We start from the raw sequence: 72,089 nt of genomic DNA, 5'->3' as shown, positions 1-72,089 counted from the left end.
AATGACTAAATTTAGTTTTTAAATTGAGTATCCAAAGTCAATTGAGCTACACTTCTTTACACCAGCTGAGGCTATGGTCCTATACAATCTGTTCATATTCTATAGACTCATATTTTATAGATTTAATTGCCACCCCCAGAAATGATTATGACATGGAATCATATGAAAAAGATGGAATTAAAGAGTTATTTTTACATTAACATAATTATAGAACTGAAAACGTTAGAGATAGAAAAGATCTATTAAACCATCCAGTCCATTTCCCTTCCAGTGCTGAATTGTTCCTTTATTGTATATTTTCTAGTGTTTTGTCAAGTCCTGCTTTTAAAAGTCCCATGTGATGGGGCTTCCACAACTTCTATTAGGAGACTATTCCACAGCCTGATTTATCTCGCTGTCAGGAAGTTATCCCTTATCTTCAGTCTAAATTTTCCCCTTCTTAATTTCCTCCCATTGTCCCTATTTGTATATATGGGTGCTGCCCTAGGTAATTCCTCTCTACCCTTGGTGTTTACATCTTCAAATGCTTGTGGATAATTATCACATCCCACTTGGCCAATCTACATCCTTTTGCATCTTTTGGGGACTGATCCATGTGCATAGAAAATGGTGGAAACTTTTCATGACTTCAATTGGCTTTGGATCAGGTTCTTTATCTTTCCTCATAAATCAGTTCATCCAATCCCCTATTTTTGTTGTTCTTCTTTAGCCTCTCTCCATTTTGTCATTGCAGTTTGATAGGTTTCAACCATGCAACCTTCAAAACTGTGACTAAAGGAAAATATATGGTGAATGAAAGAAGAGATATATGCTTTTCTCCTGATTATCACATTGAAAGCTATACTCAATCCACATCTCACTCTCTCTCTTTGGCGCATCTCTTGCTTTTTTTTGTCCCTTTCAGCTCCTAAAATACTACGTTTTATTTGCCAGACTACAGATGCCATTGCAGGTTGATGACAATACTGGAAAGATCTGCTTTTAGCTAGGCACTGAACACACATGCACACGATTCTGCTCTCAGGTATATCCATCCAACTCCCATGAAGACAAAGAAGACAGAATTTTGCCTAATTCATCAAAAAAATTATTGACATGATATTAAACAGCCTGCTGCCTGGGAGAAATTTTATCTACAGCAGTGATAATATAGGGAGTCCGAATCCTAAATTTGAACTTCCAGCTTAGTATTTACACTAATGCCACATGACTCTCCTATTTTTCCTTATGAATAAAAGGAGGATATTGATACACACACAAAGGACTGATAATGTTCTTTTTATTTCTTTTTTCCCTAATGAATGTACTTCCAAGAGTCCAGACCAGGAAATACCAACTTTCATAGGCATTGGCTATGTGGGTGGTTGGGGGCCAGTGCACCCATGCCTCTGGGGAAACAGATGTTGCCACTGATTCACTTTGTAAGCATGTGAGTCAAAGTCTACATCTGTGACAACTTACAGTAAGAAATTGTGAGCAGCTGTTAAGTGAAAGGCACCAAATGTAAAGTCAATCAAGATGTAAAATAAGATACTGGACAAACCCTGGAAACTGACAGATGGAATCCATTGATTTAGGCTCTAGCTGTGATAAATCTACCTGAATATAAGAAAAGATAAGACAGACAACACATACTGATCTCTTCGTATATGATCTACTGGGATTATTCCCTTGTGTGTACATCATGCTTCCCTTGGAACTCATAAACTAAGCAGGGCTGTGTCAGGTCTCTACTTGGACGCAAGACTTTCAGGAACACCCGGGTCCTGCATAATATGGATTTAGGAGATGGCACTCTTCTCTCTGAATCAGTAATGAACCAACCCTCAAGCCTGGTGGGAGCGCTGTTCTTCTGGAGTTGCCAGTTTAGGGTATGAGATGTAATACCAAATTCCTAGCAAGTTGGGGTCACTACGGGTTTGTCTACACCGAATTTTGGTTCGAGTGGGAGTGAGCATCTCAGCTAGGGTCAACTGACTTAGGCTAACAGGGCTAACACTAGTGCTCTAAAAATAGCTGTACAGACAGCACTTTGAAGTTGCAGCTCAGGCTCTGAAGCCTAGGGAGGGGGAAAGGTGTCAGTGCCTGAGCTCCAGCCCAAGCAGCATCTTCAAATTACTGTCTGTGCAGCTATTTTTAGAGTGCTAGCTGCAAACCCCACTAGCCCAAATCTTTTGACCCAGGCTGGGAGGCTCACTACTCCAAAATGATGTGTAGGCCTATCCTGTAGATCCCATGCTGCTCTTCATTAATGTGGAATGGTCCATTTCTGGTACTTTGTTTCTGCTTATCTATGTTAACCCTCCATTTTTCAGCCTGACATGGTATTCATTTGCTGTCAAAACTGTAGCTCTACATTGTTCCATGGTTGCAATTTCACTCCACATGTGTCTGCATTTCAGTAACTTCTGTGTAAGGTTTGTGTATCAGTTTGCTACATCTGTAGAAGGGGTTTTGGAATTTTGGGGGTGAAAAATTATAGCTAGAGATAGATAGATCTGTCTCTATACCTAAGAGCTGAGTGAGTACTGCAAAAACTGATTTGCAAATATTAACGTTTAAACAAATGTTCTTCAGCCATGTTTGTGCCCTTTTGTATTTGCTTTTTGTGAATATTTATGCTATAAAGTTTTACTAGCTCAAGTGTTTGTAGAAAGCAAATTATAACACAAGTTTACATAAACATGGCAACTGACTTTTAAATTTATGTTACTCAGCTTTTGCACAAGAAATCTGACTTAAGTGAGCAAAGCCAGTGATGTGAGAACTTCTCCATGTTGATGAATAGTGCAAGGATGACTTCACTTGTAACTTTCATATGATTTTATAAATGATCAATATTTGTGTAAGTACAGCAAAAGATACAAATGACTTTATAATGTTTGATGTATAGCCAAAGCTACTCACAATTAACATAATTTAGCAGTTGAAGTTATTGGCCAATCAGAATGGCTGCAAACATCCTAATTTTGTGTAGAAAAGGGATCCACATCCTGCAGAATTCACTGCTTATGAGTGTTCTATTTGTAAAACCATGTTGATGGAAGCAGTGATCTGACTGGCTGGAGAAATTTCCACGCCTTGCCTGGATAAACCATAGCCCAGTTCATAAACTACCTGTAGTAGAACTGGATACAGGAATACTGCAACAAAGTGAAATGAAGAAGCAGTTACAACTCACCACCAGCCTAGACGTTATCAGATGTCAGTTTTCTATGTCCATTACAACAGGTGAGTGTCATGAAGGGATTTACAGAAGGAAAGGTTGGAGTTTGGTTGGAAGCTTTGATTCTCACTGTACTCATGCAGAAAAAACATATCTCAGGGTTAACGGCATACTTTGGCATCACTGCACCAGTACAGAACACATTATTACATATGAGACCATACCATTGCCATAATCACATTTAAATTGTTTCCATGTTATTCTTCATTCTGTTCTTTATGTATCCTAACATCTTATTTGCTTTTTTGACCACAGCTGCACATTGAGCAGAGGTTTTCATTGAGCTCTGAGCTGTCCACAATGATACTCCTCGTCCCTTTCCTGAATTGACACAGTTAATTTAGGACTATCTAACATATATGAATAGTATAAATGTTTCCCCCTCAATTTCCATACTTTCCATCTAACAACATTGCACTTCATTTGCTATCTTGTTGCTCATTGATCTAGTTTGGTTAAGTCCCTCTGAAGTTCCTCACAGTCTTGTCTTATTTAACTAACCTAAATTACTTTGTCATCTGCAAATTTGCTACCTCACTGCTCACTCGTTTCCAGACCATTCATATATATGTGAAACAACACTGGACCTAATACGGAACCTAGATAACACACTACTGTTCATCTTTTGCCATAATGAAAATTGACCATTTATTCCCTTTAGGGATGTCTACACTGCACACTTCTTATGGCAGCATGTAGCGTGCATTCACGAGTAGCTCCCCTAGCATGGGTATAAACTGCTGTTTAGATAGTGAAGCATGGCTTAGGCAAGTAAAGACATGCCTAAAGCCCATGGACCTGTACCCTATAGGCCTTGCTACTTACCCAAGCAGTGCCTCTTCTGTCTACATTGTTATTTTTCACAGTGTTGTATCCCACTGCCTCCCTACTGCTGGACTTTCCCCACCATGAGGCAAGACTTTGGCATTGGGGAAAGGATCTGGCAGAGGAGCTGCTGGAGCCTTTCCCCACTGCCTCTCCGCCAGAGACTTTCACTGACACATACTGCAATGTAAACTCAGCTTACTTTTCAATGCAACTTTAGCTACATACCCTATGTGCTGCTGCTACTGGTAGACATAGTCTTTGTTTCCTGTCTCTTAGCCAGCTTTTGATCCATGACAAAGCCTCTCACCTAATGATTACTTAGTTTCTTTCATAACCTTCTGTGAAGAACTTTGTCAAAGGCCTGCTGAAAGTCTAAATAAATTACGGCAACTGGTTCTCTTTTACCCATTCCATTTGAAAAAATCCTAAGAGTTTAGCAAGACACATTTTTCCTTTGCAAAAACCATGCTGGTTAGACCATAGCATATCATGATCTTCCAAGTGTTTTATTAATTTATTTTAATTATTGTTTCAGCCAATTAACCAGGTACAGAAATAAGGCTTATTGGTCTGTAACTCCCTGAATCACCTCTAGAGCATTTTTTTAAAAATAGGTAAAACATGTATTACCATCCAGTCTTCCAATATAGTAGCGGTTTTTAGTGAGAGATTACATATTTTTCCTAGCATCTCTGCCACTTTATACTTAATAACCTTCAGAACTCCTGGATGTTTAGCATCTGGGCCTGGAGATTTATTGCTCTTTAAATTATCAGTTAGTTTCAGCAATTCTTCTGACACATGAATCTTTGATAGTACTTCATCATTATTATCAGAAAGGATCAAGTCTAAGATCAGGCCCTCTCTGGGGAAGTAGGTAAATAATATTACCTAAATATATTTAAGGTGAATTTCTACCAATTGTTATGGCAGTCAACTCCCATTGACGCCAATGAGAATTAGATGTGCATGTCTACTAGCAGAATTTGGTCCTTATCCTGTATCTGATAGGAGATTAATCACAAAACAGACAGATAAAATAATCTACAAAAGGTCCAGTTCTCCATTTCTTGCATGCTTGAAATCGGTGGGAGTTTTTAGTCCAGACAGAATGCAGGATCAGGACATGGGAGTGGACAGAAAAAGGCTGGCCTCCAGCTTTAAGTTTAAAGTTAAACTGAAATGCAGTTGTTAAAAAAATAGCCAGAAAGACAATCTGTTTTGTTGGCAGTGGTATTGTGATAACTCAGGGGTGAGGAAACTTTTTGGCCCGAGGGCCACATCAGGGTTGCACAACTGTATGGAGGGCCGGGTAGGGAAGGCTGTGCCTCCCAAAACAAATCATACCTAGAAACTACTCATCTGAAACCCCAGATATGTAAGTAGATCAGGAAATGTCTAGGAAGACACAATTAGGTTTATTTCTTTTATTTCTTTCTGGCTTGTGGATTCCTCTGTGCTAACCCCAGGTGCTTTTGTTTTGCTTGTAAACTTTAAGCAGGACCTCAAGAGAGCTATTCTTAATGCTTAATCCTTGTATTTGCTCTTTTAAAATCTAGCAGTAGCCTGAGTTTCCAGAGGTATTTTCTTTCTCTTTTTTTTAAATAAAATTTACCTTTTTAAAAAAACAGATTGGAGTTCTGTGTCTTAAGAGGTTTGTGCACATGTTTGTTTTTATTAGCTGGTAGCAACAGCTGATTTTTTTCTTTCTCAGCTTTTCCCTGGTGCGGGGGGGAGGAGTGAAAGGGCTTGAGGGTACTCCCCAGGAAGGAATTCCCAAGTGAGCCTTCCTGGGCTCTCAAAGGGTTCTGCACTTGAGTGGTGGCAGCATCTACCAATCCAAGGTCAGAGAAAATCTGTAACCTTGGGAGTTTAATACAAGCCTGGAGGGGCAAGTATTAATTTTTAGAATCCTTGCGGGCCCCACCTTCTGCACTCAAAGAGTGGGGAATCAGCCTTGACAGGTGTAGTGATAATTTTAAGTGCCTATCTACTCTAAATTTCAAGAACTACACTGGAGCTATTCATGTCTAGATTAGAGTTTAATCATTCCCAAAAAGAATCATCCTCTATGGGACAATACATTAGACTTTCTGGGGAAAGGAGGCAAATATATTAGACTGAGGTGGATTATATTTGCAAACTCACATGAATGTACTTCAAACTTCACTGAACATTTTGCACTGAACATTTTGTCTGGTTTATTTACATGTAAACTTTTCCCCTGCTTGTTAAAAAGAGAAGTTGAATATTTAAAAAAACAAAAAACAGATCATACCTTGAGAATATAAAACACTAATGTAGCAGCAAAATAAAAATCCAACCATAATCCTGGATTTCTAAAGCTGTGCTACAATCAGATCAAAAAAATCTTCTGAAAATTGTTTAATATGTTCTCAGCCTAAAAGAATCATATATGTTCTGCAGTTGTCCCAAAGTCCAAATTTTCAGCTTTAAGATAGGTTTCCAAATAGGACTTCCTTGCTATGGAGAATTCTATCACAGGACCAGGTTTCTTGGGAGAGAAAGAAAGAGAAATGTCACCTAGCTGTTGGTACTAAGAAGTAGAACTGCTGGGTTTAATTCCAGGCATATCACTGTGTAACATAGGCTATAGGGCTGGTTGAAATATTTTCAGCAACAAGTTTTTATAGAAAAATTGAGTTTCATTATTTTACCGAAAATAAGTGTTCACTTAAATGTTTAAATTGGGGGGGGGGAATTAAAGTTTATTTCTTTTCAATTTTTCAAAAGTTTTGAAATTTGTTGTTTTGAAACAGTACTTTTTATTTTCTCCTCCTTTTTTCCACTGGGAAACACTGGGGAAAAGTTTTTTAAAGTGAGCAAACATGGGGGGAAAAACATTCTCTCACATTTTAAACTTTAAAATCTCTTTCTCTACTTTTCCACTGGGGAAAAGTGGAAGAAAGGGAAAAGCGGGGAGAAAGTGGAAAAAACTCAAAAGCTAATCAAAATTATTCAATATGAAACAAAACTTTTCATCAGAAAATGGAGAGGGAATTAAAATTTTCAAAGAAAATGAAAACTGTTAATTTTAATTTTTAAACAATCAGCCAGCTCTGTTAGGCAAGTCATTTAATTTCACTGTGCTTCAATTGACCCTTCATGTGTATTATAATAATTACCTATTTCTCAGGGCTGTTGTGAGAATGTTTTAGACTAGAGCCAAATCCTTCAGTGAGCATGAATCATATGGATGCATTAGATAGTTCTTTATATCAGGACAGTTCATTTTGACTCCAGTAGTTCTCCAAACACTTATGTATGACGTCAGTGGAACTACCTGTATGCATAAAGTTATTCAAGTGCAGAAGTTTGTGCAGCACTGGGGCCTTAAACTTTGTCCATGCTATATAGTCAGTCTATCTTGATATATTTCCAGAACAACAACGCTTTATTCCTTGTATTATTGTTCTGTCCTCCTTTTTAATTGTGTAGTCTTGTTTATTACTTACCATTGTTATGATTTCATAGCATATCTATTCAATTGTATATCTGAAACATTACATGTTGTTTTGCTGAAAACAATTACACTTTGTAGTGACTCATTTTTTTTCTTTGTTTTTATACTTTCCCAATGTCTTTAAAAATGTCAAATAAAAACATAAGGGGAAAAAGAGACAGTTAAACAACATCCACATGGACAGTGACAAGTAGTCTTTAAAATCTAAACCAATTGTTTGACCGCAATGCAAAACATATGAAAAATAGTCGTAATATATAAAATGGTGATCATGCATACATTTTGATGATTTAGTCTATACTGGGTGGGATGGGGCACCAAGAATTGGAAGCTTAGACAAATGCATGTATTTGTATATTCATTTTTATTCATAATGACATTATTTTTAAAATCATCCACTAATTTTTGGTGCTTCTATTTTTGGGTGGCCAATCTGAAAGACATAGAGCCTGATTCTCCTGTGTGGTATAGAGTGTCTCTCTGGGAAAACTGAATACCCTGAACTCCTACTGATTCACTAAGAATTGGGGGTGCCTTCCAGTATGCCTATCAACATTCCAAGGCCCAAATCTGGAGTGCGGTGTGTGAAAAAGAGCAAAAATTGAAGGGCACAAAAAGTATTCATGCAGAAAACTGAAAATGCTATAGGAGTCATTCTTGTGTTGTAAATAATCAGTTCTATAAGCTCAGCTCCATTTCTGATGTAAAGAATTTTCACAAAAATTGTGAGGGGATCTCAGATTCGTGAAGCTCATAGATAACTTTAGGACTAAAATGAGGGACATCTCTTGAAATGATGGACTTTTACAGAGGTATGCCTTCCTGGGGGCACTGACCTCAAGAAAACAGCAAATAGAATGGACAGATGATTAAAGTACAGGATGGGGATCAGGAGACCAGGGTTCATTCCTAGCTCTGCTACAGACAGGTCCTTTGTTATGCCATTGACACAGGCCAATGTTATGTTATGCCTTTGTTATGCCAATTTCCTCTGAAATAAGTCCATGCACTGCTTTGCAGTGAGGACTACTCCCATGCCAAATTTCAGATTTCAAACCTCAGTTGTTTCAGCTGTTCAAAGAGAAGTCTGCAAAAAAATTTATATGCCACTTAATGTGCTGTGGTTGGAGACTGGTGTGGAGCAATCCAGCACTCACAGGGGTAGGCTTAACCCACTACTCATTAGTGCTGACCAGGCAAGTTATTAAAGCTTGTTTCTAATACTTTGCTTTTACTGGGTGCTTTTCATTTGTAGATCATGAAGCGCTTGACAAAGGTGGACATAAATGAGTAGCTTCTACTTAACAGAAAGCATTGACTGAGCAGAGTCTTGAATCCATTTTTCTGAGAGGCAATGAAGTCTCGTTGATGTTGACATCGGAAATCTAGGTTCCATTTCCCAGATCTGTCTCCAGCTGATTATGTGACTTTGGACAAATCATTTATTCTATGGTTTTAAAAAGTGTTCCCTGATTTTGGATGCCCGGATTGAGTCATCTCTTCCACAGGTTCAATATGTGATTTTTAAAGGTCCGTAACTGTTAAATCAAACCCATTAGGAAAGATGCTGCTCCTCAATAAGGGCTATTTCCATGACATGTTTCAGCTTTCAACCCCAAGTTGCTACAGCTGTAGGGCCATATGACGAAAGGGTCACAAGAATTTCATGTCTTTAAAGAAAAGTAAACCTTTTTCTACTCTCCTCATATTAAAAAATGGCACAATATTTTTAATCAAACTTTGAAAAAACAAAATTCACATTCAGGCAGGGACAAAGCCTGGAAAATTTCAGCCCAAAACATTTGAGAAAGTCATAAGCAACTGAAAACGGGGTTCTTATGGAAATCATTATGCAGTCTTAACTACAGAAGATCATGACAAAACACTCATTAATTCAATATTTCTTTCAGCCTCTGGTTTATTAATGTTTGTGAGGCCATCATTTGTGCTGAAATAATTAAAACACTGGTGCATCTAAAGTTCATTAAATGCAGATACAGTCTGTAACAATTTCTTACTGTGCATGGTATTTCCAAACAGATGTTTTATTTTACTTTTACAAAATCATGCTGTGTAATCTTGTGACACGATCAACAGTTTGAAATAAAAGGATTTGGCTCTGATACATATATAGATATAGGTATATTTAATGTTTCTCTTCTTCATGTGCATAGCATGTCAGTATAAAAACACACGAAAATATAATCTAACCAGCATTATAATCTCAAGCAAAACAAAACTAGGTATTCTTCAGCTGTAACCATTTATCAAGTGTCCTCCGTCAGCAGATAAATATGTCTCTATAAATATCCTTATCAAACTTTACTTGCCAGCACATCTCTAAAAGCTTTAATTGTTATCATATCTCTAAGAGCATTACATCACTGGGTCAATTTGATGAAACAGTTTTTTACTACTTTTTTAATTACATGTTTATTTCTTTTTAATTTTTTCTGTTCTGTCCAGCTACTTTAGACTAATCCATGGCTTTGGCAAGTTCAGCCACAAGTCACTGGACAAAATGCAGGAATTACTGGGATAAAATTATATGGCCTGGTTATGCAAGAGGTCAGGCTAGATCATGGGGTTTCAATCTGGAATCATGACCACACTTCATTCTTTATGAATGAACAGTAGAAGGGGTCCCCCACATCCAAAAAATGTGTTTTTGTAACATGGGGTGATATATGAAAAAGATTGAGAACCACTAGACTAGATGATCACAAGGGCCTTCTGGTCTTAAAATCTATTAATCTATGTATTTTAAAATTCAGCTTCGAACCCTGAGAATGATGGAGCTTCTCTGCAGTGCTCCAAGGATCGCATCCAAAGCCCACTGAAGTCAATGGCAAGATGCCTACTGTCTTCAATGGGCTTTGGATCAGGCCCCAATGAGCTGTTCCTTCCCCCGGAGGATACATCACCTCAGTGCAGGGGAATGCTCAGATAGAATACCATAGTGGCTCTGATGCTGCCCATCTCATGGCTACCCAATATAGGGTGCATGGATGCGGGATGGAGGTATAGCCAAGCTATTCCTGTGCCTTGTGATCAGGGCTGGCTCCAGGCCCCAGCACGCCAAGCGCGTGCTTGGGGCGGCATGCCGCGTGGGGCGCTTTGCTGGTCACCGGGAGGGCGGCAGGCGGTTCCGGTGGACCTCCCGCAGGCGTGCTCCGGTGGACCTCCCGCAGGCATGCCTGCGGATGCTCCACCAGAGCCGCGGGACCAGCGGACCCTCCACAGGCACGTCTGCGGGAGGTCCACCGGAGCCGCGGGACCGGCGACCAGCAGAGCGCCCCCCGCGGCGTGCCGCCATGCTTGGGGCGGCGAAATTGCTAGAGCCGCCCCTGCTTGTGATCCCTGACTTCTGCCATAGACACCTGAAGGCTGCTCTAATTTTTTCCAGGGGTCCAACCTAACATAAGACCAGGCCCAGAATCAAGGGAGGTGAGTTAAAGCTAGAACTCATCAAAACATTTCAATCAAAAATATTTTGGACAAAAATTGACCTTTTTTCTAAACTAAACTTTGTGCAGAACATTTTTGTTACTTTCTACATTTTTCCGGCTTTTAAAAAGCAAAACATTTTGATTCCCCTTTCCTGTGTCTCCCTTTTCCAGGGGCAAAATGAACAAGGGTGGGGGAGAAGGGAGAGAAATAGGGGGAAATGAAAAATGTTCGGTTTTCAAAACCCCAAAATATTTGGTTTTCAAAATAAATTACAGAAAATTTGGGGGGAAAAAATTGAAAACTTCTTGTGAAAAATACTTACTATTTTTTGACCACGTCCGGATAAAGCCACCTTTGAAACACTCCCAAATGCTTCTCAAGTGAAACTCGGGGTCTGGCACAGGGGTCCACAGGAACAAATAACCAAATGCAGCCTAGTTCACTTTCCAAATGGTTGTTATTTCTCCTCCAACTGAAGTCAGCCCCGAGTACCAAAAACAAAAAGCAGGTTGATTTTGAAAAAAAAAAATACAAAAGAACAATAGAGAAAGTTGAACAAATATGAGTAGAGGAATATGAGTCATAGATTTGAAATCCAGAAGGGCTCACCAGATCATCTACTCTGACCTCCTGTATATCACAGGCCACCAACATCACCCAGCACCTGCACACTAAAACCAACAATCAAAATTAGACCTGAGTATTACAGCCCACAGAAGACTCGACTGTTGTGTGCCACAGGCAGAGAATAGGAGGAATCAAGGAGCACCAGTGCCCAAGACCCCAAACTGGCAAGGAAATGATTAAGTGAGATATACCCAGACAATCCTGGCAAGTGACCCACACCCACATGCTGCAGAGGAAGGTGAAAAATCTCAAGGTCACTGCCAATCTGACATGAGGGAAAACACCTTCCCAACTCCATATATGGCAATCAGTTAAACCCTGAGTATGTGAGCAAGAACCAGCCAGCCAACACCTGAGAGAGAGAATGCTTGGTGTAGGGTTGCCAACTTTCTAACTGCACAAAACCGAACATCCAAGCCCCGCCCCTTCCCCAAGGCCTTGCCCTACGCTCACCACATTCTCCCCTCCCTCGGTGGCTCGCTCTCCCCCGCCCTCACTTACTTTCACTGGGCTGGGGCAGGGGGGTGGGTTCAGGAGAGGGCTTTGGCTGGGGGGTGCGAGCTCTGTGATGGAGCCAGAAATGAGGGGTTCAGGATGCGGGAGGGGGCTCCAGGCTGTGGTAATGGGCTGCAGTGCAGGTGGAGGGCTCCATCCAGGGGTGCAGGCTCTAGGGTGGGGACAGGGATGAGGGTTTGGTGTGCAGGAGAGGGCTGCAGGGTGGGGGGTGGGGCAGATGGGTTCAGGGTGTGGCAGGCAGCTCTGCACGCAGTGCTACTCTCGCCCGCAGGCCCTGCCCCCACAGTTCCCATTGGCCACGGTTCCCAGCCAATGGGAGTGCGGAGCCAGTGCTTGGGGTGGGGGCAGTGCGCGGAGCCGTGTGGCCCCCCTGTCTAGGAGCTGTATCTGCTGGCCACTTCCGGGGTGCAGTGTGGAGCCAGGACAGATAGGGACTAGCCTGCCTTAGCGCCGCAGCACTACCAACCAGATCTTTAACAGCCCAGTCAGCGGTGCTGACCAGAACTGCCAGGGTCCCTTTTTTACCGGGTGTTCCGGTTACTCACACCATCCACTTTACTGCCATGCTCATCCCTGATGATTCAGAGGAAGAAGATTTAAAAAAACCCACAGAATACACTAGGGAGAAGAATCCCTTCTGTACCTCTGCAGGTGGCTGGCTGAAACCCTGAAGAATGAGCCCATAGGCACACAAGATGTAAACTGGAAGTGAGACCTAGGCCAGCTAAGTCCTAACCTCCTCTAACACAAGCAACCCCATCATACAATTGCACCCATAAATTTGTCCAGCTCTCTCATGAAACTAAGTTGTTTGCCCCCACAACTCCTTTTGGGAAGTTGTTCAAGAACCTCATCTATTTGATGGTTAGAACCCTTCTAATTTCCAGTCTGAATTTGTTCATGACCAGATTATATCCATTTTTTCTTGTGCTAACATTGTCCTATAGCTTAACCAGCTCTTCACCCTTCCTGGTGTTTATCCCCTAATGTATTTATAGACAGCAATCATATCATATCCCCTCCTAGCCTTCTTTTTGCTAGCCTAAACAAACTAAGTTCTTATAGTCTCCCCTCATAAGACAGACTCTTCATTCCCCTGGTCATCCTAGTAGCTCTTCTCTGCAGCTGCTCCAGATTAAATTCATCTTTCTGGAACCTCTTCTTGTTGCAGATAAAATCAAGAATATTTCTTTGCTGTTCCAATAAATTATACCACCTCAAAAGTTTCTACAACAGCTTCAGACAGAAAATAAATCTCCCTTTTTTGTGTTTGTTATCCCATTATTTTACTTCCAAAATGTTACTTCATTTGGTGCAATTTTAACTCTTACATAAGTAATACCTTTCAGCTGAGGTTCTGAAAGTGTTTTATAAAAGTTACGCCCCCTCTGTGAGGTTTTATGCCTCCATTATACTGATTAAACTGAGGCCTAGCAGGATTAAGGGAGTCACCCAAAGTTATACCAGTTGATGATTAAGCTGATAGTGGAAACTGGGAGTTCCAAGTCTCAGCTGTTTGATGTGACCATTAGATTGTATTGATGTGAGAAAGACAGACAACTTGGACTCTCACAAGAAAATGCTCCAGATCAAAGTAATCACTGGTATAAGGGGGTGTAACTGCACTGAAGTGAAGCCAGGGGTGAATTGGGCAACTCATCTTCAAAGAAATAGAGTTTAATATATTCTTTGCATTTTGCCTTCAAGAATATTAACCATATGCTGGTGAGAATGAGTCCAGGCATATGTATGCGATGCAAGTTTCAACATGCAAATTTACCTATTTCTCACCATTTAAGTTGTTTGCATTTATATTCATAAAGTGCCACCAGATGGTTTGTTACCAGCTATGGACACAATCCTGCTTCTATTGAAGCCAACGGAATGGTAAAACTCCTATTGACTACAATAAAACAGGATTGGGCCATAAACCTGGAAGAAACCTTAATCAATTTAATTAATGAAAGGGGTGTGCATGGAACCTGAAGGAGTGAATAAAGGAAGTAAGAAGTGAGTTTATCATCCAGACCTGACCTGACCAGAGAATTATGACCATTTGTTTAAGAATTGCGCACCTCCATTCCTGAGACATAAGCTACCACGGATGGCACATCCTAAATTATATGCAGTACTTACACAGAATATACTTCATAAATGAATAAGAATTGCATGGCTATAAAGAGTCCAATCCCATATTCCTTGGGCACCCAGAACCTGCACTGAAGACAGGATTTGGGGAGCACAAGGACAGTAACAAACTCAGTTCCTGTAAACAGAAAAAGAATAATAATAATAATAATAATATATAAAAGCATGTAAACTACTAGCATGCATTTTTAGAGTTCTTGATTTCAAGAGAGAAAGAATAAATTCCATGTTTTGTCAAAATATGCAAGTGTTTTATATCCTCCAGTCATATTGCAAAATACTAGGAATACAGCATAGTTAGAGTAAGAGGGTCAGTGTTCATGTTACTACAGAACTACAAAAACTATCTGTCACTGTTAACTCTGACACCACTCCTTCCAAATCTGTGAGAGTAAATAAAATAAAATGGCCCATTTCATAATGTGAAAACAATCAGCAGTCTGCATCTTCTTTTAGTTGACAATAGTGGAAACCAATATAGAACTCTATTTTGGTAGATAAAAATATTGCACAAAGTCAGCCACATGCTCTTGTGGTTCTAAGACTTTCTGTGTAGACTCCTTAGTTGAGGCAAATTACTACCAAATGTACTTGTTCTTTATCGAACATATTGAGAAAAGGTTTCCTAACAACACAATAGGCTGCAGTGGATATTTTTAGTAACATGATAGTTTTCAGATCACCCATGTATCTGCCAGTGATAAGCTACACACAAGAATGGCTATAATTGTAGCTGCTGAGAGTATCCAAACAAATATTTATCTAGGCTCTGTGTGTGTGCATGTTTGATAGAGAAAAGAGGGGTACAAAGGTCAATGTTCCTTTGAGGTCCCATGTGTGATACATGTCCTTGATCAATTTTTTCTCTATTTTTTTCTATTAGTCTTTCTAGAGTAAAGTATCACACACACACTTCAGGGAATCCACACAATACTATGGAAGTGCTAATAGATCATTTGTGCCCAGATGCTTTGGTAACCATAAAGGGCCATATGTTCCCCATCACTGCAGATCATAAAGGGCAGCAAAGAGAAGTAGAAATTGAGCCGGGGAGCGGAATGGAGAGGTTAGGCCATTAAAATCCCCCATGGAGCAACAGCGTCACCACAGAATCAATGCATGATTCAGAATACACATGTTTTGGATGGAAGGCAGCTAGCCAGAAGAGGGTAAACTGTGGCGCACCCACTCTGAGCTGCATGCTCCTATGCAAACTTTCTCTCATCTACACAACAAAATGCTGTGTAAATGTTTGCTTCCAGTGGGTGGTTTCCACTCCCAGTGTCAGAGGGAAATGTAATTCACTCCCATGACAGGGGAACCCGTAGCAGTAGAGCCATCCAGCTGTCCATGCTGCTGCATGTGGTGAGGCCAGGAGGGCACATAGAGGAACTACCTTTTCATGGGGATGACCCAAAACCTGGGATTCCTCATAGATCCTCAAAATTCATGCAGCTGGCAGGTCACATCCCTTATACTTTCTACCTCACCATTAATCCTTCCCACAACAGAGGAAAAAGTAGAACAGCTTTCTTGCTACATTGGACTCTATGTATTTTAATGTAAGTGTGAATGTAAGGTTGGCCTTTCTACCCAAAAATTTGCATCAGGGAAGATGTGAGGCCTAATTCTCCATGCACCTTCCACACAACATAAAAGGCCATATAGCAGGCTGAACTGGGTCCCAGGGAATATCTGGTGGTCTAGGGAGTTTCCCTGCTTGGCACGGTGGCCATGAAACAACTCTACGCCACCACTGAGAAGCCCCCATTGTAGGGACATATTGCAGGTAAAGAGTGGAGGGAGAGGTCATGGCCAGAGTGTGTTGTGATTAGGGTGACCAGACAGCAAGTGTGAAAAATCAGGATGGGAGTGGGGGGGTAATAGGAGCCTATATAAGAAAAAAGACCCCAAAATCAGGACTGTCCCTATAAAATCAGGACATCTGGTCACCCTAGTTGTGATCCAGCTATTCTCAACTGTCAGAGTACCTTTTGTGGGGAGTGTGAGTTAAACTGAGCCTGAGGCTTTATGAGAGACAGGACTGGTGAGGTAATATCTTTTATTGGACTGAGGCCATGGCTACACTTGCAAATTTGCAGCGCTGCAGCAGGGTGTGAAAACACACCCTCTCCAGCGCTGCAAATTGCGGCGCTGCAAAGCGCCAGTGTGGTCAAAGCCCCAGCGCTGGGAGCGCGGATCCCAGCGCTGTACGTTATTCCCCACAGAAAGGTGGAGTACGGACAGCGCTGGGAGAGCTCTCTCCCAGCGTTGGCGCTTTGACTACACTTAGCGCTTCAAAGCGCTGCCGCGGCAGCGCTTTGAAGTGCAAGTGTAGCCTCAGCCTGACTTCTGTTGGTGAGGAGACAAGGATGGGGGCTTACCCAGAGCTCTTCCTCAAGTCTGGGAAATGTACTCAGTGTGTCACGGCTAAATATAAGGTGGAACAGATTCCAAAGAAGTGAGCTGTAGCCCACGAAAGCTTATGCTGAAATAAATTTGTTAGTCTCTAAGGTGCCACAAGTACTCCTGTTCTTTTTTGCGGATACAGACTAACAGGGCTGCTACTCCAGGGCCACCCAGAGGGGGGGGCAAAGGGGGCAATTTGCCCCGGGCCTCGGGCTCTGCAGGGGCCCCCAAGAGAAGAGCGGAGGCTCCTGCCTCCGCCCCTCTCCTGGAGCCTCAGCGCATCAAGCGCCGAGTCTCCGGCCGAGCCCCTGAGCCCCGCCCCGCTCAGAGCGGCGTGGGGAGGGGGCGGGGCAGCTGCCTCCGCTCGGCGTGGAGCTCCCAGCCCCGCCCCCTCACCACGCGGCTCTGAGCGGGACGGAGCTCAGGCCCTGCCGGAGACGCGCTCGGGTAAGAGGCTGAGGCTGAGGCTGGGGCTGGGGCGGGGGAAGCGGGACCCGCCGCTGCCGCCGCCGCCGCACAGCCCGGTCTTCGGCGGCGGGGGGCCCCTTCTGTTCCGGGACCCGCCGCCGAAGTGCCCCGAAGGCCCGCGGCAGGGACCCCCCCCGCCACCGAATTACCGCCGAAGACCGGGCTGCGCTTCGGCGGCGGGTCCCGCTTCAGCGGTAATTCGGCGGCGGGGGGCTCCCGCCACAGGTCTTCGGGGCACTTTGGCGGTGGGTCCCGGAACGGAAGGGCCCCCCGCCGCCGAAGACCCCGGGCCCCCGGAATCCTCTGGGCGGCCCTGTGCTACTCTGAAATTTAGCATAAGTTGTTAACGCATATTTCAAGGGAACATTCAAAGTGAAGCGGCCCATTAACACCTTTCTAGTCAAAGGGCAGAAAGGAGAAAACAAAAGCTGGGGTGGGGGAGAGTGGGTTATAGATTGTTGCAATAATTCATACACCCAATGTGTCTATTCAGTTCATGATGTTTAGTGACTAACATAGTTATGAATTTAAGCCCCTAGGCTTGCCTTTTGAAGGTGTTGTGCAGGTTTACTTTGAAGATGTGAACTGACAGGTCGGCTATAGAATGATTGCTTTGTGAGAGGTGAGATAGAAAAATGATAAAAGACAAAAGTACCCTGTGTGAGTTCATATGAGAGCATAGTGATTCTGTCATTTCAGCCAAATAGATGTTACTGGTGCATTGAGTGCACTGGATGAGGTTCACCACATTTTGTGATAGGCATATGTAGGACCCATGAATCTTGTAAAATGTGTTGTGGGGGATGTTGATCATTGTAGCAGTGGAAATATGTCTGCAGGTTTTGCATCTGTTGGGTCTGGTGCGGCTTTGAGATGTTATGTCTGTGGGGAGCTTGCTTCTGATGATGAGGTTGGAGGGTTGTTTGATGGCCAGAAGAGGGGGTTCGGGAAAGATTTCTTTCAGGATGTAGTCTCCATCAAGACTTGGTTGTAATTATTTAATGATACTCCATATGAGTTCCAGTATGGGCTAGTAGGTGACAATTAGGGATGTGCAGTCAGAAACAGTTTTATTTCCATATTGAAGCAGGTTCTCTTGGGGTATTCAGGTGGCCCATTCCATGATGCAATCTACTTCTCTGGTGGAGTATCCTTTTTTGGAGAAGGCAGTTTTAAGTATGTTAAGGTATGTATCCTGGACTTTCTCTTCCAAGCATATTCTGTGGTATCTGGGTGCCTGGCTGTAGACGTAGGTACCAACTCCGTGGGTGCTCCGGGGCTGGAGCACCCACAGTAGCCAAGCTCCCCTCCCCACCCCCCCCACCCCACCTCACCTCCGCCTCCTCCCCTGAGCATGCCATGTCCCCGCTTGCATAACAAGCTCCGGGAGGGAGGTGGGAGAAGCGGGAATGTGGCGCACTCAGGGGAGGAGGCGGGGAAGAGGCAGAGATTTGGGGAGGGGGTTGGAATAGGGGCAGGGAGGGGGTGGGGTTTGGGCGGGACTTTGGGGCAGGGGTTGGAATGGGGGCAGGGCTGGGGACAGAGGGGGGTCGAGCACCCACCGGCACCAGCAGAAGTCGGCGCCTATGGCTGTAGGTAACATATTCTTGGTGTGTTTGGGGTGGTTACTGAATCTGTGAAGGTAGGTGTGATGATCCAGGGGTTTCTTGTAGATAGTTGTCTGTAGAGTTCCATTGTTAAAGCCAATTGTGATGTCCAGGAAGTAGATGTTAACGTATAATGTAAATATTCCAGAGATAGTTTAATGGATGGGTGGGTGGTTGCTGAAGTTGTGGTGGAAATCTACGAGGGAGTTTTGGACACCTGTCCAGAGGATGAAAATATAATCCATGTCTCTATATCATTGGTTTTGTGGTGATTTGTCCAGAAATTCTTCCTCAAGGTGGCCCAGGAAGAAATTGGCATATTGGGGAGCCATTCTAGTACCCATGGTTGTTACCATGGTTTGGATAGAGTGTTTGTTGTTGAATGTAAAATTGTTATGGGTAAGGATGAAATGGATGAGTTTGAGTTGGCTCTCTGGGGATTGTCCATTGTCTTGTAGATATCTGAGGCAGGAAGCAATGCCATCATTGTGAGGGATGTTGGGTGTAGGGAAGTGACATTATGGGGGGAAGGATGGTGTTCTGAGGGAGGTTGTTCTGGGACTAACCGGCTACAACAACACTGCAGACAATACCTAAGGTTTTATGTCAGGGGCCAGACAGGTCCCCAGACCACCCTGAATTCAGGAAGCACAGAAGTATCTTGAAACCACCTTTGCTGCTCCTGCAACCACCTATTCTTGTACCAAGCATAGGGAGAGAGAGAGAGAGAGAAGCAAGCCCTGGCCCCTAGGATTCAGCTGGCCATTTTTCTTTTCTGTGTCTACATTTATGTTCTTGGGGCTGAGCGGGGGCAGCACACAGAGATGCCTGGCCATGCCTCTGCCTAGGAGAAGCAGGGACATGTCGCTGCTTCCAGGGAACTGCAAGAGGTGAGTGCCGCACCCCGAGACCCCTCCCACACCCCAACCCCCTTCCTCGAGCCCCCTCCCACACGCAAGCTTCCTCCCAGACCCCATGCCATGCACCCACTTCTGCATTTCAATCCCCAGCCCTGAGGCCCCTCCCACACTCAAACTCCCTCCCGTTTAGTTAACCGGAATTTTTTACTTACCGGCACCCCCTATGCCGGATAAGAAAGCTTTTACTGTAATGCCTTTTTACGTGTGGGTGCACTCCCTCTTGCAGGTCAGGGCAACTGCATCTGTATTTCCCCTCAGAGGTTCAGCAAAGGTACCCACTCCTAGGCTTCCAGCTCCTCAACTGTTGCCTCTCCAGGTGAAGACCTGAGTCTCACTCCTTGACCAATGTATGTCCAGGCTGTCAAGGGTGTTTTCTTTTTCTGAAATAGATGATGTGGTGTTTAGCCATGATTTCCTTATGGAAAACTATTTGAGAAAACTGACTTGTGCATGAACATGCAATGGCAGAAAACACCTACAGTTTCTTGTCTACAAAAGGGGTCCACAAGAGGCCAACACAGCCCTACAGCTGGGCTGGATGTGCTGATTCAGCACTTTCTTACTGCAGACTCCACTGAAAGGTCTGCTTCAGAGATCCCCTGGTGGAATGTAGCCCTCTTCTGGCTAACCCCTGGGGAAGGTGGAAATAACGCTGCTTGCATCTCTAAGGAGTCACTCTTTTCTATAGCAGAAGGGGTCTTGCTGACATAAGGAGGTTCAAATTGCCATGCACTGTGCAGAATAATGTGCTGCAGAATTTGACCAACCAGAAGAAAGATAATGAGCAGAGCTGCACGGAGGATGGAAATTTGGCTTCGTGAAGCATTTTGAGATTTTGACATTTGTTTTCATTCTGTTTCAGAATGACATCCAAAAATTTAAAAGTTCTCCACTAAAGAATTTTTTTAATCGTTTTGGGTCAATTGAAATGTTTTGTTGCAACAAAATCAAAATGTTTCATTTCAATTTTGACTTTTTTATATAAAAATGTATTATAATATATAATAGAGAAAAAGTACAGATTTTGAAACAAAAAGTAATTTCTAGACAAAAAACCTAAATGTTTCATTAAAAAAAAAATGTTGAAATGTTTTGACAGAGAACTTTTTTCCGCTCATTTTTTTCCTAAACATTTTGGTGAAATTGACACAATTTCAAAAAGTGTTTCAATATTTACATAACTGCATTTTCTGCTGGAAAATGGTTTCATCAATTTTTTTCCAACCAGGTATAAAAAATAAGTAAAATCGACCACAGACACACAGCTAGGGACAGGTGAACAAGTGTTCTTGGAAGTTTGGTAACTGACAGATGGTAGGAATGATGGTCCAGTGGTTAGGGGCACTAGTCTAGGACTTCGGAGACTTTTGTTCTATTCTCCGTTGTGCTGAAGACTTCCTTTGTCAAGTCGCTTAGGGTTTGTAAGCTCATGTAGACATACCAAAGCTAGTTTCACACTAGCTAGCAGTGAAGTTGCAATAGCGTGGACTGTTCAAACCCACCCAGAACCCTGGGTAATTACTTGGTCAGCTTGCCTGCTGTGTGGCAACTGAGCTAGATAGATTAAAGCTAGCTTGCGTGTGTCTACATCAACAGCAGTCACACCCTGTGATTACAGTGTAGACATACACTTAGGGCTCGTCTTCATGTGCAACACTGCAGCTGCAGCAGTGCCACTGTAGCACTTTAGTGAAGATGCTACTCTACACTGATGGGAGAAGCTCTCCTGTCAGCAGAGTTAATCCATCTCCCTGAGAAGCGGGAGCTATGTTGACCGGAGAAGCTCTCCCATCGACATAGCGCTGTCTACACTGGGTGGTAGGTGGATTTTTCACACCCCTGAGCAATGTAATTATACCAATGTAAGTGTGTAGTGTAGACCTGGCCTTAGTCTCTCTGTACCTCAGGTCTGTACTTCCCCATCTCACAGAGATGGTGTAAGGATAAATGTGTTAAAGACTCTGAGGTGCTCAGAAATAGTAGTGACTTGGTGGGTGAACCACAGTCCTTGAAATAGGATATTGGGTTCATGGACTTACATATGTGTGTAGACAAAACAAGTTACACTAAAAAAAAAATACCCAGACACTGTCACTGATTTTTCCTTCAACACGAAAACAACCTACAAGGCCTGCACTGCTCACCAGATGGATGACAATACTATGTCCAGTTGAAATTTCAGAGGGATTTATGCTGATGGAATGTCCTGGAATGGAACTTGGCTAGGACAACAGCTTGAGTGTGAACAGCACTGCATATGTGTTTAAATTGTTCCAGAAGCTTTCTTTGTCTTCAGTAATGGAAACAGCCATTTCTCCAGTTGCATAATTCTGCAGAAATATAAGTTATATGCACAGCAGTTTTGCCCAGACTGAGACCCATTTTCAATTGTTGCTTTGTATTTTTGGTCACAACTTCAGAAAATCAATGTAAACCCAGTAGAAAATGATGGAATCAATACCTTTATAGGCATTTTTACCACACTTATCTTCATAATATTTGACTTCCATAAATGAATGAATGAATTAATGAATATATGAAGTCAGCAGTAACATTGGAGATGGTTAAAATGACTGCTGCACATACTGTATTAGAAGATACCTTTGGTTTGAGTTTTTCTTGCTTCCAGCTTATTGTTGTTAGCACACAACACACACTATCTGGTCCACCTGGCATTCCTAACAACCTCAACTAGGGCCTGATCCAGCGCTCATTGCAGTCAATGGAAAGACCTCCATTGAGTTCACTGGGAGTTGAATCAGCGCCTTAGAGCTTTATTTGCAGTGGCAGTACCCTGCAAATTGTCAGGGCCCAAGGTTAAATGATTTCAAACAAAGCGGTTTCACTTCAACTCTGAACAACCATACGAACATTTTAAATATTAGAAACAAATGAAGATGTGGGGGACAGGGAGCTTTTGGCTTTGGTTTGGTTTTTTGGCCAGGATTTTTTTTTTAAATTCTGCAGGAGTCTTCTCTTTTCCTCATATTGATTTATAGTCTTTCTTCCTTCTCATTTTCATACTCCCAAATCCCCTGCAAGGTCTGAAAAACTATTTTTCAACACTGCTTCTCACTTTCTCCTCCAGCAGGAGAAGCTGGGATGTGAGTGTCGTACTGGTAAAAATTAGGACTTGCATCCTAACCCTGGTTGAATCTATATTTTCCATACCTGGTGATTTGTGTACCAAAATTGTTGCTAAGTAGCAATGTTTCAGAGCGTGTGTGTACTGTGGCTTACAAAACTTAAAGCTCAGTGTTAAATCATGCTTTTTCAGAATAGTGGTTAACAAGCAAAGGGGAGCAAGAATAGCTCATGTGGTCACCTGTACCACCTCACAGACCCAGGACACAGTCAGTAAGACCCGTAAGCAGGAAAAGATAGTATTAACTTGTGTGATATATTTGGTGACTTAAAACCCAGCTAAGGCCAGATTTTGCTCCTATTAACATAAATCATAAAACTCCATTGAATTCACTGGGTGCAAAATCAAGACCCCAGTGGGTTTGCAAATAGCTGAAAGAGAAATATTTTGTGTAGGTTTGTGCACCTGACAGCTACAGAATGTTACCCAAGGGTTTGTCAGTCACTTTTGTTGCCAAGGAAATTTTTTTAAAAATCACCAATGTATGTGTCTTATTCTAAAAATATAAGATTTATTTCTTTTCTGAAGACAGCTGAAATCAAAATGATGGATTCAGCAAAAACAGTACTGTGAGCTTGGCTGAGAAACCCTGCTATATTAGATACACTGTAGCTTTTCAGCCACATTTGTATGGAGAAATAAAGCAATTGTGACTTGTTCTATACTGTAAAACAGTGTAATCTCCCCCTCAAATAGTCAAAGCAAGATGTAATACATAGAAAAATGCATTGTATCAGACAGAACCTAGACTTGTTTTGAGCATTCTAACTGGAACTGAACAAATAGTAGGAAAACTTTTCCATAAATATTCATTCAAATTCAAAACAATTTCAATTTGACTGTTCACAACTCTTTTGTGTTCACTTTCTGCAAACATTTGAGTGCTCAAGCTTGATTCACAAAAATCCTAGTGCAAAGTGAATTTAAGGGTGAATGTTCAGCTAAAGCCTGATCCAAAACCCACTGAAGTCAAAGGAAAGACTCATGCTGATTTTAATGGGCTTTGGATCAGAGCCACAGTCATTAAAGGCCAACTTGGAATTATATATTTAATTGTAAGATTTGTAATTCAACTGTGTTGTTTAGTCACATAAATAATCCAATCAGGAAACACTATGTAAATTTTAGATACTCATCATGAGTTCTTTATGAATAATCTGCAGATTAAGAATTATTAACTGAAAAAATTCAAAACTAATTTCGAGTAATGAATACATTCAAGAATTTGACAATCTTTTCATGGGCAATTCACAAACAGATATATGATAGATAAATTATTTTCAGAAACTATTGGCTCAGGACTCCTTCTAATAAATCTTTACATCCTGCTCTTTTCAAACTACATTTGTTATTCAAAACAATATTTTAAAAAAATGTAATTAGCCATTAGCAGATCATAGTACAGTATGTGGCATTGGCAGAGCATTACTGAGCTCAAGACTAATGTCCTATCCTACCCAAAAAGACTACAGTGTCCATATTCTCCCAACCTTCCTTTCTCGTCCAATATGTTTTTTTAAAAAATACCCCTCATGGTGAGATTGGCATTGGCTGCCAGCCAGCTAGCCTGAACTTGAGGTTGACAAGTGAGATGCTGATATGCTTAGTTCTTTGAAGAGTCACACTACAAGTCCAATCAGTTAGCTTTTTTCTCACCTTAATTCTTTTGCACACAGAGCTCTGGCCTTAAAATACATCCCCTGCAAAATTATTATTCAAAATGGCTGCTGGTATACTCAAACTTCAGCTGACCTCCTTACTTCCTTCTTTAAATGTTTCTGCTCCCATGCTATTTATAAGAAACACAACCAAGAGCTGGATTTCAAGAAGATTACACTACATATGTGTTTAGGCATACATCCTGCATCAGGGAACTGGAAACCGGCCAATGGGAGCTTCAGGGGTGGTGCTTGCAGGTGTGGGCAGTTCATGGAGATTCACTGCTCCCCTCCCCCCAAGGGGCACACATAGACATGCCAGCAGCAGCCGGCCGCAGCCGCTTCCAGGAGTAGTGTGGGGCCACAGCATGCAGGTAGCCTGCCTGAGCCCTGCTGCACCACTGGCCGGGAACCGCCTGTGGTAAGCACCTCCCAGAGCTTGCACCTCACACCCCCTCCCGCACCTCATCCGCCTGTTCCAGGCCAGAACCCCTTCCTGCACCAAACTCCTCCCAGACCCTGCATCCCCTCCTGCACCCCAACCCCCCTGCCCCAGCTCAGAGCCCCCTCCTGCACCAAACTCCCTCCCAGAACCTGCATCCCCTCCTGTACCCTAATCCCCTGCCCCAGCCCAGAGCCCCCTCCTGCACCAAACTCCCTCCCAGACCCTGCATCCCCTCCTGCATCCCAACCCCCCTGCCCCAGCCCAGAGCCCCCTCCTGCACCAAACTCCCTCCCAGACTCTGCATCCCCTCCTGCACCCCAACCCCCCTGCCCCAGCTCAGAGCCCCCTCCTGCACCAAACTCCCTCCCAGAACCTGCATCCCCTCCTGTACCCCAATCCCCTGCCCCAGCCCGGACCCCCCTCCTGCACCAAACTCCCTCCCAGACCCTGCATCCCCTTCTGTAGCCTAATCCCCCTGCCCCAGCCCAGAGCCCCCTCCTGCACCAAACTCCCTCCCAGACCCTGCATCCCCTTCTGTACCCTAATCCCCTGCCCCAGCCCAGAGCCCCCTCCTGCACCAAACTCCCTCCCAGAACCTGCATCCCCTCCTGTACCCCTATCCCCTGCCCCAGCCCAGAGCCCCCTCCTGCACCAAACTCCCTCCCAGACCCTGCATCCCCTCCTGCACCCCAACCCCCCTGCCCCAGCCCAGAGCCCCCTCCTGCACCAAACTCCCTCCCAGAACCTGCATCCCCTCCTGCACCCCAACCCCCCTGCCCCAGCCCAGAGCTTCCTCCTGCACCAAACTCCCTCCCAGAACCTGCATCCCCTCCTGCACCCCAATCCCCTGCCCCAGCCTAGAGCCCCCTCCTGCACCAAACTCCCTCCCAGACCCCAAACCCTGCACTCCATTAATATAGTAGAAATGTGAAGACTGTGACAACTTACCAAAATTCATGGAGTGGGCCCCCCCCCCGCAAAAATTATTGCCCGCCCCCAGTCTACAGAATCACATACCCTTAAAATCACACAAATTTTGAAAAGACACACAAAAGACAAAATACAATCTGTGTTGTTTTTGGAAAGTTCTGTAGTGTCTAAGTCTATTAGGTACGGATTTCAGTTTATTTCATTACCACATCTGACACTGCATTGATAGTAAATCACAAATGGAGCCTAATTTACAAAGTTGTCCAACGCAGTAATTTCTTTTAATTTTTTTACATAAGTACACATGACCTCCGTGGCAGTATCATTAATAACTAATTCCCAGAAGACACTGTTAACTTGTTGGATGAACTGGTCACCTACTGATGATTTTATCTATTCACTAGTTTGCATGTGATTTTTAAGTGGGTAGAGTTCGATTGAATCTTCTCATTGGGGGCATTTTATCTGTTACGCTCCATGATTGCTAGTCCTTCACTTCTGTTGTAATGACTGAGTCAAGTCTATCTTTCACATTCCAGCCCCAGGCTGTTTTGTCTTGTGACTTGTTGCTTCTTTAAGATGTGGTAATATGCTGGATGAGACAAGGCAGCAACAGTAAGGAGCCTCATTGGGCTCTGAGTGACATGCATTCATTAAGTGGCAGAAGTAGGTAATTTATACTAGCAGAGCCTTCTCCCACACACTGCATTCTATCACAATCTGTATCTGTGCCAAAGGTGACTCTTACAATATGGCTTACTCCTAACCTGTCCTTAATAATTTTGTCCCCGGGTTCGACAGTTGCACATTGTGTTTTATGCACACCATCCTTCTTTTGTCCTTATACTATCTTTGTCCGCAGTGCAGTACCTCGTTGCTCAGAAGGACAGTGATGTCTCATATCATAGCTCATTGTTGGGGTTACATATGCTCTGTTGGGTCCTCAGAAATCATAAATGCAGATGCTTTTACCATATTTAAATAAACATTGCCTTTTCATTGTTTATTTGATCCTTCCTCACTCACTGAAGTTATCCATTAACCCAGGGTATGTCCAGACTACCCGCCGTATAGGCGGGTAGCGATCGATTTTTCGGGGATCGATATATCTTGTCTTCATTTAATTCCAATATTTCTGGTTACTCTGTGGTCTGTTCTGTTATCCTAAATTGTTTCTCTCCTCGTTTACATTCTTTAAATATTTGCAGACTTCTGTCCCTCCTCACTTATTGTTTTGACAAACTACACCTATTTAGTTCTTTTTGACTTTCCTCATAAGGCAGCATGGTGTAAAGCAGGGTTTCCGAACACATTCTTAGTGTGTACTGCATCATAAATGAGATATCGTGCCAAAAATTCTCTCTTTTCCCATACAGGATCGTGAAGCATCCCTTTGTGGCTTCTACAACAATTAATTGAATGTGGAAAAGTTACACTGGGTACATATTTGTATATTTTTAACTGTCTTTAATGTGAGAAGCATGTTCGCCTGTTTTAAAAACAAACAAGTGTTGCTCTTCATTTTATCTCACTTAGCAAGCAATATGGAGGACAGCCAACACCATCTGATCAGTACATATCTCCAGTAAGTGCTCTGCAAACCATGGTCCACAGTTTGGGAAACACTTGTGTAAAGGAACGAGCAAGGGTTGAGAATCAGAAACTCCTGAGTTCTAATCTTGACTCTCTGTTAGGGTCTGCCTCAGTTCCTCACCCTGCATGGTAGAAATGGGCATATTAATACTTATACATATCTCACAAGGGTCTTTGAAGGATTACCTAATTAATGTCTGTACATCCCTTTGAATATATCAAGTACTATGAAAGAGCTAATTGTTACTTAGTTCATCTATACAGAACTCTAACTAGTTATGTTGCTCTCCCCAGAACTCTCTCCAATTTGTCACACATTTCTGGCAATGAGGTGCAGGAACTGAACACAAGGAAAAATGAAAAGAGGAAGTTTCTGGCCGGTGGCTATTACAAAATAAGGTCCTGGATCCTGAAAACATGCATGTTAGCCTTAGGCCCCTGAGTAGTTCCACTGATTTCACATGCATAAAGTTAAGATTATGCATAAGTGTTTGCATGACTGGGGCCTAAAGCTAGACTCAAAGCAAAACTAATCAACAACAGACATGGAGGAATGCAAGCAGCAGAATGGAACTCAAAAGAAGGGAGCTTAGAAGTTTCTTTAGTTAAAACATGCCTAATTTTTTACAATTTTCTAACAATTCCCTCACATGTATGTTGCCTAAGGCCTTTCAGGCAAAAGTATATACTTTGTTTTTTTATTTTAATCAATGTATGTCTTAGACACCCTTGCAGTTCAGGCCCATCTGTATTTTTATACCTGTCTGAAAATGTTATTTATATAGAGTAAAGTGAAACACCGCTGGCAAGATTCATTCCTTTCCAGTACAGCTGGTTGAACGGTATTTGCCAATAGTTTGGCCGATTTTGATTTTCCCAGCCAACTGATGAATAACTATTCCCAGTTGTTTTTCCAACTTTACAGATGGTTAGATCCCATTTGCCCGACACATTATTTACAAATACAATGTTATTTGTAACTGGCGAATAATTTCCCCTACTATTTCCCACAGTGGTTCCAGGGGTGCAGGAACAATTTATATAGTGGGGGTGCTGAGAGCCATTGAACCAAACTGTGAATGCTGTATATGATGGAAACCACTTCAAGCCAGGGGGTGTGGCAGCACCCTGAGCAGCCCTGGTTCCAGCACCTAAGGGTGGTTCCAGGCCTGGAATGCCAGGGGCAGGGGGATCCCAGCTGAGCCGCACTCCCGCTCCTCTGCCACTGCCCCCCTAGTTCCTGGAGGGAGCTGTGTGCCCCCCTTGCCAGGATCCGGACGGCGGTGAGAGGGGGCTGGGAGGCAGGCGGGGCACACGCGGATCGCTGCACGGGAAGGGCCTGGGGGGCAGACTGGCGAGGTGCCCCCCCCCAGAGTGGGCGGGGTGAGGGGGCGGCCTCGCGCCCTCTGATCTCCTCCCGTGCCCGGGTGTCTGGTTTCCGGCAGCCCGGGGTCCCCGCGGCCTGGCCCCGCCCCGCCGCGGGAAGGGGGATATGAAGAGGAGCCGCCGCGGCTGCCGCTGCCGAGCGAGCAGACGAGCTGCCGGGGACGGAGCGGGGCGCACGGGAGCCAGCGGACGCCGGGCAGGGAGGCTCCCCCAGGCGTGACAGCCGGAGCGCGCCGCACCTCCCCGGCAGGGAGCAGCGATGGGACCCACCGGCCCCCCGTGAGCGCGGGCGGGCGGGGGCTTGGCGGAGAGGCGGGAGCGCTCCCCCGGCTGGAGGATCCGGCGGCACCTTCTGCCTGGGCTAGTGCCCCTGCCTGCGGCGCCCCCGGCTCGCCTCCTCCCGAGCCTCGCCTGCCTGCCAGGTCCGCGCTGAAGGGACCATTCGCCTGCCCCCCACCAGCCCCCGGGGCCGGATTCCTGGGAACTGGGGGGCGCCCGAGAAGACGAGGAAGGCGAGAGGAGGAGGAGGAGGAGGAGGCGGCGGTGGGGAGCTGGAAATGTCCCTTCCCTGTTGCAACCTGGTTAGATACCTGTTCCCAGCCCTGCTCCTGCATGGTGAGTGCCCGAGGGGCGATTCCCCCGGGGGGTTAATGGCTGTTACAAGACTATTAAAGGCTCCGTTGCCTTCTCCCAGGATGGCCGCAATGGGGGGCGGTGCAGCATTGTGCTGCTGGCGTCAATACAGGAGTTTAATACGGTGGCGTTTTCCAGGGAGGGGAGTTGTGTGATTCGTTTCCAAGATCAACTCTCAGAAGAGCTCTCTCCCTCCCCCACCCCCTGTAGGATTTCCAAACTATGTCCTGAGAGAGGTTTTTAAAAAACCCCAAACCTAAATTGTGGTCGGTCTCAAGAGCGTTCCAGAGCCTGTTGGGTGACTCTTGATGTGGCCAAAAATTGTAGGAGGTTCTGAAGGACCGAGCTAGGCTCATATGGGGAAAAGTTTCATGCATGTTTATGCCTGCCTTTCTTGGAAGTGGATAGTTGGGCCACATGATTAAGTTTTCTTGTTTGTTAGAGAGGAAGTACATTGATATATAAAGTCAAAGCATACAATGATTTCATTTACTTTGTTTAAACCCTCATTGCTAAGAATCTTATTAATAAAACATTTTGTCAAACTTCTACAAACAGGATGGCGTGGAAGGTGCCCCACCAGTTGCCTATGAAGTTCTTGTAATTTAAAATATATGTCTGTACCAGCTCTGGCACTGCATCCCATCTGGGGGCTCAATCCAATGCTGCTTTAAGAGGCTCTGAGTAAAATCCTACCCCTAATGAATTCAACTAGAGCTTTGCTATGGAGTTCAATAGGGCCAGGATTTCACCTGCAGCCTTTTCCTAAGAGCTGTTCTTTGGACTTGGGAGTAGTTATTGAGAAAGCTTGGATAACAGAATGTTAGTACTGGGTTTAGTGCACCTAAGAATTTGATTTAGAACATTACGGCTCTTTAGACCTGTTACTTTAAAATATGCAAACTTCTGCATTGACCCCGCCTAAACATATCACTGGAGTGTACGTCTTTGGAAACAGCATTGTGGTGGGAGTAGGGTTAATTTTAAATGATAAGTTAATTTTAAGATGGACCACTTAAATGGTCAAAGCTGGGTGCCTAAAGCCACATTTAGGCATCCAATTTTCAGAAGTGCTGAGCACCACAGTTTCAACTTTCTTAAAAGGTATTTGAGGGTGCTCAGCACCAGTGAAAATTAGGCTATTTAATTAGGTGCCTAAATACATATTTACAGGCCTCCCTTTATGCACCCATGTTTGAAAATTTTGGTGAGATATTCTTCTCAGAGTGTCTCAGCCTATTCAGTTACATCAGCATTTTGAGGACCGTACATAATACTGAAGTACTGTATTCTGCAGCATCCAGCCTTCTTCAATAAACTTCCTCAGGTCCTAAAATCTACTTTTAAAAGGAGGTGCCTCTTTCAAGTATACTAAAACTGGGCACTCCACAGGATCCAGCCTTAGAATAGGGGACCGGAGTCAGAACTTTAAAGCGCTTCTTAAAATTGTCTGTTTTGGAGTGGGTATTGTCTGTCTTTATGTTTGTACAGTTTTAAGCTAAACAGACAGATGGTGCTCAATAAATTTGTGTGTTTTGTTTTTATAGAGAGTGCATTTGCTCACCTCTCCTCCAAAACATATATAGACTATGTAAACAAGTCTAGTTGAGCCAGACCTGCCTGGACGCCAAGGTGTACCTTTAAAACTCTGTGATCTGTGAATCTAAAAGTCAAAATGGAAGGTTTGAAGTTAGAGAGTAAAGAGAGAAGTTTATAATTATAGGGTTGACTGCCAGCCTCATCTGCTTGGAATTACAGAGCAGTTTTAAACTTTGGCTGAAAGAGAAACAAATCAAGGCCAATGATCAGATCAAAATAACAGCTGCCAAAAGAAGACGAAACAGGAAAATCATATATTTTTTTTCCATCAAATGGGAAACCAATCAGGCCAATGACCAGATAAAAACAGCAGCTGCCAAAAGAAAACGAAACAGGAAAATCATCTATTTTTTTTCCATCCGCAGTTATGTATCACAGAACAAAATATACCTATCAAATACTGTTTAGAAAGAAATAACTTGAAAACTTGTTTGTGAACATATACATATCAGTAACATAGGGACTGAAGCAAAGATTTATTGTGGAAAACTATTGCCCCCTTGGGCTGAGATAGGAACAGTGGGATACAATGCCCAAAGATGTAGTTCAGCCTAATCTAGGTTTTGCCCATTCTAGGTTTGATTATAATCTCTAAACATTATAAATGTATTGCACTGCCCTGGGGCTTTTTCCAAAGGTCTTTTAGATCACATGGCTACCTCCCAGTCAACTGGATTGCGCTTGGAAATAAGAGAGAGAATTTTCCCCTTTTAATTCAAAGTGCTGTTAGTTTTACTTCCATTAAATTAACAATGTAAATGCAGTATAAGACTCAAGCTCATATTTTCATTGCAACATAACTCCTAATATTGTTGAGTTAACATTATGAAAAAATTGTACTCATTAGTCAAAATGGAACCTGTAAAATGTCAAAAGAGGTTTGCAGCTGGAAGTTGTCCATTATTAGTATTTCTTTGCTTTTATATGAAAAGCCACAAAAGTTTCAGATGTCAAATGCTGCAAACATTCAGCTCCAGAAAACCTGATTAATCAGAACTATAGTAAAGTGGATTCAAAACAAAATAGCTAATTCGTTTTGCAAATGACTAATTTATGTTACAAATGTGAGGAAATTACCATAGAGTGTTGCTGAATATGTGATTGTTATAGTAATGTATTAAACACTTTAAATAAAATAATTGGTTCCTTATACGATAACATCCTCCACTAAAATATTCAGTTTTAATAAGTTTATTCAGTCAGGACTGTTAGACTTTTCAAGGCAGAATTCATTGTTTATGCAAAACTAAATAAATTCATACAATTTCAGTGCTCCAATAGTGTCACTGAAATTGGTTGGATAGAAGTGTTTTATTTCCTTTCTTATAACCTTCATTGTATTTTAATGAATGAGGCAAAAAAATATGTCCTATACACATAGAGATGGGCAAGGCATGAGTTTGAGCTGTGAGATGTATGTTCCCCTTAGTAAAATAATTGAATTCAGTTAGGATTTAGGAGAGGACAAGTCAGAAAGGGAGTTCCCTCTGTTCAGTGCTTACTATATCAAGCATGGAAGTAGACGAAGAGAGAGAGATGAAAAATAAGCAGCATGGGCTGAATTCCACTTTCAGTTAAAACAAAATGTAAATCCGAAGTAACTCTGACTTTCAGTGGATTTATGATAACTTTACACTGGTGCAACAGAGCTGGATTTTGTGCTATGTATATATACATAGACTATTTTGAAATAGAATGATATTGTGTTGTCTGTAAACTGAAAAATAAAATCAATGAAAATGATGGAGAAAAAATTTTCAGGTATTCAAGACAAGATTAATACTTTGTTATTAATGCAACTTTTGTAGTTACATTTGTAGTGTGTGCTTCCTGTACATAGATTGCATGATTACTTTGGTATAGGATCCTGTCCTGCAGTATTTACTCAAATTCCAATAAGTTTAATGGTAGTTTTCCCTGAGTTTTTTTCCCTAATTTTTATGTAATATAGAACAGTGGTGCTGGAACAGTTTTTATAGTGGGGGTGCTGAGAGCCATTTAACCGAACTGTAAACCCTGTACTAGTAACTCCTCACTTAGTCGTCCCAGTTAATGTTGTTACATTGCTGACCAATTAGGGAACATGCTCATTTAAAGTTGTGCAATGCTCCCTTCTAATGTCGTTTGGCAGCTGCCTGCTTTGTCCACTGCTTGCAGGAAGAGCAGCCTGTTGGAGCTAGCTGGTGGGAGGGCTTGGAATCAGGGTGGACTGGCAGCTCCCCACTCCCCTAAGTTCCCTGTGCTGCAGCTGCCCAGCAGGCTAGCAAGTGCTGGCATTCAGCTGTCCCTCCCCCCACTGCCATGTGCTGCTCCTGCCCTCTGCCTTGGAGCTGCTCCCAGACTCCTGCTTGCTGTATGTGGGGGGGCTAATGTCAGGGTGTCCCCTCCCCCCACACCCCGCTTACCCCATTTCCATAGAGCAGGGGGGACACACGACAGGGTTCTGGTCTCAGCAGGCTGATCTAATTAACAAGGCAGTGTAATTAAGACTGGGGTCAGCTACTTAAAGGAGAAATGTGCATCTCTCTCTTTCACACACAGGTGTGTGTCTCTGTCTGCTGTGCTCTCTCCCCTCCCTCCATGCCTGCTGCCTTGTAGAGTGAGGCTACATTAATGAGTTAACCCTTCAGCCAATTGCTAGTTCATCATTTAGCAGTAAGGCATTCCCTGGAAAATATCCCACCCTCTGACACCTCCACCTCAACCAAGCTTCACAGTCATCATCACAGTGTACCAGTATTAAATTGTTTGTTTAAAACTTATACTTGTGTGTGTATATATAGTATATATGTGTGTGTGTCTTTTGTCTAGTGAAAAAATTTCCCTGGAACCTAACCCCCTCATTTACATTAAATCTTATGGGGAATTGGATTTGCTTAGCATCATTTCACTTAAAGTCGCATTTTTCAGGAACATAACTACAACGTTAAGTGAGGAGTTACTGTATATAAAGGCACCTGCTTCAAGCTAGGGGTGTGGCAGCACCCCTAGTTCCAGCACCTATGGTATAGAATAGATGTGTGTAGATGTCTGTGGTATAGAACATATGTTTGCTTGAAAAAGGGCAAAGTCACTCTACTTTATGTATTGTGTTGCATTTAGGGTCCAATTTTCCCTCCTGGAAGTCAACAGCTAAGCTCCCATTGACTGTAGTGGAGGCAGACTCAAACCCTTAATAGTTTACAGAAATACACACTTGAGATGCCACCGCTTTTTTCTTCATTCAGTGATGGTGGTCCATTCTAGTACAAAATTTAATTCAACATTACAGAGCTCGTTTTCTAAAACAGCTTAAAACACGTTATATGAAACAGCAGAATGTGGAAACGATTTTAACCCACAATTCTCCTCCTCTCTCATACACTGGTGGGAATTTATACTTGAGCCATTGGACTCAGGTTTGATTGCTATTTTTATTTTATTTTATTTTTTAAATGTACAGCGCCTATGACCCTTTTGGTAAATGGTGCTTAATAAGTGACATTAAAAGGCACTATCAAGGAATTTATCATGATATTTAATTTTTATACAGTATTTTATAACACCTTGAAAGCATAACCCTAAAAAGCTGTAAACTTTTCTCCTTACCAAATCCATTCATTCCTCCACAATGCATACCAACTTTGTTGTGAAGTGGCTCATGAGGAATACAGATCTGAGGATACTGATTCTGTTTTAAAGAAGAGAGCACAAACGCATCTACTTAAAAATTAAAGTCAAAGAATTTCAGTAGATTACCTGTGTGAAAAGTTATAGGGGCCTCAAGTTCTTGCTGTCACTATTCAATTGTTGACTGAAACCGGTGTTTTGGAAGAGTAAGCACTGAAGGCCTAACTCTCCCAGGTGCTGAGTGAACTGATTTCACTAGGTTTTGAAGTCATTCAGCCTCCCCCAAGAGATTCTCAGACTATTTCAGTACTGGGCATTGAGTAAGGACATCAGGATTTGTGCCATAAAATAACAGAAGATCTAATTCTGGGCCAGTCAGCCTCGACAGAGTTTCTAATTGTTACATCTTAAAATCCTTGTCTTGTATCTCTGTTCAGTAACTTCAACATTATAAACTGGGCATTTCCCTCCTTTAAACTACAGGTCTGTTTGCAGACGTATATCTAAACTACGTACACACACAAGAAAAGTAATAGGTACATATGAAACAAAAGCAAATCTTGTTATCTTTTACAGTTGTAAACTTCAACCTTCTCTGCCCCCAATCCTTTGTTTGTAATCCCTTGTTATGGTATCCCTAATTTATGTCCCAATCCTGTAAGGGCCCTTTGAAGTATAAAGAAATAATAGTGGAGGAAAACATGGTAAGTAAACACAGACACATTTGTTTGGCAATGGGATGTTATAGTCTCCATTGTAATTACACAAGTTTGCACTGCAATTAAAAAGCTGTCATAGAAGTTATCTAGCACTTTCCCACATCAAGAGATAGCTGTACTCTAATGTATATTGTGCAGGGCAATTGACTAGATAAGTAAAGCTAAATACTTAATCTAGTCAATTATTTTCTATTGTCTAAAAGATTTTTAGACAAGTTCCAACTTGAAAATAGTTTGTTGCAGAAATAAAATACTAGTATTAAGTGATTTCCCCCCAAGGATGTAATGCTCACAGATAATAGCACTTAGGGTGACCAGATGTCCTGATTTTATAGGGACAGTCCTGATTTTTGGGTCTTTTTCTTATATAGGCTCCTATTACCGCCCACCTCCATCCCGATTTTTCATATTTGCTGTCTGGTCACCCTAATAGCACTTGGGCTTTCCATATGAGGTTGTTTGTGTGAGAATGGGCTATAAAAGGAAGCTACACTGGATTTACACTGGTGTGAATGAAGAAACAGTTTAGCCCTATGTGTCTCAATTGATGTAAATTAGGAACTTCCCAGTTATCAGACATGCTAATCCAGATTTAGGTTTGAGTCTTGTTTGCTGTTCCGGTTTAACTCTCTAATTGGCCACATTTGAAATCTGAACATGCAGAACTTGAGAAATTCTGGGTCTCAATTTTGAAACTCCAAGTATTTGAAGCCAAAGTTTTGATAGAGCTCATTATAGAGATATTGGTCCAAACTTTGCTGTCAGTTACACTGGTTTAAATCCATAGCTATTTAACTGATTTTGGTGTAACAGAGCAGAATTTAATCTATGAATTCAGCTCTAGAACCTTTGAGTTTGAGCTAAATTCTAGTTATAGAATCCTAGGACTTGAAGGGACTCAAGAGGTCATCTAGTCCAGTCTCCTGTGCTCCTGGCTGGACTAAGTGTTATCTAGACCATCCCTGACAGGTGTTTCTCTAACCTGCTCTTTAAAAATCTCAATGATAAAAACCTCCATTCCACAACCTCCTTAGGCAATTTATTCCAGTGCTTAAACCGTCGTGACAGAAAGTTTTTCGTAATGTCCAACCTAAACCGTCCTTGAAGCAATGGGCTTAAATTGCAGCTTGTCCTATCTTCGGAGGTTAAGGAGAATAATTTTTCTCCCTCCTTCTTGTAACAACCTTTTCTATACTTGAAAACCATTACATGTCCCCTCTCAATCTTGTCTTCTCCAGACTAAACAAACCCAGTTTTTTCAATCTTCTCTCATAGGTCATGTTTTCTAGACCTTGAGTCATTTTTGTTGCTTTTCTCTGGACTTTCTCCAGTTTGTCCACATCTTTCCTGAAATGTGGCACCCAGAACTGGACACAACACTCCAGTTGAGGCCTAACCAGCGCTGAGTAGATCAGAAGAGTTACTACTTGTCTTGCTTACAACAATCCTGCTAATACATCCTAGAATGTTTGCTTTTTCTGTGACGGTATTACACTTTTGACTCCTATTTAGCTTGTGATCCACTATGACCCCCAGATCCCTTCCTGCAGTACTCCTTCCTAGGCACTCATTTCCAATTTTGTATGTGTGCAACTGATTGTTCCTTCCTAAGTGGAGTACTTTGCATTTGTCCTTATTGAATTTCATCCTATTTACTGCAGACCATTTCTCCAGTTTGTCCAGATCATTTTGAATTTTAATCCTATCCTCCAAAGCACTTGCAGCCCCTCCCAGCTTGGTATAATCTGCAAACTTTATAAATGTACTCTCTATGCCATTATCTAAATCATTGATAAAGATATTGAACAGAACCGAATCCAGAACTGATCCTTGCAGGACCCCACTTGATATCCCCTTCCAGCTTGACTGTGAACCACTGATTACTACTTTCTGGGAACAGTTTTCCAACCAGTTATGCACTCACTTTATAGTAGCTCCACCTAAGTTCTGTTTCCTTAATTTGTTTGAGATGGACATGTGAGACCATGTCAAAACCCTTACTAAAGTCAAGATACATCACATCTACCACTTCCCTATTTTTGTTGCAAATATATCTCATATTAACATGAATTCACTGAAAACTGAAATTGAATCTGTAATAATTGAAGACTTTCTGCAAAATTGCTGATAGAATACTTTTTCTTACCAGCCTTTGGACCTAATACTGTTATCCAACTGAATACACTGCCAACAGCTTAATACTTTAAAAATTCTTATTTTACTCTCAATTGATTGCTTAAGAACTTGAAAATAACTTCTATCCCTATTCTTGTTTTCCTTTCTTCATCTAGAAAACACTGGTTATTTTTTCTTTTGTATTTCTCATGGAGCTGCAATTATTATGGCTTTCTTATTTTACTTTTTGACGTACTATCTTGTTTAAGCACCAGTGTGATGAGTGATGCCATCTTTCGAATAGTGTTCATTAAATAACTGAAACTACAAAGCCAAAAGAAGTTTTTATGGCACTATTTTTGTGGGTCATATTTAAAGTGTGGATTTTGTTTGAAATCTCTCAAATATCTCAGGAATAGATAGGTAACTTTGTTTTTTGGTTTTTGGTTTTTTTTTTTTAAAAGAGACATATCAGATCCAGAAGATATTTCCTAATTTTATAATAAGTTTAAGGTAAGTCAAATCTTGAGTCTAAATTACTTACATGCCCCTTTCATTGTTTATCATTTCCTTAGCTATCTTGCCATAGACATGTGTATAGATTGTGAAACCCCCTTATTTGCCTCTGTTGTGGAAAGTAGTACATTTGGATCCCTTTCAATGAAAGCCAAAGCTCTAAGTATACAGCAATTATGTTTGGTCTCCAATGTTATTTAAAAGTGGTCTTTTAAATTAACTTCCACATTTTTCCATTTCACAAAAACACAGTTAACCGTGAGGCTGCCAACATCTTTCCATTTTATATAAACCAAAGGAATTCTATGAAGTTAATGGGACTACTCCCTGCTTAAAGCTGAACACATCCTTAAGTGCTTTGCCTAAAAAGGGTTTTAAAAGACTATTTTACATGTTGTACTGCAACATACCTTAATACACAAAAGTAATCCTAAAATCCAGTAGTCATGTGTTTTTTTCCCTTTTAAATTAGGAATAATTCAAAGTGAATAATTACTTGCCTATCCCAGTGTGCCATGCTGCAACTCTCTTCTTTTAAATCTCTCATGAAAATCCACTCTTTTCATTAAGCCTTTAAATACTAGGCCATGTTGCTGTGATCTAGCAGCAACATCTGAACAGATTTTTATGTGCTGTACAGCACCAAGGACAATGTCAAAGCTGAATAAATAAATGTATTTCATCAGCACATTTGCTCTTTATGCAATTTGAATCATGGATCCCTTTTTCCTTAATGAAAATGCACCAAGCTGATTTTTTTTCTTGTTTATTTAGAATGTGTCATTACCTTCAGAGTATCCTTAACAGCCTGGAGATTCTCACTGCAGAAGGTGGAGGAGAAGGAAAACATACTGCTGCAAAACTTCCCCATTTTTTAGAAAAGTATACAAGGAGATAAATGGTGCTCAAAGGGGGTCTTGTATCCTACCCATGTCCATACTCTTCTTTCAAGCCTCTGACAGCATCCTGGAATGGGAACAAACACTTGCATTATATCCAGGAAGGACAGATGTGTAAAGGCAGTGGCATGGTTGTTTACCAGGCCATTTACTGATGTGTCAAAGGCTGGGATGGAGAGCCAAAAGGGAACAATGTCTGACAAATGGTGTATCTGATCTTAAGGTGATATAAAGAGGGAAGTATGATCCCACATTGGGGTACTTATGTACAATAACACGTACAAAGATGCAGAAAGGTGCAGGCACTGAAACACTTATTCAGGATGTGGGAGGCTGTGCTCATTAAATATTGCACTGCCTCACCCCATAATACACACATGACAAGATACATCTAGTGGGCAAGATAAGGGTCCAGTAGGTGGCTTTTATTCCCACCACATAACTTAGAGGCAACAAAACATCCTAGTAGTGTGACTACATTTATACTACACTGTTATATTATTGTATGTGTGTGTTTTCCACATCTATTCCTCGCTCTCTGGAGCTTCCATTGTGTTCCTGTGCCTGTGCTCATTAGATGAGATGATTGGAGCAGTGAGATTTGTAACTTGTCCATATGCAGAACCAATAGATGACTGTGTTTTGACCCAGTATGGGAAAGTTAAGGTATAAAATGCTAACAACCCAATGCTGAGCAATTTATTATAAATTCAATAGACAAATTGCAAGTGCTGCTGAATTATTAATTACATATTTCCTATCTTCACACAGTTGTTTTCAACTGTGGTTCATCTGCATAGCTGTTAAACCGGTAATGGGTAGTTATTTTAATAAAACAGTGGCTGTCTTCTAATCAGTAGTCTAAGATTCGTATTTGTTCACTTGTTAATCCTAATGTGCTTTATTCTTGATCCATATTTTCCTACACCTTATATAGCATGCAGCCTAAAGGAGTGCAAGAAGCATTCTTTCTTACACTACATACTCATTTTGTTTGATTAATTTTGTGTAGCAAGATTGCTGGTGAGTTTCCTATGTATGCATTACTAGAAACCAAAATTACTGAGCGCTAGAGATAAAATTAGCTTTTGAAATTCCTTTTTCCCTGAAAATAAAAATAGCAGAATCCGCCTTTAATTGACCACCTCAATCATCACAGAGGCTTCCTGTGTACAGAGGCTGTCCTTTGAATATCTGTTTTCCTTTGACTTTAAAAGGTGGCCTTTATTTGCAAGTTTATTATAGAAGCATTCAAATTAGAGGTGGGCCCAAGCCACAAAGATCACATCCGGATCTGGATCCAGCTTTCCCACAGTTACAGAGATGCTTGGGTCCAGGTTTTGGGGTTGTCCTCTTACTGACAGACTTAAGAACCAGTTGTGAAGTTCAAATCCAGATCCACACTTCAAAGGTATTTGAATTCAGAGTTTTGGTTCTGATCCTGTTCTCATTTTACAACATTTGTGAAATCTAGTCAGAAGATTTGTAATTTGTTGGCAGAAAGGGACATTTCCCAATAGAAGAAGAATTTTTTTTTTCCTTCACATGGAACAAGTAATATAATCAATTCTTTCCCTAAGCACATAATATTGCCAAGTGAGTGATGTGTTAGCACTGCTAGATAAACAGTAAAGCAGGTTGAGTATCAGTCATCCTTGCCAGAATCCCCTGGTTAACTTACACTTTTATTTCCCAGGGCTGGGAGAGGGTTCTGCCCTTCTTCATCCAGACAGCAGATCCCACCCTCGATCTTTAGAGAAGAGTGCATGGAGGGCTTTTAAGGAATCACAGTGTCATCATATGCTGAAACATCTTCACAATGGAGCCCGAATCACTGTGCAAATGCCTCCCACCATTGAAGGGCATTGGGTCTCTACTGGGTAAGGATAACAAAAAAAGATGCTTGAGTGACCTGGAGGGAAAATTATCTACAAATGTAAAAGCATTTTTCATAGATACTTAGAATGACAGATATTTTAGTTGTACAACAGAATAGCTTGCTGTAAAGCTACCTTGTTATACACCACTTTGCAGTCTGCATTTTAAACAGTAAGGAATGCAATATTTTTAAAACTTTCTTTGATTTAGAAAGAACAAAATATTGTTAAAACCTGCTTATGAATATTGCACTGTATTACAAGACTTCTAATGAATGGATCCTTGGTTTTTAAGAGCTTTTGCATGAACAAATTTCATTTAGCAAATTAAATTAAGAAATTTAGTTTCATCAGCCCAAGCATGTCCAAATGCTTATCTGTACATCATGATGACATTCAGAGTAAGATTTCATTTCCAGTGTCTCAGCTGTAATATTCATCAACCTATTTTAAACGATTTTCTTAGGTTGTTTTGGGGGTTTTAAGATGTTTATGGGGCCCGATCCTGTAATCCTTACTTAGACAAAGCTACAACAGAACTCAGTGAAAGTGGTTCCTGAGTAAGGACTGCTGGATTTGGACTGTAATTATTCCTGAAAATTCCTATAGATTTCAGTGGGAGTTCTGCATGTGGAGCAATTGCAGGATAAAGATAGAATCTTTTCTGACTATCCTAAGCAGATAAGCCACAAAGGGTTCAAACAGACAAGCTGCAAACTTTGCTTCTATTACTATTGTTACTTTTTCAGTTACTGTACCTTATATTCACTGTTTTATAACAAACCCAAAGCTACAGCAAGTTCACAGTAGCTAATACATTTTCTTAATGGAAAAGTTATGTGACCTCTAGTCTAATAAGTCAGTAAATTATTTTGTTAATGAAACCCTTTTTTGGAGGGATTTAATGCTCTCCTGTGAAATGTGTAGCAAGAGTTCCTTAATAGTTTTTTGCCTACACTTTCTTATTAGTAGAGTGGAACCACTTAAATGACTGATCAAAGAATACATTTCCACACACATGTATAGATATATACCAAAAAAGTGAGGTCCTCATCCAAAGCCCATTAAAGGCAATGGGATTTTTTCCATTTATTTCAGTAGACTTTAGACTAGGCTCTGTAAGCCTAAAACTATTATCTTATAAGAGGAGAAACACCTCTATTTAGGTTACCTAGCACTTTTCAGGGGTCTTGTATGTGATCATGTAACAGAAGCCTGTATCATAACATGTACGCACAAGGGTGACAAATCAAGGTTTGCATGGGCAACCTAAATTCTGGTACTTACTAATTTTCAGCTGCTTGACTTTGAAACCTAAACAACATTCTTCTAATGTAGTTTTTTCTCTATATGATCATAGCAATATGTCTGTGTAAAGAATAAGTTCTCAACACACTAAATGAAAAATTGAAAATTGACCTGAAAAGTATAACCTTCTGAGCTTATAATTCTTATCAAATTTACTATTTTTGAAAAGTATTTATTTTAAGCAGCCTGGATGACACTCAAGGGAGAGATTTTTTTCAAAGGCACAAAGGAGAGTTTGACTTTCAATGTGAGCTGGGAACCTAGCCCCCTTTGTACCTTTGAAAATCTTCCCCAAGATTAACAACCTAGCCTCTCTCACCTCTAGGTCACGCATTCAGGTGGGGGGGAAGGGGGGAGAGAGAGAGAGAGAGTGTAAAATTTACATTAAGTGTTTAGGACGTTTGCACGGGTGCTACCAATACTGTACCTGTTCTGTGGTCAGTTAAGGTGCTTCATATTTCAGTGTTCTTGTCCTTTCTCTAAATTCACTATTTTTTTTAAAAAAGGAAATATTTATTTTGCAGCCACTTCCTATGAGGAAGAACTGCTGTTCATATTTTAGATTTTGTCTCAAGAGTGTTATGAAAAGGTTAAACATTCAAACCAGTATGGTCAAAATTAAGCTTCAGATTTAAAAATCATGTAACCCTAGAAAGAAAATATAGTTGATAAAATGACAGATTGGGGTAAATTTTTCCTAGGAGCAACTACACTTTTTTTTCCTTCCAGTTTAAAGCAGTGTTAGCTAGAGAAAGAACATAAGAACTTATTATTCTAATTGTGCAAGTGATAAAAGAGGAGGAAGAGGAAGGGCTGCCCAGAGATTAATGTAGGAAACTGGGACTTGGGAAAACCCAAGTTCAGTTCCCTCCTCAGTCAGACTTTCTTTGTTACTTTGGGCAATGCATTTAATTGCCTCTGTGCTTGAGGTCTCCAGCTGTAAAATGAAGGTGATAGTCCTTCCTTACCTCATGGGTAGGGCCCTACCAAATTCACAGTCCATTTTGATCAATTTCATGGTCATAGGATTTTTAAAATAATAAATTTCATTATTTCAGCTATTTAAATCTGCAATTTCATGCTGTTGTAATTGTAGGGGTCCTAACCCAGAAAGGAGTTTGGGGGGGTTGGGATCGCAAGGTTATTGTAGGGGGTGTTGCAATACTGCTACACTTACTTCTGCGCTGCTGCTGACAGCAACGCTGCCTTCAGAGCTGGAGAGCAGCAGCAACTGGCTGGGAGCCCAGCTCTAAAGGCAGAGCCACCACCAGCAGCAGCGCAGAAGTAAGGATGGCATGGTATAGTATTGCCTCCCTTACTTCTGTGCTGCTGCCTGCAGAGTTGGGCCATCATTCAACAGCTGATACTCTCTGGGCACCCAACTCTTAAGGCAGCAGCGTAGAAATAAGGGTGGCATGGTATGGTATTGGAGGGGGGGGCACTTCCTTCAGAGCTGGGCATCTGGTCAACAGCTGCCACTCCCTGGCCACCGAGCTCTGAAGGCAGCACAGAAATAAGGGTGGCAATACTGCAATCCCTATAAAATAACCTTGTGGAAACCCCCACACACACACACACACACACACAACTCCCTTTTGGGTCAGGACCCCCAATGTGAGAAATTCTGGTCTTCCCCATGAAATCTGTATAGTATAGGGTAAAAGCACACAAAAGACCAGATTTCACAGGGGAAGACCAGATTTCATGGTCCATGACACGTTTTTCATGGCTGTGAATTTGGTAGGGTCCTACTCATGGGGGCATTGTGAGGATAAATACATTAAAGACTTGTGAGGAGCTCAGATACTACAGTCATGGTGGCTATGTAGGTACCGCAGGTAGTTGAGTGGTATAAAAAGATAATGCATTTGAAACGTTTCTACAGTACTAATGCAGTACTAATACTAGTGCAAACTAGAAGAATTTGACCATCTTATTAATTGTACCATGATAGTGTAGTATCTCTCTCTCAAAGTTTTGTTTTATATCATTTTCAATCCTCTACAGCTGTGAAGTTAGATCAGGCCCAGAGTTTATCACAAGATCCTATAGATTCTACAACAACAACACATTCAAGGCCTACCAGTTTTATTACGGTGGTAATCGCTGCACAAACCCTACCTACACCTTAGTTATCCGTGGTAAAATTCGTCTTCGTCAAGCATCCTGGATCATCCGAGGGGGAACTGAAGCCGATTACCAGTTACATAACATTCAGATCATCTGCCACAGTGAAGCAGTAGCCGAAAAACTAAGTGAGTTGGTGAACCGTACATGTCCTGGATTTGTACCAGACAACAATCCCTGGGAGCAGGATGTGAGCTACAATTTGTGGAGAGAAGAGAATGGCTGTGAATGCACCAGAGCTCTTAATTTTGCCATGCATGAACTTCAACTGATCCGAGTAGAGAAGCAGTATCTACATCATAATTTAGATCACCTAGTGGAGGAGCTATTTCTCGGAGACATCCACACTGATGCTACTCAGAGGATGTACTATCGGCCTTCTAGTTACCAGCCTCCTCTTCAAAATGCGAAGGTACATTCACTTTTATTTTTTTGACAAAAGAAGCAAACGAAATTCAGGATCTTTTCTGAACTAAGTTTTATTATAATCTAAAATCCCACTGTTGTTCTAGAGTCAGAGATGGATTGCAGGGTTACGGACAATGCAATTCAATCAATTTTTAAGTGATAATTCATGGGAGTAGTATCCCATTTGTGGATTATGAAATTACATTATAAATTTGGGTCAATAGGAAGATGGGCTGCTTGAGCAGGAAGACAGCGCCACTCTGTGTTGCAACAGATTACCAGAATGGGGAGATGGACAAAGACTGAAAGTAAGCATCAAAAAGGAGAGAAGATTCAAGGTTCGAGGCAGAAATTGGCAGAGAGAAGGAGGAGGTAGTAGCAGAGGGTGGAAGGTGGTGAAAAGGCAGCAGTAGTGAAGAGGGAGATAAAATTGTGTGAGCATATGGAAGTCCACCAGCCAAGAAAGAGGGAATTGGAGGGCAAGTATATAAGAGGGCCAGCATGAAGGAGGAAGCAATTGGTAGACTGTGCAGGTCATGGATCTAGACTCAGATGCATACATTATTTGAAATGAAAAACAGGGACATTTTGAATCTGAGGCTATAAATTCCATTTTAGGATTCCGTTTTCAGTCTGCCCTCAGCTTCAGTGTGAGCTGATCAAACCATAGCGAGTTTAAAAAAAAAAAAATCAGAGGGTAGTGTGCAGTGGTGTACAGACAGACCCACTGCAAATGTACATTTTTTCTGATGACATATCTCAAAGAAATATAGCAACTGGAACCATAGGCGCTGAGTTTCTTCTTTGCCCTGTAGGTGCTCCACCTCGTCCCTGCTCTGTCCCCTGCTCGCTGCTCTCCACCCTCCCCTAACTTCTCCCCCAGCCTTTAATCAGCTGCTTGGTGATGCCCTGATCAGCTAATCGGGGTGCTGCCAAACAGCTGTGGCTGGTGGATGCTGAGCTCCCACAGAGTCAGCACCTACGATTGGAACCACTTCAGTTTCCGTTAATAACTTCCACACACAGACTGGTTTTTGGATCATTTCCAGTTAATGGGTTGTCACAATTTTTAACTTTTCAGTATAACTGTTACAAAAATGGACCACAACATGCTGAGTGTGAAAGGAGACACAGCCAGGGAAGAGAGCAATTTGGGGAGAGTGGGTTTGGGTTCTCAATCATTCACAACCTTTCCACCTCTCCAGAGTTGCTTCTGTCCTCTCCCTCACTGGAATTCCAACAGTATGACATCTCTAGATTGTCGTCTTATCAGCTAACCTCAAGTGGGCCTGGAACAACTTTTCATTTACTTTTTAAATCCTATATCTTCCCAAAATAGACAGATTCTAGCCGGAGCAGACATACACACACCCATAATCAAAACACCTGAGTTCAGAACAATTTTAATTTTTCTATTTCATTTGCTTAACTAAAATAAATAACATTCTATTTTAGACTTGTTTTCTCTTTACTTCTTTTGGAGTGAGGGTCTTTGTTTAAAATTATTCTTTGAAAGGGATCCTTAAGTACAAAAGTACACTGATGAATGTTGTAGCTAAACTAGCAAATTTTGTAGGTGTTTTTCAGAACAGTTGGAATGGAGACAAAGCTCTGATTTCAGTACAACCAGCTAAGACTCTGGGACAGTCCCATCTAGGGTGACCAGACAGCAATTGTGAAAAATCGGGATGGGGATGGGGAGTAATAGGAGTGTATTTAAGAAAAAGACCCAAAAATCTGGATTGTCCCTATAAAATCGGGACATCTGGTCACCCTAGTCCCATCAAACCTGGTTATCCTGATATTGGCGGTTAAATGACATTGTAAAATTGTCTGCACTTCATTTTAGAGAACTTTAATAGAGGCTCAATGTTAGAATGGTTGGCTTTACTGCTCAGCTGGCTATACAGAAAGTTCTACTGTCATCTCTGGTCACCGTTCAGCTGCCTGGCCTCTGTTGCAATGGCATTGCTAGACTGCTTACCTGTAAAATGCAATGCTGTAGGTAAAAAGAACAAATCTTGCAAAACAAGTCTGTCCCTTAAATCCATCTTCCTGCCATGTGAAGTCTGACTATTAACATATCATCAGCACAAGCTGGGTCTAGTAAAGTTTTGCTGAAAACAATATTTATACACTGTTCCACATATCATTGTATAAAATGTAAGCTGAAGAAATATAATGGATAAGCTAGAAGACTTTATAGATATCCCAAAATATTTAAAGCAGGGTAACTAATTTCAGGCCATACTGGAAACTTGCCAGGAGCCCAGAAACCACACCCAATATTGAGAATAGCTAGAAGAATGTAACCCCCATCATCGTCACTCCCAGGGTTTGTCTCAGAGACCACAATGCAAAATGCACTATTTTGCTATGAGTGGGTCGTGCCTACATATTGTAGACCAGGACAAACATAAGCCTTTTTTGTAGAATCTGACAATTTTCATCTGGGCTAGGGACCAGCTTGTGGCAGGAAAGGGGTAGTCAATCTGTCTCATCCTGTATAAGAAGTTTATATACTTTGATGGGTCAAATTCTGCCTTCAGAGACATGTGCACAACTCCCATTGAAATCAGTGAGAGTCTACTGTATGGATTCCAGTCCGATTTTGGTCCTATATGTTTACCAGAACTGGTGGAAGAAAAAAAATAACTTGAAAGATCAATATTCAGGGAGTTCAGTGCATCCAAACATAAGCTTATCTGTCAGCATCTAGGCGGAGTCCAAGTCAGGGGTGAGCAAACTTTTTGGCCCAAAGGCCACATCTGGGTGGGGAAATCGCATGGAGGGCCATGAATGTAGGGCTGAGGCAGGGGGTTGGGGTGTGAGGGAGTGCAGTGTGCCGGAAGGGGCTCAGGGCAAGAAGTTGGGGTGCAGAAGTGGTGCAGGATGTACAAGGGGGCTCAGGGCAGGGGGTTGGGGTACAGGAGGGTGTGAGGTGAGGCAGGGGGCTCAGGGCAGGGGGTTGGGGTACAGGAAGGGTGCGGCAGAGGGTTGGGGTGCAGGCTCAGGCCTGGAGTGGCTCTGGGGTGGCAGTGGCATGCAGCAGGGCTAAAACAGGCCCTGTGCCACTCCTGGAAGCAGCCGGCACCATGTCCCTGTGGCCCCTGGGGGAGGGATAGAGGGCTCTGCACACTGCCCTTGCCTGCGGGTACCTTCTCCGAAGCTCCCATTGGCCGCGGTTCCCCATTCCCGGCCAATAGGAGCTGCGGGGCGCAGTGCCTGAAGGCAAGGGCAGCACACACAACCCTCTGCCCCACCCCCACCCGCAGGGGCCACAGGGACATGGTGCCAGCCGCTTCTGGAAGTGGCAGTGGGCCCGCAGTGCCACGGGGGGGAGGCAATCCCGTGGGCCAGATCCAAAGCCCTGATGGGCCGGATCCAGCCCACGGGCTGTAGTTTGCCCACCCCTGGTCCAAGTCCTAAGGCTGAATTAATGACATTGGAACATCATTCACATAAGTATCATTGACAACCGAGAACGACATTACTACATGGGGGCAAGCTAATTCAGAGTATTCTCAAGGTACCCAAAAGTGCAGACAGATGCAAGTACTGAGTAATAAAAAACAAAAACAGTGTAGTTTAGTGGATAGAGTCAGGAGATCTCACTTTATTCTCTGTTCTGACACTGGACCGAAGTCACTTCAGTTCTGCTTCTCCTCCATCATGTGTCTCCACTGTTGGTTTGTTTGGACTGAAAGCTTTTCAGGGTAGGACCTGTCTCCCACTATGTGCCTGTACAGTGCCTAGCCCAGTGAGGTCCCAATCTTAGTTGGAACCAGTAAGTGTAACTGTAACAAAACAATGAATAGGACCTATACAGCTCCTGAATATGCAAAAACAGATTCTGTAGATACTCTTAGTTTTGTGTATCTTGTTCAGATTCTTGTGACTTTTTTTAATGGGAAATTTGGGCATTGAGACAAGACTTTCATTATGATAGTAGGGGAAAAGTGTATATTGGCATTAGCCACCATAAAAGGCTGCTGGGTTTTGATGTGTATCTACCCATGAAGTCTTCTGTACCAGCAGGCTGTTAACCTGGCTCTGGGCTGCAGTGTTTTTTGAATGTAGGAAGAATGGTAACAGAAGATGCTGGTTTTTGTTTTTGGGTTTTTTTTTGTTTGTTTGTTTTAAAAGACCACACAAACATACCACTGAAAGGTTATAAGCCTTCTTCTTTGAACTCCTTTCCTTTCTAATTGCTGGTCCACAGGGACCCAGCTGAAAATGAGTTTAAATGCTAAATTGAGTTTAAAACCACTAGTCACAGACTCCCCTGGAAACTGGACACCTTAAATAAATAGAAACATTAAATCAACTTGTTTTTTTAAGCTTTCTACAGTCATGCAGCAACACTAAGGAGATGAGGAAATAGCCATTGAACTGAATCAGGTGTGTTGTGTGGAATCTTTCATGTATGGCTTGTTTCATTTCTTTCTTTTTTTTAAATATATAAAGACTTGGCTAAAATTAGTTTTTAAGAAGATTCACTGTATGAATTAAAATTATAATTAGGCCTCCATAAAGATGATAGCTCCACCCAGCTCATAAATTTACATAGCCACCACATTCATTACTTGTGCAGTTGAAGCAAATGGTAATTAAAAGCAAATGGCTCCTGGATCAGTTAGAAATGCTAAAGCTGCATGATCAGACTTTAAACAAATAGAGTTGGGCCTTTTCCAAATTCCTGCAGTGATTTAGCCACAGGATGGTAAATCAAAGGGGCTGTCCAAAAACCAGACAGCTTTAAGCCAAGCTACTAATCTAAGTAAATTCACAAATGCCCATATCTTAACTCAAGTGTACATATGAAATTGGGGAGCTTTAAAAATGGTTTTAATTTGTAATCTCTTAAGGCCTTACAAATGCTCTTATCTAAGAGCATATCCTACACAAATTCTTCCTTTAAAATATTGTACATACAAGTTTCTGAGTTGAACTTATCAATGATGAGTCAATATGCTGACAGAACTGATGATAATCAATTCAGATCTGATTTTGAAAGTTGCTGAGAATCTTCAGCTTTTGTTGAAGTCATTGGGAGTTCAGAAAGGTGCCTTGCACCTTGCAAATTCAGCCTTTTAAATAATAACTGAGAACTGAGAGAGACAAGGTTGGAGCGACCTTACTGGAGTAATGGTAGCAATATGTTGTGCTGTGTTATACGGAAATCTAAGGTCAAGAGTGACTTCAGGGATTCTTTCTCATTAGCCATAGAAATTACATGGTTTGCAGAGGTGATGTGAGATATAAGGCTCCTAATGGTCTGAGAAATCAAGAACGGGTGTGGAGCTCAACCTGCTCTTAGTGAAAGAATAAGAGCTCTATTTAGAAAAGAGGCATATGTACTAAAAATGGAGGTAATATGCATGGAAATTGTACTGGCACCCAGCTTGCACATATAATTAGCACTAAAATATTGTTTACTGAATACATTGAACTCCAGGTGCCTCTTTCTCTTTATTCTGTCAGGCTACAAAGATCAGAGTGAGGACTACGTTAACAGGTTATTCTACAGACATCCTGGTAGCTATTAGCATGTTAGGATGGAATTGTTTGTAATGTCATCAGAACTGAAAAATGTTTGAATACCCTTATTTACCACTTTTTTGTGTGTGCTCAGATATTTGAGACATTCAGTTTTAATGAGAAACATTCCCCTTCAAAACCACATACTAAGTGTCTTTCTTCTCTCTTGCAATTTTTTTTGGCGGGGTGCGGGGGGGCTGATTTTCAGAAGTGCTTAGCACTTGCAAGTACCACTGACTGTGGGTGGAGTTCTGGGTACTCAGAGATCTGGAAAATCAGGTTTTAATTGAGCATCCAAAACCAGAGGTATCCCAAATTAGTGGACACATTTGAAAATTTGGTCCTTAATCTCTGAGTTTCCTCATCTGTAAAATGAAACTACTACTTATTTGCCTAGTACCCAGGATAATTTCAAGGATAAATTAATAAACTTCTATAAAGTGTGTTAAATACCTCAGATAGAAGGTGATATGTGTAATTACCTCAGCCAAGAAATATAATTGTCTGAGGACAGTATTTTTTTGATTGGCCAAACCATAAATACTGCTACTAAAACAAGCAAAAGTCTATTCTAGATGCGGTGGGAAATGGAGGGGTTTCACATCTTTGTCTTTGCATAAGACAGTTGCTTAAAGAAATAGGGTGGGGGAAAGGAGAAAGCAGAAGAGAACTTTTTTTTTAAAGAACCCAATGATTTCAAGACAATTATGAATAATAGGATGTATGGTATTATCTTTAGAAATAAATTAACCAATCATTTAGCTGAGGCTTGTTTTCCTATTACAGATCTACTGGGTATAATGTAGCAAAGGATGTGCTACTTTTAAAAGTTCTTCTTACTTTTAAAGTAACATGCTGTACTTACTCTTCTTAGAAAAGCCAATGTTAAAGAATGCCTAAGGTGAAATATGACTTTTGCTCTTGTATAAACCTTGAAGATTTTAAATATGTGCTTTATTTTGTCTTTGTGGATTTAATTATTAATTCTGTTTTACAATTGTAAAAGCATAACTAACATTTTAAGGCAGATTTATTCTTGCAGTTGTTCATGCGCAGAGTCTTCAAGTTCAATCAATCACTTGCATCACTTTTTCCGGGACCTTGTTTGTTGCTTCTGCTTCCCAAAATATATATGGTTTGTTGCTTCTGAAAATGTATGATTTGTCACTGTAAATTAGCATCAATGTAGCTGGATAGATGACAGATGCAGGCATGTTCCTCTGGGGAAAAAGCTGTTTGGGTCTCATTTCATCTTTTGTTGTAGATGGTGGGATTTAAATTCAGGAAGAACAACAATTTAAAACTTTCATACTTTATTTTGATTTTATGTGGGGTTGTGAAATTCAGTTGAAATAATTTATATCAGACAATGGTGCAATTATAGCACCTTCAGCTTCCTTCCCTGCCTTTCCGCTCCTGGGAGCATTTGACACATACAATGCTCTAAAATTTGTGGTATTCATATGTGGACAAATTTCACTGCTTCCCACCCTCCTGCCTGCTCTGAATTCCCCAAAAAAACCTGGCAATGTTGCAGCAGGACTACAGATTTTTTTTTCCAAACACTAAAACATTTTCCATTTGTTTCAAGACTTTTAATTAAGTTTTAAATCTTCTGTTATCCTTATGAGTAAGTTCATCTCATTTGGCAGCCTGAGTTACAACTGCATCAATCGTACTTCTCAATGACCAGCAATCAGCCTTCTATGTTGGCCACATATAAGGTCATGGCAGCCCTCCAAGTTACCACTTTTGTGGTGGAATTAATTAAAGGGTTGTCTTGGTCTGGAATTATCTTTGAGGGTGGAGGAGTGGAGTGAGAAATTGTACTGAGTATCCATGAAAGTGACAAGGTGGGTGAGGTAAGCTTTCTCTCACCCACAGAAGTTGGTCTAATAAAAGGTATTACCTCACCCACCTTGTCTCACTAAAATATCCTGGGACTGACATAGCTATAACAACATGGCATAGCCTTGAAAGTGTCCTTTATGTGGCCTGAACTATAGCAACGTGAGATGAAGTCCAGCTTTTAGCATTTATTTTAAGACATTTTTAGCCTCCCTCTGAATTTAATGGCTGCAAAGGATTTTTTTTTAGGTTATTTTTGTTTCCATCTTGGGACTTTTTTAGTTGCTAGATCTGCCACCTAGATTCTCAGTTGATGAGTTGCTTAGAAGTGTTTATAGTAATAATTGTAACCCGACATGCCCTTTTCTGCTGTTAACCAGCTCTGCCTCGGCAGACTAGCTTTGTGGATTTTTGCTGGATTATTGGTAAGAGTATATTTATTTTTCTCTTGCCTCTCCCTCCCTTTCCCCCCCCCCCCCCCATGGCAATATTTTCATCCAGCTGATTTGTTACTTAATTCACAACTCTGACATTTCTAATTAAACTGCCTGTTATTGAGTTTTCTGAGACACAGACCTGCTTCTTGGGTCACAGCCTCATCTGCTGTGAATCAGTGTTGCTCCATTGACTAATGGAGTGATAATTTACATCTGCAAAAGATCTGGCCCTTTTGAAGCAACCTTTTGCATTAAAGGTGCTGGAGTAGATAAGGGAGTGGAAGGCAGTAGGAGCAGGACACATTGGGAATCATTTGTTTCTATATAATTTTATGAAGCCCAAGATTTTTATAAAAAATCTAAAGTAAGTGACTTCACAGTGCATGAAGTATGTGAGTTATTCTAATTGAGCAAGATAGTGGTGACAGCAGCATAGGAGGAGAGCTGGTAAGCTGGCTCAAACCACAATGGTAGAGTAGGGGGAACTTAAACCAGAAGCATTAAGTCTATCCCTAGTGAGCTGAGCTTAAATAAAAAGTGAAAGTTAAAAGCATTGGGGCCCCAAGTGAGGCATTACAAAAAGAAGCAATCGCTCTGCCAAGAGTTTCTGGGTTGGCTTTTGTTTTTCATTGGTGTCACTGGAAAGGAGAGAGTAGGATAAGGAAGAGTTCAAAGGCAGGCAAGCAGGATACGCGGATATTTGTGTGGTTTTTTGTTTTGGTTTGGCTTCTTGAGGTACAGGATATGCTTGTGAATATCATACTGGCCTTCTCATTTTAAAAAGGACATGTTCACCGCTTGGTGGCTCCAGAGAGAGGGCAGGGGAGTTGCATGCCGCTTTAGCATGTGCAAAGGGAGGAATGACTTTCCAAACCCCTTTTCAGGTTAATAGGAATGGACTGTCTTTGCACTAGGTTCCTGCTTTTACTTAACCCTTTACAAGTAAAGGAGGGATTTTAAGAAGCTCAAATAACCTGGTTGGCACCTGACCAATAAGGGGAGAAGATGCTTTTTATTTGTGCTCTGTGTGTGTGTTCTCTCCGGGACAGCAAGGAACCAGGGCAGGGAAAATGCATCCCCTAAAGCCATACCTGAACTAAGCATCTAAGATTACAAATTGTAAGTAATAGCAAGGAAATGCGCTAGATCAGGGGTCAGCAACCTACAGCATGAGTGCCAAAGGTGGCAAGCGAGTCGATTTTTCATGGCACGCGGGGTGGGGCTGAGCAGCTCAGCCTGCCGCTGCTCTGGGGTTCTGGCTGCTGGCTCCTTGCCAGCCGGGGGTCCCCACAGCCCCACTCACCTTGCTTCCAGTTGGAGTTCCAGCGCAGGCCCCCTGCCAGACAGGGTTCAGGCTTCCGGCCCTGCTCAGCCCTACCAGCCGCCAGCTCCACTCACCTCAGCTGCTGATCTGGGGTTCCAGCCGCTGACCTTCTGCCAGCTGGTTATCAACTTAACTCAGAAGCCTGGGTGCAGCTTAAAGTATCTAAATAGGTGCCACCAGACATTGGAAAACTCAGCAAGGAAAAGCAAGGGCAAGGATCACACTAAACTAATAAGATCTGAATTTTAATTTAATTTTAAATAAAGCTTCTGAAACATTTTGAAAACCTTGTTTACTTTACATATAACAGTAGTTTGGTTATATATTATAGACTTAGAGAGACCATCTAAAAAAATGTTCAAATGTATTACCGGCACTCGAAGCCTTAAATTAGAGTGTGTACGTGAAGACTCGGCACACCGCTGCTGAAAGGTTGCCAACCCCTGCGTTAGATTATCTTTTGTTTCAGCTTGTGAATTTTCCCTAGCTAATCTCTGGTTTGGTGGTGGTTTTTTTTTTTTTTTTTTGTAACTTTAGAGTTTTGCCTAGAGGGGAATCCTCCGTTTTGAATCTGATTACCCTGTAAAATTACCCTCCATCCTGATTTTACAGAGGTGCTTCTTTTACTTTTTCTTTATAATAAAGTTCTACTTTTAAGAACCTGATGGGTTTTCAGGGCACTAAAAACCAAAGGGGCTGGTCTGTGCTCACCTTGTTTGCTCTCAAGCCTCCCCAGGAAAGGGGGTGAAGGGGTTTGGGGGGATATTTGGGGGAAACAGGAACTCTAAGTGGTCCTTTTCCTGAATCTTTGTCTAACTCACTTGGTGGCGGCAGCAATACCGTTCCAAGGACAAGGAAGAATTTGTGCCTTGGGGAAGCTTTTAACCTAAGCTGGTAGAGATAAGCTTAGGGGGTCTTTCATGCAGGTCCCTACATCTGTACCCTAGAGTTCAGAGTGGGGAGGGAACCCTGACAGAAGTAATATAAATTTATAAGGGACTGACAAGCTCTAAAGAAGTGCTACTCAGAAAACTAGCATTCATAGATGTGGGTCCCCCTGCATCAGAATTCTCAGGGTATGTCTACGCTGCAGTTAGACGCCTGTGGCTGGCCTGTGCCAGGTGACTCAGGGTCCTAGAGCCTGGGTTCCAGCCCGAGCCCAAACATCCACACCACAATTAAACAGCCCCCTAGCCTGAGCCCTGCCAGCCTGAGTCAGCTGGCACAGGCCAGCTGTGGGTTTTTAATTGCAGTGTAAACATACCATCAGCCTTGCCTCTCCTTAGCTCAAGTAGCCCTAAACAGCTGGAGGCACACACTTGCTCCTGGGTCAGACTCTCCTGTAATAAAGTGCTAGATTCAGGATGGGACTTTGAGAGCTACATGACACCATTATCCTCACCACACATACTTCTGTCCTCTTAATGTGCCGCCACCTGAAAGATGTAAACTCCTATCAAGAGCATCAGTAAAGCAGGTCAGGAAATGGTAAATATATTCTGTCAAAATATTCAAAAGGAACAAAAAAAATTTTTCCTGAATTTTTCATGGAAATGTTTTAATTTTTCAGTGAAAAACCAAACCCTGAAAATGTTTGTTTTTCACTTAATTTTTTTCAAAAGCAGCAGCCATTTCCCCCAAAAAAACTTTGTTTTGAAAAAGGAATGTTTATTTTTTTTTTAAAATTGATGGTTTTAGTTCCATCTCCCCTATGCTAGCTCATGATTAGGCTCATTTTGATCAACACAATAGAGAGCGCACTGATTGATGACCTAAAATAACTACATTTTTATGGCACCCCCATCACCATTGTCTGACATGAAGTTCTCAGGATCAAGTCATTGTTCTTAGCTAAACGCTACTGTAATAAACAGCATCAGTAATAACATGTATTATCTGCACAATGTATCTCATTGATATAAAAAGTAGGACAGGGCTGTTGGATTCCACTTGAATTCCAGCTGCCTCTCTCCTTTAAAGAAATGTAATGCTGCTTTTCTGAAAAGGGCTTAAAGGGCTTTTAATTTTGCAAAGTAGGAGTGAAGTATGAAGGTGTTCAGTTCAGACCAGGCAAATACCCTCCAAGGAGATAACATTAGGCTTTATTTTTGACACATCTTAACATCACTCCGGGGTGCAGAAAACAGCCTGATGGAGTGTATATAACCCTGGCACTGGTGTAACCATCATGACCAGCGCAGAGAACAAGTAGCCCCTGGCAGCTAAAGGATTTGTAAGAAAAATAAAATGTACTGGGAAGGATTGTATTTCTGAATTCCCAATCACAAGGGTACTTGAAAAACTCTAAAGAACTCCATTCGTACTGCTGTTTTAATGGGGCTTCCCCCAGGTGAAGACAAGGGCTCCGTGACCTGATCACCCTTTCAGTGGAAGCAGCAGAGAATAATGAAAAGTGGTTATGGTGATCTTCAAATCACTGGGATCCTCTTTTGTCCCTGAAAGAGCTGTCAGTTAGGGAACCAGCCTTAGTTTGCATGGCCTGCCTGACTGAGTTTACAGTCGGACTCAGAAGGGTCACAATTATGCAGCTATTAGCAAAAGAAAAGCCCTCTGCAGAAGAGGAAAAAGCCCCTATAGCGCCCAGGGGTGGCTCTAGGAATCCCGCCGCCCCAAGCAGGGTGGCGCGCTGCGGGGCGCGCTCTGGCGGTCGCCGGTCCCGCGGTTCCAGGGGACCTCTTGCAGACGTGACTGCGGAGGTTCCGCTGGTCCCGCGGCTCCGGTGGACCTCCCGCAGGCATGACTGCGGAAGGTCCGCCGGAGCCGGCTGCCGCCCTGGAGGCAAAATGCCGCCCCAAGCGCACGCTTGGCGCGCTGGGGTCTGGAGCCAGCCCTGATAGCTCCATAGCTTGAGAAGTTCATTTGGCAGTAGCTACTGTAGAGGCTGTTTCTTCTAGATAGATCCCATTGTTCAAAATACTTGTTCACACATAGAACCTTACTTTTTTGTAAAGCAGGAGCTAGCCATCTTATCCACAGTTCATTTTAAAGCATTTTAGCTTATTTTATGGTCGTGAGTTTTTTATTAGAAATTATTTTAGTTGAGCTTGGAGAATAGCAGCAGTCAAATGCTTTTTGCCTCTGTTTAAGGTTTTCTTTAAATGTCTGTGTTTAGAAACTAGATCCTATTGCCCTTGCCAAAGACCTATGGAAAGGGAATGATTTTACAAGGCCTTAAGCAGTGGGATTTAGAGCCAAAAGTAGTTGGCCTAGAAAAGAAAGGTCTCACGCATGAAAGCAACATTGAAAAAAGAAAAAGCCACCCTCAAAAATAAATATTACTCCCTAATTAGATCCATTCACTTTATAACAACAACTAAATGTCTTTCTTCCATTAATTGGACAAAAGCTACATTTTCAGGGATTTTGGAGCAATGTATAAGCATTCACTTGCTATTAAAAAGTTCATAGCTCTCTTAAAACAATTTTCAGTTAAAGCTATAATGAAGCTGAAAGGGGTTTATAGGGACTTGGAAGGAATAGTCTGGATCACAAAGGAACAGCCAGCATAAGTAAAAAGAAAGGTTAGAAACTTTATATTATAGCCCTGCTCATGAACAAACCCTAAAACAAAATCTGATGAAACTTTTGTTTCCTCCTTCCTCTGTTCTACAATAAAAACGTACCAGATCTTATCTGCAGGCTTGCTTGGGATTTATGAAACTCCTCTGTCTTCTTCAAGTAAATCAGAGTTTTTATGGTTCAGAATTGCTCATAGGCTAATGGTTTTTTTTTTAAATAAATGAATATAAAGTGAATCAGTGCTTGTGAAGTGTGTTGGACTGACAACTTAGAGACTCACTGCACATCTCGGGTAGCTGCACTGCAATTTACTCCATTCTCCCTTGCTGATATGCCTCAGCTATGAATGGGGAAGACTGCAGTTCAGTCTTCATCTCCCTTCAATCCTGAGCTCCTAGCAAGGTTGTTGAATGAGAGGTGGAAAGCTGCTCACTGCCCTTCAATTTCTTTTAACTTAGACTAGAAGTGAATTGGCTGTGTGAGCCAGTCTATCTGAGTTAGGCCTTCCATTGCCTCTATTACCATAGTATCTGAGCACTGCACAGTCTTTAATCTCACTACATCAGTGCTTGGCAGAGAATGCACATTTTGTAGATAGGGAAACAGAGGAGTCTGGTTGGTTTTTTTTGTTTGTTTGTTTTGGCTCAAGGTCACACAGGCAGCCTGTGGCACAGCCAGGAATTGACCTCGGGTCTCCTGAGTCATAGACTAGCCACCGAACGATTGGACCAACAAACTCCAGATGGAACCCTCAAGCCTCAGAAAATGCTACACTTTCACAATCCTCCTGTATTATCAGTGCTTTTTTAATGTTCATGTAAGCTAAATATCCAGGACCAAGTTCTGTTCTCAGTTACAGTCATGCAAATCTCTATTAGCTCCGCTGGGTCAGTGAAATTACTCAGTGGCATTTTTCTGTATTTATATAGGCATATTCCATGAAAGGAGAGAAAGCCACAAGCCTGTGTGTTCTGTACCTTTCCTTCTAACTACTGGAAGTTTTTTCAATCTAGTGTAAAGTACCAACCACAGCATTCTGTACTTCAGCAGCCCTTTATAGAAATATTACCATCAGATCCAAAGCTGATATATGTAAACAAACAGAATGTAGCAAATACACAACAGGAGCTAGAGCAGAAAATTTTGCTTTTATCTAACAGCACTCTAGTTATTCTGCATAATTTAATAATTTATAGACATAATTCATGTTAGCTAAAAGAATTTGTTTCCTAATACTTGAATAAACTGTGATTCAAAGTTTGCTTAGCAAAGCAGAAACCGTTTCTCTTGCAGCTGAGTAATCTGCAGTTTGAAAGCAAACTAAACTGCCGTCTTGCCAAAAAAAAAAAACCCCAAACCCTAAAACTTTGCGAAGTTACAAACAATTAGTGCTAGAAACTACATAAGTCTTTATAGTTTTCATTTACAAATGTTAGAGGAGGGGGAGCCTTGGAAATTGAATTCTGACATCAAGAAAAGGTTCACTCTGCATGTTAGTTCAGTTACTGCACCCCCAACAAACTGTATCCCATACCAAAATGCACCTGATGTGTAATGGTTTGGTCATTGTGTCAACACTTATCCATCAGAAAGAGAACTGAGACTCCCCCTCCCCTCACATACACACTCATTTTACTTTTTGTGAAAGGCCTCTGACAGCATATTTATAATGCTAAACCCCACCCAGTTGTAGCCCCCCCTTCATATCAGGTAAAAGGGCCAGAGCAGTGCAAGAAAAGCTCTCAAACCATGGGAGCTGGCTTAAGGGGTGGGGTGGGGATTCTCCAATACTGGAACTGAGGAAGGCAGCCTTAAGGGTGCTTTCCCAAGGCCCCGCCTCACATGCCCTCACATAGGTGATAGGGTCACAGCACAATGGAGATTCTGGGGATAGCTGCAACTGCTAGGCAGCTGGAGCAGCTGCCATAACTTACACTGGCCCCCAAGGCTGCCATAACTTACACTGGGAGTCATGGAGCAGGCCAGGATTGGGAGGGCACCAGTAGCTTAAAGTCACCATAGCCCTCCCCTCACATCCTGGGCTGAGTTCTGGGCTGCTCCTGGTGGGGCTACAGCTCAGAATCACAACCCACATGTCCATACAGGGCTGAATCTTGCCGAGTGCCCTCATCTCCAATTGGACTCAATGGAGGTGCTTCACACCTTGCAACGTCAGACCCATTTAGACTCTGAAACTGCCAGATAAACAAGCCAAAGCGTGTTCCCATTGAAATCAGTTGTATACCTCTCACTGATTACAATGGCACTAAAACATAGCCAATACTGAACTAGATGCTTGCATTATAAAAATAACATGTCAGATAGTCTTGGCCCAGAATGTAGGAGTTAAAATATCCATTAGAAATGTTTTCTTGATTTTTTTTTTATTACAATGAAGACACACGGTTTCAGTGTAAACACGTCAACCCAAATACCACAGCATTGTCTAGTATACGAGAACCAGAAAGTGGCACTAGGCCATAAGGGAGACAAGGTGGGTGAGGTAATATCTTTTATTGGACCAAAGTCTGAAGAAGAGCTCTGTGTTAGCTCAAAAGCCTGTCTCTCTCACCAGTAGAAGGTGGCCCAATAAAAGATATCACCTCACCCGCCTTGTCTCTCTAATAATGTGGGACCAACACCACACCACCACCACCACTGCATAGTAGGTCATAAGAATGGCCATATTGGGACAGACCAATGGTCTATCTAGGGTATCGTGTCCTCTGACAGTGGCCAGTGCCAGATGCTTCAGCGTGGATGAACAGAATTTTGATTTCCAATTTTTAAAGGGTACCTTTTTGCCTCTTTTATTCTGCTGTTTAGCTCTGGTAGCAGTTTTTGGGTCCTCTTACAGTGTTTTGTATTGAGGGTATATATATCATTTGAGCTTCTATTGTGGTGGTTTTAAATCGTTTCCAGGCATTTCATTTTTGTCACTGTACCTTTTAATTTCATGTAACTAGTGTCCTCATTTTTCTGTAGTTCCCCTTTTTGTACTTAAATGCTACTGTAGTATGTTTCTTTGGTATTTTCCCCCCCTAAAAGGATGTTAAATTTATTACATTATGATTGCTCTTACCAAATGGTTCAGCTATATCTAGCTTTTGGACCAGATCCTGTGCTCTGCTTAGGACTAAATCAAGAATTGGTTTTCCCCTTGAGTGTTCCAGGACTACCTGCTCCAAGAACCAGTCATTAATGGAGTCTAAACATTTTCTCTCTACATCCCATCCTGAAGCGACATGTACCCAGTCAACACGAGGATAGTTGAAATCCCCCATTATTATTGTGTTTTCTGTTTCACCATCACAATCACATCCTGGTCACATGGTTGGTAGTATATTTCTGCAGCTATACTCTTACTATTCAAGCATGGAACTTCTATCCATAGAGACTGATTGTCCAAAATGAATGAAAAGCAAGAAGTAAATCAATTGTGAAAAATACATTCTCTCAGTTTAATCATCGATGGTGTTTTATTAGTAGCACACAGGAGAAATTTGATGTTCTGTTTTTAAGTTTAGGGCCAAACTTTGCTTACACACACCTATGCAACTCCATTTAAGTGAGTGGAGTTGCATGCATGTCATTGAGAGGAAAATTGACAGAGTCCCTTCACGCAGACACCACTGGAAATGAAATATTTTTGCGTTAATATTTTACACTAAAGTCTAATATATCTTCAAAAGTTTAAATAGCAGGATATTAATTTTCCAGACTGCTAGCCAAATTAAAGTTAGGAGGATGTATGTACATATCTACAGCATCCAAAGTTAATCATTAAAAAGAGGTAATTAATACAAAGTCAGAGCTGAACAAATGCGTTTTTAATGAAATTAAGAGCAGGTTTTTAAGACCCCTACTTATCTGAGTTAGGCATTCTGCCAGCATTATAGATTCAAAGGTTTTTTTCCTTCCAAATGAAGGAAATAATAAATACCTGAAGTAAAATATTTGTTCAAAGTAAACCCAGGAGAAGAAATTAATATCTTAACCCTCTCCCTGCTGCACAATATACTATGTGCACCATATTCCAGGTATCAAGTATCAGAGGGGTAGCCGTGTTAGTCTGGATCTGTAAAAGCAGCAAAGAATCCTGTGGCACCTTATAGACTAACAGACGTTTTGCAGCATGAGCTTTCGTGGGTGAATACCCACTTCTTCAGATGCAAGTGACTTGCATCTGAAGAAGTGGGTATTCACCCACGAAAGCTCATGCTGCAAAACGTCTGTTAGTCTATAAGGTGCCACAGGATTCTTTGCTGCTTTTACATATTCCAGGTACATCACACTGACGTACAGAATCTGCAGTAAAATGAGGCAAACATTTGAATCCTTAGATGTGAGGTTGATTTCACCTCAGCATGACACACACATCATGGTCTTCATTGAGGAGAATTCATTGTCTAACAGGGTTTTTCTCCACTTTGTTTCAGAATCACGATCATAGCTGTATAGCATGTAGAATCATTTACCGGTCAGATGAGCACCATCCTCCAATCTTACCTCCAAAGGCCGATTTGACTATTGGATTGCATGGAGAATGGGTGAGCCAGCGCTGTGAGGTGCGTCCTGAAGTCCTCTTTCTCACCAGGCACTTCATCTTCCACGATAACAACAACACCTGGGAAGGTCACTATTATCACTACTCTGACCCCATCTGTAAGCACCCCACCTTTACCATCTATGCCAAGGGGCGCTACAGCAGGGGAGTGCACTCTTCCAAAGTGATGGGAGGAACAGAGTTTGTGTTCAAAGGTACGACCGCTACATTGCGCAGTTTTGTTCCGTTACTGAGTAACAAGATAGGTTGTTCATAGCTGGGTGAAAGTTGCCAATGATAATGATTCAAAACTTATATAGTGTCAAGAACTTCCCAAACTGATATGCAAACTACGCAGAGGGGGTCATGTCTCTCACACACACGCTGAAATGCAGCGACTTCTGAGGCAACATGTAGTAACTTTTAAATGCACAGCAAAACTACAGAACAGCTTCAGTCACTAAGTGAAGAGTATCTAATTGAAACTACAGGAGCATATGGGCAAAATTCAGTTATCCAGCTGGTCAGATAAATGTGGTGAAAGCACTCTCCTCTTATAAAGAACACTGTAGAATCTTTCACCGCAAGAGGTCAGTAGCTTTAGCACCTTAAAACAAAAAACAGTCCCGCCCCGCTTGGCATCCCTCTGGGAAATTGGTTCAGCATTGACAATGTCACCTATGGAATCATCACCAAGCTCTGACTATACCTGTCCTGCTTAACTTGAGATCTGGCAAGATTCACAGCCCCATGTTGTCTAACTTGAAATGACATTTGAGAAGCCTCATAATCACCTTTTAGACTCTCCTACGTCTCCAATTTAGGAAAGAGCCTGACTGAAGGAACTAACAGATAGGGACAGAATTTCCAAAGGAGCGTAAGGCTTGCTCCAGTCTGTCAGAGGCTCTGCTCACATGGTTGGTTACCTGGAAGTAATTACATGGGGTGAAAACTTCAGTGAGGCCAGCATTTCACCTATGCTGCTTATTTATAATGCATATGTTCAGCAGCAGGTTGAACAATGAGAATCCAGCACTAGAAAAGCAAGAGGATGAACTATTAGTTTTCTTTTGTGTAGTGCCCGGGAAATAATATGGATCGTGAGACTACCCAAACACATACACGGTTATAAAATCTCAAAGTGAAAATTCTGAGAAGTCTTGCTTTAAAAAAAATTTTGAATCACATATACGTTGCTAATGTCCTGCAGCAGAATTTACATTTCTGGAGAGTTGTGAAGGGTTTTGTTTTATTTTTGGTAAAGTTTGTCAATGCTAATCCATTGAAAACCTCAATTCTCTTTTTATGTAACATACTGGGCCAAATTTATCCCTAGTGCAAATTCTATTAAAGTTCCCCTAACCCCATTCTGACCCCAGCTTTTCTTCAGGTCTGTTGCAATTGAGCTGATGAAAATCAACGTTCATGTGACAAACTCCATTGAAAGTTGGTCAGTATAACTAGAATTGAAGAAAGTTGTAAGACTTACGTTTGAAATTATAAACTGCAGTTGTTTTTTAAGACATGGGATAGGGTCTCTCTCGATAATTCAAACCTAAAGATGTAATTCATATGATGGTATGGATAGTCTATGAGAGAAGGTGAAACTGTTACATTTTCTGAGCTTTGAGATTTGTATTTGGAATTTATTAGGTCATTAGGTTTGTGGACTATCTTAAAAATTCTCATGTTGCCCATGGAACTAATATTAATTAAAATCTGAGTAAAGTTTTATTGTATCCTCCTTCCTCTATCTTTATATCTAAACCAACCAACCAAGGAGGATCAAGCCCTTTGTTATATCTCTGAATTCAGGGCTAATAATAAGACTGTCACCTTCATTTTTGCTTTGTCCCTCAGAGATATTTAGTTTTCTCTTCTTCCTTTACAGTAAATCACATGAAAGTCACCCCCATGGATATAGCTACAGCCTCTCTACTGAATGTCTTTAATGGGAATGAGTGTGGAGCAGAGGGATCATGGCAAGTTGGAGTACAACAGGATGTTACTCACACCAATGGCTGTGTTGCTTTGGGGATCCGCCTACCACACACAGAGTATGAAATCTTCAAAATGGAGCAGGACGCCAGGGGTAGCTACTTACTGTATAATGGCCAGAGGCCTAGTGATGGGTCAAGTCCAGACAGACCAGAGAAGAGAGCCACATCTTATCAGATGCCATTAGTTCAGTGTGCTTCATCAGCACCGAGACCTGAAGAGTCACCAGAGGAGAACAAAATAGGCCGCTATAGCAGCAGGGCGCCAGAAAAGGACTCCAGTGTATTTGTCCTTACCCTGATGCTGCTTATTTGTACTGTGTCACATTGGAACATTCTCAGTTGAAAGGAAAAATCTATTTTTCATGACTACAAAACCAGGATTCCATATGACTGAGGGTTTTTCTTTTCAGAAAGAAAAGGACATTTATTTTCTTGATGCACTGGAATGCCTGAGAATGGTTGTTCTTTTCCTTATTTTTTTCCCCTCCTTGAATCATGAACGGCACTCGTTTGATGTTTTCGCTTTGAACTTCGTCCAGTCCCTGGCCTGACATGACTGCACAACCGTAATTGCACTTTACGACTGCAGACTTACTTGGCTTTTTTAACTACTAGGGTAAACCTAAAGATCCTGCTTCAGTTGGCTCTGCCATTTTGCTGTTGTGGTTCATTTCCCCCCTAGCACTCAAATTCTCATCAGAATTTAGCTATCAGGAATCACTCTGTATAGTATTGTGTTAATACTGTGATAATGGCTTTTGTCTTATTCTTCAGGACTCTGCTGTAGATATGTACATATAAAGAAACCCCAGAAGGATCTAGCTAAATACAATCTTACAGGTTTTACACAAAAGAAAAAAAAATATACAAACTATCCTCCCGTCAGAAGGTAAATGGAAAATTCTCTAAGAACATTCAAAGTAATTTAAGCTATTTTTACATATAATTGTTTAACTTGTAAAAACAACCAGAGGTTTAGTGGGATGTAAATATTTTTCTCATTCAGTTACATTAGGTATGCAATTGCTTCATGCCTCCCATTGTATCTACTAACTAGTTAAAATAACCTCCTCTCCCCCCCCCTTTTAAAATCAGATAGAGAACATTTTTTCATCAGGTATGCACAGTATATGTAAGTTGCAGAAGTATTAGTGGATTGCTCCATGTTGTTGTACTCACTACTCCTTATACCCTCTCTATGCAATGTTCCTGCCTTGAATTTCATTTTGTTAGGGGTGGACAAAATAATGAATGGGGCTGGGGCCATAACACAAATCATTAAAAAAAAAACACCTCTGCTAAAGTAGATTAAGAATTGTAAAGTGGCAGTAGGTAGGAAGTAAAGAAAGGATTGAAGCAGCAAACATATCATCCATGAGCCCAATCACATCTTCCTCCTTTCAACTTACAGAGCAGAGAAACAGCAGAAAATTTGAAAAGATGGAGCAAATTTCACCAGAGGGAAGGGGGTTTCACAAATACAGAGCACTCCCAACCCTTCCTTTCAGTACACAAGCCCCTACACAGGGTCACATTGAGTTTGAGGCTCAATGTTTGCTTGTCTTCAGTATTACATAGCTGAGATCGGAACAAATCTTCAAAATTACGAGTAAAATATGCAGTCTCTATTCTCTACAAGATGTATGCAGTTAGGTCACATATGCAAATGAGGTAGCTGAGAATTGCACAAGTTATTGATCCTTTAATTTCATCAAACTCATTTAAGTTGTATAGCACCATGTACACCTATGGCACAATACAAATATATTCCAATCTATAGTTTGTGTGACGTGGCTCCATAGCCTGTCAGCCTAAGGTGGTAAGACTCAGCAACGGAGGACCTGTGAATGGAGTAATTTATATCATATAGGTTCAAATGTTTTTAAGAAGTGAAAGGAAAAAGCAGGGTTTTTTTCCGCAACCGTGCAACTTGACACTGGAGTTCTGTAGCAACATTGTTACATTCCGGCCCAGAATAAGTTATTGCACCCGAAATAAAAAACCCAGAATATAACCAGCAAGAGACAGAAACTGTTGCGCAAATCATTTTTAAAAACTAACTTCTCTCAAAGCACAAAAGGGAACAAAGGAAAAAAGTGATCAGAAGTAAGACTCCTTCTGTGTTTCACTATAGTTTACACATTGTGCTTGCTGTCATAGGTCAGAACATGACAGGAGTCCATATTTTGAGATGTAAAGTCATCCTTGCCAATGTTGGAGTGTATTAGCTTAAAGCCCAGAATTTTAAAAAAATATATAATTTTATTTTTGTAAAGTTATAGAAAATATTTTTCTTCCCAATTTAGTGTTCCAGATTAAACTGCCAAGGAACTTTGAGCACTTGTTAAAATACTGATTGAAATAAAAGACTCGGTGAAGAACTAAGAATTCCTCAGTATCTTATCTGTAATGGTTGTGTTTTGTCTCCTTTCTACCTGTAAAGAATAAAAAGCCTCTTGGAAAATTACACCCAAGCTAGACTGAAACCCTTTATCTAATAACTTAGCTGCAGAAAAACCGATTTTATTATCTAGTAAATAGTATTTTTGCTTCAGATCACCTCAGCTGAGGTTAGAAAGAGCTCTGATGAACACAGGTATCATTATTTAAGTTTCAAACTAAAACTCTTTGGATTCTTTTGATAAAATGGACTGAAATATATGCTGGAAGCACACAAGGAATGATACTGTTGGCCTCAGAGGACTGTACAGTCATCCAGTCAGAACAGCTGTGTCAGTACAAAGGGTGTGTGGTTTCAATAGAAACAAAATATTTTCATAAATGAGCTCTATTTATGAGCTCCATTTTTTTTGGAAAATTAGAAAGTAGAAAAAATCATTTTGGATCAAACAAAATGTGTTGTTTCAATTTTGACAACTTTATAAAAAAAAGTTGAGAAGTTTTGAAATGAAAAGTCCTTTCAGACAAAAAAAATGAAATGTTTCACAAACACTGAAACAAAACATTTAGCTTTTTTCAGAATTTTTTTCCAGTTGAAACAAGTGAGCAAAATCAAGACCAATTTCTGAAACACTGTGGTGTCACTGAATCTGCATCCCCCCTCCACCCCCCAAAAATAAATTTGTGTGGAAAAACTTTGCCCAGCTCTAGTTAAGTCTTTGCAATTTAAAAGAAATTCTACTGAAAAATAAGAGCGAAAACTGCACAAGAGACTGTTTTCTTCATTAAATAAATTAAAGGCTTTCATCTTGAAGGGTTTGCTAAGTAATGGCAGCACAAATTTACACTGTGAGATGCTCTATATAAGCAAACTGAATGGAATTCAATGGATTTGTCTATATAAGAGGTATGGCATCAGGCCATATATATCACAGGTTAGACAAATTCCAGAAAGAGAACAAAATGGATATATTAAATGTCTCTAGACATTTCACTTATTTCTCTAAATCCTAAACATATTCCCAAATAGATTTTTTTTCCCTCTCAGCTGCAAGCACTAATATTTTGGAGACTATAGGAAGCAAGCAATAAAACAGTAAATGTGCATTAGTTTCATTTGCTTAACTGCATAGTAATATATATTACTAGAGTCAGTCATATCTTCCAGTAAGTAAACGTGTTAATAAGCCACCATGATACCTCTGCTCCATAAAACTCCGCAGACCAACTACTTTGCTTCAAAAATCAAATACAGACCCCCAAAGTTTTATCTCATGTATTGGGACTTTAAAGATTTAATCAATTGATCTTGTAATGTCTCCATACCAGTATCTTTAAGCAGTTCACTAGGTAATTTAGAACTCACTGAAAGAAATTAAGCTCTCTCAAAGAAAATAGTGGATAGGCATAAGAAAAGATTGCCATCTAGTGGTAACTTTTTTAAATTAAATAATGGAAATATACCTATCACCAGCAGGGATGAGTCCAGCCTGTTGCCTTCACTAGCAGGACTGAGTACTGATTTTGCCCCAGATCCCTAAGCGGCTCCCCTCAAAGATTGAACTCACAACCCTGGGTTTAGCAGGCCAATGCTCCAACCACTGAGCTATCCCTCCCCCCCTTGCCTTATGTTAATTCTCTAATGAAGTCCTACCAACACACACTACACCAGTGGTCCCCTAACTTTTCTTCTCATGCCCCCCGCGCCCCTTACCAGTAATAGAATGTGGGTCTGCAGGCCCCAGGCCAGGAGCAGAGTTGCAGCCGGGCTGGGGGCTGTGGCTGGAAACCAGGTGCCAACGGCTGCGAGCAGGGGCCAGCGGCCGAGCTGCAGTCAGGAGCAGGGACCACAGCCTGGGCCGGGAGCCGAACAAGGGCCACAGATGCAGCTGGGGGTGGGGCCAAAGCAGAGCTGGGGGCAAAGTAAAGCTGGATGGTGCTCCCTCCCTGCCCCCTCGCGAGGTCTGGCCAGGCCCAACCGTGGGCCCTCCCCCGCCTGACGTTTCTCCACGCTACACAGAGAAACACCAGAGCTCACTGCTGAATATGAAGAGAATAACAAACATTTCTTTTTTTAAATAATTCAATAGGTGCTAAATACCTAGCTACAGCTTTAAAGATGCTCCATGAATTATGTGAAAAGCTTGTGCATCCTTAATGTGGAGCTTTTGTGTGCGTGCATTATGATACAGTCTTTAATGATACAATTGTATACTATTTTTTCCCCGCCACAGGACCCCTGCTTGATTCAGGGCACATGATGGAGCATGCTCTGGGGATGAATCAGGATTTTATAGTGAAGGAGACGGTCTGTAGGACCCTGATTCATTTCTTGCAGAAACTAAAAGATGTGTAGTGAATGAGGCGAGGGACTTTAAGAAGGGAAAGGATGGTCTCATGGTTAAGGCAATTGAATTCTGCCCTGGAGAACGGGATTCTATCCCTGCCTCTACCACAGAGTTCGTATGTGAAGCTAGGCAAGTCACTTAAATCAAACATATAAAATACCTAAAAGGAATCCCTTCTCCAGCTCCCTCTCCAAAGTACTGAAACACTTAAATTGTCTGCATAGACTGTCAGCTTATCAGCCATTTCTATGGGTTTTTAAAAGCCATGACATGGATAACTTCAGTGTTATCTTGTCAAATGCTGCACATAAATTATACCTTTTTAAATGAAATATTGATGTATATGTACACACACACATGCTCCATGGCATAGTATAAAGGTTTTATCAGCATAAATTAGGAATGATCACTTTACTCATGAATGCTGAAGCCACAAGTTATGCGAGTGATCCCAAATGAGTACCAATCAATACCACAATACACCAAGCCAATGCCAGTATTTTTACATCAGACCATCATATATTCTGCATATACCACGTTACAGAAAAACTATTTTACAATTACTTAAGAAAAAAATTATTAGGACCATTTTGTTGTCTCATTCTGCCTATAAAACCAGGTGCCTTAATTGCCATGAATCCAAACACATATGGCTCAGAGGGAGCTACAAATGTCATCTGATTAGGTTTCCAGTACCTAAACTACCTTGACTTTAAGGTCTGATGTCTCAGCATCTTCCATAGGTAAAAGCAGATGCTGTGTCCCACACTGGAATGCTAGGGATCTTCCTTTTCCAGAGGTCTACGACTCCTGTTTCTATCCTTGCAGGGTCATACTGGACCTGAAACCTTTCCACAACGGAAGAGAATCTTAGGCCAATGTACATGGCAGAGGGGCATTTCTGGCACATGATGGCATATATCACATGGGTAAATGTGCAGGTGAATGAGTCCCTGATGGCATGGCTGATGTGATTAGGTCCTACTGTACTGTAACAGTTACTGTAACTGGTTCTTTGAGAGGTGATGCAGACATGTATTCCACTTAGGTGTGTGTGCCCAGCATGCTGGAGCCAGAGATTTTTGCCTAGCAGTACCCATAGAGGCTGTCTTCCCCAGGAATTGAAATTAGAGAGGGTGTTTGAATGTACAGTGGAGGATGGAAAATGACTAATTTGGCAACACTGCGGTAACTAGTTGGCCACTAGAGGGGGATGGAGGCATTCGAGAGGGGGTAGGGAAATCCCCATATAGAAGGGCAGCGCTCTTGCCTCCTGCTGTGGCCTCTCCCTTGGCTATATGAGGTGGGGCCACCCCAATCCCCTTCAGTTCCTTCGCACTGAAAGCCCCTGAGAGGAGACTCCCATGCAGGGGGAACAGAAGGGGAGTCGCAGAATAACCACCTGCATCACGTCTCAAAGGAACCACAGTTACAGTAACTATCCATTTCTTCTTCTTTGAGTAGATGTAGATGTTCATTCCACTTAGGTGACTTGTGAGCAGCACCCAAATCCAGAGGCAGGGCTCAGAGTCCACCTCAATAGGGATCGCAGGATTGCCCTTCTGAGGCCTGCATCTGCTCCGAAAGATGTGATAATAGCATAGTGGTCTGTAAACATATATATGGACGACCACGTTGCCGCCCTGCAAATATCCAGTATGGAAATGTCACTGAGGAACTCTATCAACATAGTTTGTGCTCTCGTGGAGTGGGCACATATCCACTGAGAAGCCAAAGCTATCTCATATACAGCCTTGATACAGGATGTTATCCATCTAGAGATAGTCTGCACAGAGACTGCTTACCCCTTCTTGCAGTCTGCATACAACACAAACAGCGAGGCAAAATACAAAATGGTTTAGTCCTATCTAGATAAAAGGCTAGACATTACCTGACATTGAGAGTATGGAGGCACTGTTCTTCCAAGGAAGAGAGTGTGGCTTAGGGAAAAATGCAGGTAAATACACTGCCTGATTCAGATGAAACAGAGACCACCTTGGATAAAAACTTTGGGTGTGGACACAGCGTTACCTTGTCCTTGAAGAACAGAGTGTAAGGCAGCTCAGCCATGAGGCCCTGCAACTCACACCCTTCTTGCCAAAGTAATGGCTATCAGGAAGATGGTTTTCTGAGACAAGAGAGGCAGCAGACAGGATGCAAGGGCTTGCTGGATATCCAGAGAGATATCAGAGTTTTGCAACCAGGAAGACCTCCTCGTAGTTACTGCAAAGGCCATAATCCTAGCCAAGGTGTCCGCAACATCAAGGATGGACTGCAGAGACGTTTTGGCCACCAAGAAGCCTTCTGCAACAAGCACTCGGAACTCCTCACATGAGGCCTTGGGCAACTGGTCCTCAAATTTAGCCATGGCTGACCAATTGAGAAAAATCCTACTTGGCCAGCAAAGCCTGTTGATTTGAAATCCTCATCTGTAAGGATGATGCAGTATAGATCCTCCTGCCCAGACAATCCAGCCACTTGGAGTCTCCATCCTTTGTGGTAGACCTGAATCTACCCTGTCGGGCCCTGTCATTTACCGCTGTTACAACCAGGGAATTCAGGGCCAGGTGGGAATAGAACCCATCAAATCTCTGCATGGGAACAACGTAGCACTTTTCCATGTGTTTCGCCACTGGCAATACCAAAGCCGGTGTACTTCACAGGGTACTCACCAGTTCAAGGAGCATATCATTGATCAGGAGGGCTACTCTTCCTGGGACAATGGGCTATAAAATTTCCACCAGTTTGTGTGTTTTGTCTTCGAGGAACAATGCCTGGATGCCCAGTTATGCGACTATGTGGCATAAAAGGTCCTGGTATGCCTTAAAGTCTTACAGAATAGAAGGGGAGAATGAACCAGGCTGCAGAGCATTGTTCGGCGTTGAGGACCAAGATCTCAGCTGAGTCAAAACTGGTTCTTGCTCCCAGGAAGTCATACCCAGGAGGGAGAACTCCATCGGCTCCCCAGAGAGGAAGACCACCTATGCCTGGGCTTGCGGTTGAGCCAAAGCCACCACCAGTCTGGTGGGTGACTTCAGCTTTGAGAGGGACGAAGAGCAAGATCTCCGCAAACAAGGAGCGTCTCACTGACTCCAAGGGTTGGTCATTAGTGGCCAGCAGGGCCCGGGCCAGGGACCTCCATCCTGGCTACAGGGCACACACAAGCCAATTGGCAGCCCCCAGAGTTCATCAGGTGATGCAGAGTGGGAGGGTGACAACTCCAACTCGGAATCAGAGCCCAAGGATTTCGGTGACATAGGAAGAGCAAATGCCCAATGGAGCCAATAAGTGATCCAATTCATCCATCACCCAGAATGAGGCAGGAATTGGCACCCCAATGAAGGTGGTACCACTGGAACCAAGCACACCAGTGCCACAGGCAGAATTGGTCCCAGTGGAAACAGCAGTACTGGAGCACCCAAATGCACTGACTGAGAGCCATAATCAGAACACTT

At 42.0% G+C, this 72,089-nt stretch overlaps 1 protein-coding gene across 1 annotated transcript; it reads left to right on the top strand.

The window, feature by feature from the left end:
• Positions 1-28,972: 28,972 nt before the first annotated feature.
• APCDD1 (APC down-regulated 1) lies at positions 28,973-66,338 on the top strand. The gene is made up of 5 exons (XM_045007149.1): positions 28,973-29,455; positions 40,627-40,810; positions 44,123-44,654; positions 61,780-62,101; positions 63,778-66,338. The coding sequence occupies exons 1-5, from the start codon at positions 29,398-29,400 to the stop codon at positions 64,227-64,229; spliced, it is 1,548 nt and encodes a 515-aa protein (XP_044863084.1). The 5' UTR covers positions 28,973-29,397; the 3' UTR covers positions 64,230-66,338.
• The last annotated feature ends 5,751 nt before the right edge of the window (positions 66,339-72,089 follow it).

This window comes from Mauremys mutica, chromosome 2 (assembly GCF_020497125.1).
Source record: "Mauremys mutica isolate MM-2020 ecotype Southern chromosome 2, ASM2049712v1, whole genome shotgun sequence".
Lineage (NCBI taxonomy): Eukaryota > Metazoa > Chordata > Testudines > Geoemydidae > Mauremys > Mauremys mutica.
Note: the sequence above shows the minus strand (reverse complement) of the source record. Positions and strands in the feature narration are given on the sequence as shown.

Excerpts from the sequence above, each read along its gene's own strand:
- APCDD1 (XM_045007149.1), top strand. The coding sequence starts at position 29,398 with ATGTCCCTTCCCTGTTGCAACCTGGTTAGATACCTGTTCCCAGCCCTG. Across the intron at positions 29,456-40,626 it reads CCCAGCCCTGCTCCTGCATG|GGCTGGGAGAGGGTTCTGCC; the intron begins GTGAGTGCCCGA and ends TTTATTTCCCAG. Across the intron at positions 44,655-61,779 it reads CTCCTCTTCAAAATGCGAAG|AATCACGATCATAGCTGTAT; the intron begins GTACATTCACTT and ends ACTTTGTTTCAG.